Genomic DNA, 72089 nt, shown 5'->3' on the forward strand with positions numbered 1-72089 from the left:
ATAAATCTGACACTGAGAAAACCTCTATGAACTTGTTCACGAACAAAATGATAATCTAGCTCAATATGCTTCGTACGGGTATGGAACACTGGATTTGAGGTGAGATAAATTGCTCCAACATTATCACGCCATAGCTGAACCGGGGTGGGTAAGGGAAATCCGAGATCTGAGAGAAGAGATTTGAACCATAGGAGTTCTGCTGTGGCATTTGCCACTGCCTTGTATTCACTTTCTATTGAGGATCTGGCTATTGTGGGTTGCTTGCGGGTCTGCCACGATACAATGCTGGATCCAAGGTAAACACAGAAGGCACCCGTGGATCGTCGATCATCAGGACACCCTCCCCAATCACTATCTGAGTAACAATGGATGTGCTGTATTGGTTTGATGGACATGACTATGCCAAAGTCTGATGTGCCCTGAATATAGCGTAAGACCCTCTTAACTCCTTTCCAGTGCTCATCAATCGGACAGTGCAGAAACTGACATAATTTATTAACTACAAATGCAATGTCAGGACGAGTGAATGTTAAGTATTGAAGTGCTCCCACAATGCTTCGATATTCATCTCCAGAGGTTAAGCTGGTGCCTAGCTCCTTTGAAAGTGTTGGCGTGGTGGCCATGGGCGTTAGTGTGGGCTTGGAGTCAATCATCTTCACTCTGTCTAGGATGTCAGCCACATACTTGGCCTGACACATGTGAATGCCATCCTTCTCATATCTGATCTCAATTCCGAGAAAGTATTCTGCCTTGCCAAGATTGCGAATAGGAAACTCATGTTCGATGGCTGCAATAGTGTTGGTGATGTGTGCAGGGTGGTTACCTGTTATGAGTATATCATCAACATAGCACAGAATGTAAGTCTTTTCCGTGTCAGTGCGTCTGATGAACAGAGAGTTGTCAGACTGTGACATTTTGTACCCAAGGGAGAGGAGGAATGTTCGAAGGCGTGTGAACCATTCTCGCTGTGCTTGCTTTAATCCATAAAGACTCTTTTTGAGAAGACAGACATGATCTGGTCGGTCACTGTCCCGAAAACCCTACGGTTGCTCCATATATATTGTCTCTGATAAGTTTCCATGAAGAAATGCATTAGAGACATCCAGCTGATTGATGAACCAATTGTTTGCTGCTGCAATGGCAAAGACAGACCTAATGGTTGTAGCTTTGATTACTGGACTGAATGTTTCTTTGTAGTCAATCCCAGCTTTTTGAGTGAATCCCCGTGCTACCAAACGGGCTTTATGACGATCAATGGTTCCATCAGACTTCTTCTTTATACGAAAGAGCCACCTGGAGGTGATGACATGCTGATTATGTGGTATCCGTACAAGTTGCCATGTGCCATTGTCCAGAAGAGCTTGAATCTCTTCAGACATTGCTGTACGCCATTCGGGTTGTTTGTTGGCTTTACTGAAGCATGTGGGATCCACTGTGCCATTTGGATGTGTAGCTAAAAGTCCCTCAAACCTTCCTCTTGATTGAAAAGACGATTGTCGAAGTTGCATATAATGTTGTCGTGGACCAATCAGTGGTGCATTGCGAGGTCTGGGCCTTTCAGTTGGAATAGGAGCAGGTGGTGCAGTTTCAGGAGGAGAAAATCTGTTTGTGGAAAGATGTTTTCTTCATGAGGTACTGCATTCTGTATTTCCGGTGTGGTGATGTTCACAGCATCAACTGGTGTGCTAGGATCATGCTAAGGAACAGGTGTTGATGCAGAAGTGACCATTGGTGACAAACATTGACATGGAGCTAAAGGAGCAGTGTTTGTGGCTTCAGAGTCAGGGGGAGTAATTGGGGTACCAGGATGAGGTCCAGAGTGGACAGGTGTGATGGGTTGGGAGCATGGAACTAAGTTAGAAGTAGATAATATAGGATTGGGATTAGAGAAATTACCTGGATACCGGCCGAGTAAAGATGGTAGTTGACACGATGTGCTTACCCCCGAGTTGCTAGATGAAGGTGATGATGCAGTGACTGCTGATGCAGGAAATACTTCTTCATTATGCTGCATAAATTTGCAGATGTATATGCGTCCGGTGGCATACTCAAGACAAATATCCCCAGAATGATTTTCTGATGGACCAAGGTAGACACATAGCGTGGAGCGAAAATCAAATTTGTGCTGGTTGTATGGACGAAGAAGAGGATAGATACCACTGCCAAAGATGCGTAAGGCCTTATAGGCAGGCTGTTTCTTGTAGAACAAGAAATAGGGTGAATTGTTGTTCAGGATTTTGGTGGGTAAGTAGTTGATTAGCCTAATATTGTGTATCATGGCATAGTTCCAGAATTTTAGAGGTAAAGATGCATTGGCTAGCAAAGTAAGGCAGGTGTCAACGACATGTCTAATTTTTCTCTCAGCTATACCGTTTTGTGCATGAGTGTGAGGGCATGCAATTTTGTGTATAATGCCATGTCGTTTGAAAAAAGGTTGTAGTTTTTGAAACTCTCCCCCAAGATCAGAGTAAATATTCTTAACCCTTGCACTATACTGATTAGAGATCATGGCATAAAAATCACAGAATGTTGAAAAAACATCACTCTTATTCTTTAAACAGAAAACCCATCCAAATCTAGTGAATTCATCAATGATTATTAAAAAGTAACGGTGGCCAAGACAAGAAACAACTGGAGCTGGCCCCCAAACATCCAGATGTAAGTTCTCAAAAATAAATGTGCTAGAGCGACTAATAGAGGGTAAAGGGCTTCTAGCAAGCTTGCCTAATGGACAAAAAGAACAATTGCTAACTAGTATTGAAGAGGATAGATTGTTTCCTTTGAGAACTGAGCTGACTGTCTGATTCTGACAATGTCCAAGCCGTGCATGCCACCTTTCAAAAGACACCTTCTCTCCAACTAGCGCCTCCTTCAGGGTGGGTGTAAGCACATAAAGCCCATCTTTACTCGGGCCCCGTAACAGGATTTCCCCAGTTGTTTGGTCCTTCACAAGAAAATGGTTAGGCCAAAATTCAAAGAAACATGAGTTGTCACGGGTAAATTTTTGAACAGATAATAAAGATTTGGTAAGCTTGGGAACAAGTAGGGCATCATTAATTTTCAAATTATTGATATTTGAATTTCCAAAGTGAGAAATTTGCAAACCTTGACCATTGCCAAACTGAACTGTATCATATCCTGGATATGGCTGCATTTGATGAAGTTGAGTCGGATTTGCCGTCATGTGATTGGTTGCTGCTGTGTCTGGATACCACGGCTGATTAGGACCCATGAATGGATTTGGGGGTTGTTGCCATGCCATGTGCGCTTGTGGTCCAGGATTGTATTGTGCTCTTGAATTGTTTTTTGGTCTTTTGCACTTGTCAGCCCAGTGGCTTGGATCACCACAATTGTAGCACTTGCCACTTCTTCTCTTCTTTGGATTCTGCTTCTTTGATTGATTTGTTTCCATGGTGGATACATTGGCCTCCCGATGTGCTGATACACCATCGTGCTGAAGCAGAGTTGTCTTTCTGGTTGATTGAATCATGCCCTCAACTGTCTTCAAGCTGTGCAAAATCTCTTGATAGTTGATGTTTGTACCGCGCTGAGTTACAAGATTCTGGATAGTGGAGCGATACTCTTCTCCTAAACCCTTGTAAAGAACTGACGGTAGTAGATGTCGAGGGTAAGGATTCCATGAGGTAGCCAGATCATCAAGGATGGACTTCACTTTTTGCATATACGCAGTGATAGATATTCCCCCTTGCTCAAGCTCATGCAGTTCGACTCCCATCTGAAACTGCTTGCTGCCTGTAATAAGCCCGTAGACATCCTCTAAGGCTAGCCAAATATCATGTGAGTATTTGAGATATGCAATCTCAGAAAACACCTCTTCGGCGATGGAATTTAGGAGCAAAGTCCTAACCACATTTTCTACATCATCCCATTGAATAAAAGATGGATTTATGATTAAATCCGCAGCTGATGTCACAAAACCTGTTCTAGGAATAAATTTGGGTGGAGGCGGTGTTGAACTAAGAATGTGAGAAAGAAGATGATAGGTTTGAAGGGTGGATTCCATGGACATTCTCCATGCTTTGTAGTTGTTCGGGGTTAATTTGATGTTAATGTTGATATTTGTGGGTGGTTGTCTTGGTTGTTCAACATGAGTGGAGATAGGTTCTGGATGGACAGGATTGTTTGTAGTATGAGGGATAGAGGAGGAAATAAAATTGTGTCTAACATTGTTTGACGGTGCATCAACAGTATTGTGAAACGAATTTGAGAAGAAAGATGGTGAGGGATCATGGGATAATTGAGTATTGTAACAAAACGGTGAAGTATGAGATTTAGAAATAACCTGATGTTTGTTACTGGCTTCAGATGCCTGATATGCTGCTATGGCAGTAAGAACTGATGGAGAAAATAGAGTTGGAGGTGTCGCGGATTGTTGCAATTGAACAGATGGCTACTGAACCGAAACTTGTTGATTCCGAGGAGGCAGAACAGCCGCCTGATATGCCGCAATGGCGGCTAGTACCGCGGCGTCGGCGTCGGCGGCGGACGTTGTCGGTATCGTGGTTTGCATAAACCGCTGATCGCACGCTGCTGTTGCGGATGGAATGGGTGCGGGTTGTGCAAGTATAGCAGACGGAAGGGGCGCCTGGGCAGCGGCAGCCGAGGTGAAGGGCGCAGGAGCCACGGTAGAAGGTGCGGGAGGCGCCTGTGCTACAGATGGAAGTTGCGCCGGGGCAACCAACACGGAGGAAGTTGGCGCAGGACGCGCCTGAGCATTGGCCGCCCTTGCGCTGGCCGCCTGGTAGGCTTCGAGAGCCGCGCGAACCTCCGGCGGGAAGGTATCGCCGACTGTGTGCTGTGGAGGTGCGGCTTCCGCGGCTGTTGGTGCGGCAAGGAATTCGGATTCGCCGGTGATAAATGGCGAGGTGAACCGCCATCCCGACGATGCGAACAATCCACCGTAGGCGTCGTTCGTGTTTTGGGCAGCCGCAGAGTTAGAGGCGCCAGTGGATGCGATATGTACGGCGGCGACACAGGCGGCGGCGGCGGCAGCGGCTTTGAACTGTGAATAGGTGGGTGATTGAGGATGATCAAAGGATTCGGAGGATGCGGAAGTTGATACTACTGATACCATGTTGAATGTATAGTTTGATATAGGAAAGATTATGGAGATAGAGAGAGATAAGTAATAACACAATTAATGGTTTGAATCACCTTAGTGATTATGGCTCAGAGGCCTTGTATTTATAGTGAGCCAATAGTAGTTTGTATAGGAATACAATACACAAGTATAATCGTATTAGAACTCTACCTAACTAGGGTTATAGACAAATTGAAACTCTAACTAGATAAGAATCTATTTACAGAGATAATAGGAACATTATCTCTAACAAGAGTTACTTAGTTTTGATAAAATCTACTCCAGCATTAACATTCAACTGACCGAAGCTTTATGTCAAAAAATTTGGCATCCTATGAGGAAACCCGAAGAGAATTTTGTTTACTTGACTCTTTGTAAGAAAATACGTCATTTTTTTAAAAATAAAGTCCATAGTGTGAAAGACTTTAAGCCGAACTGACTCTGGATAAAACCGAATGGCATAGATCCAAATAACGCCTATGCCCGAGGATTTCCCTTTGTCAACACCTGGAACGAAAAGTCGAAGGAATCCAAGACATGGAAACGTGTAAGGTTATTGACTCTCGAAGAAGAAGTTTACACCGAACGAATCTGCTCCTATAATATCCAATGGACATTCCCAGCGATGATGGAAATTATCCAAAGAGGATGATACAGTGAGTTTTCCAGCAAGAAGCACGAGATCGTCTATCCTAACACAAAACGCTTTAAAGGCGTAACAGGTATATTTTTCTTCGTTCCTACATTTATACTTTTCTTTTTTCTTGCTGCAGGAGATTTTGATCATATCTGCCATTCGTGAAAATATGATAGCTCACTTGAAGAAGTTACAGCAAGAAAGAAAAGCTGTGAAGGCTAGAAAACAGAGCTCAATCATCCAAATTGACGTTGAGGATAGGGATGGCAACGGGTACTCTACCCGCGGGTACCCGGCACTACCCGACCCTAATGGGATTACCTGTACCCTGTATAAAAGGGTATGGACGGGTATGAGATCAAAACCATTACCCGTTAGGGTAATGGGACGGGTATGGGAAGACCCCCCAGGGTACCCGGTACTCGTTACCCGTCATAAATTTTTATATATTAAAAAATATTATCGCGTTTTAGATATAAGATGCGAGATTTGAATACTAAACTTTCATTCTTTAACCATTAAGTAATACCACTAAACTATTTTATTTTTATTGATTAAAGTTCAATTTGTTCAATTTTTAAATCGTTGATTTATTAAATTTATACTTTGTTAAATTTGTAATATTTTTTATTTATTTATTGATTCTTAACGGGTAAGGGTACCCGCGGATACCCGTGAATTAAATGGGGAGGGTATGGGATGCAAAACTTATACCCGTTAGGGTAATGGGAAGGGTACGGGTAATTAAAAAATAAAAGGGTAAGGGTTAGAGATTGACACTACCCGCGGGTACCCTACCCGTTACCATCCTCAACTTGAGGATGCTACTCTCAAGCAACTTTCAACTGAAGTCACTCATGATGCTCCTCCTTCCACCGAAGCCCATCCTTCGTAAGAAAGAAATCCCACCGTTGAGATTGATCGTCCAGCCTCTGCTCCAAATAAAACACTAGAGATGAACGATCAAACCGAAGGAATCCCTTTATACTCAACTACTCCTTCAATGGCAATAAACTTGTCTACTGACGGTGATCTTTCATCCCCAGGCCGGTTCAATGACAATCCTGAGAACTTCTTTGAAGATCACGTGATTCAATCTCAACTCTCATCTCCCCAAGTCCAGCTAAAGAAACGCGTCTTCACCAAGACTGTTAGTGAGACTTCACCATGACTATTTAATTGCTATATAAGTTCAATCGAGCTTTGTCCCGCTCATGATCGGTTCGACCGACAATGGACGAGCTCAGTTCAAGCTTAAAATTATGCTCAAACTCGATTTATTAAATTTTTTGGATAAGGTGCAAAATACTCATAATGTTGACAGCTAGAGTAATTTTACCTCTTTTTTTTTTTTTGGTAAGAAGGGAAGAAAAAAAAACAAACAAACAAAAACCTAACCCGGGATCAGTCTAGGAAGACTGACCCCAATCCTATCCTCAAGAAGAGAAGGTAACAGAAAAGAAGGAGGAACGGAAAGGGTAGAAACACCTAACATCCCCCCATGCCCAGCAGCTGCCAAGCGATCCGCCACGCGGTTTTGCTCCCTATAAATATGGGAGAAGGTAAGAGAATCGAAGGCAGGACGAAGCCTCAAGATGGATTTAATGAGATTCTGACTCTTAAGACAAACAGCATGTCTATCCGAAATCCTGTTGATAGCCTCCAAATTGTCAGACTCCACCGAAAGTCTTTTAACACCCATGCGAATGGCGAGTTTAATGCCAGACAAGATCCCCCAGAGCTCTGCAGTAAAGGAGGAGCACGTACCTAAGTTATGGGTAAACCCAGCCAGCCAGGCGCCACCAGAATCCCGAAGAACTCCACCAGCAGCAATTCTGCCATTACTAAGGCAGGAGCCATCCGTATTCAACTTGACAACCCCTTCCCTGGGCTTTCTCCAACCAACTAACTGGACCTCTTTAACCGGGGAGGGGTGAACCAGGGGCTCTCCTTCAAAACTCTTTGTAATAACAGAGAGTTTTTTCGAGAAGTAAAACCGGAGGTCAGGAATAAAGACAGTCTTCTCAGCAAATAACTCTTCATTCCTCCATTTCCACATTTGGTGACAAATAATAGCGAAGAGAATAGCCCCGTGCTCCATACTGGCCAACAAATTCCCATTAACGCCTTCAGAGAACCAGTCAATATCAGAGAACCCCATAAAGGAAGGAAGGATGTGGTGAGGAAGGACCCCTTCCCAAACCTTTCTACTATTCGGGCAATCCCTCAAAGCATGGCACAAGGTTTCCACATGGCCGCTGCATCTGCTACAGGCACCAGATACAGCCAAGTGCCTTCTGTGTCTATCTGCATTCGTGAGGAGCCTGTCTTTGACTCCCAGCCATAGGAAACTCCTAATGCGGTAGGGGACTTTGAGGGCCCAAATGGACTTCCAAATTTCCAAAGGAGGATCAGCCCTATTAGGGGTAAAAGCTTCATAGGCCGATTTGCAAGAATAAGAACCATTATTAGTCAAGGCCCAGCAGTGTCTGTCCTTATCCTCCTCCTGATTACTAATCTTCACACCTCTAATATTAAGGAGGGTCTCCAGGCTAAGAAAGGAGTCGAACTTAGACCAGATCCAATCTCCCTCCGAGTCCACCACATCAGTAATTCTCCAGGAGAGGAGATCATTCGGCGGAGGGGCGATGCACACCTCAATCAACGGTTTGTCACCAATCCAGGTGTCATACCAGAAACTAATGGATCTCCCATTACCCACCTCCAAGCCAATCCCTGTACAGAACTCAGCAAAAACAGCACTAAGCCCTTTCCAGAGGAAGGAAGAGTAATTTTACCTCTAACGTTCACATATTGGATCAATTTCAGATATTATTACAAAATACAAATATTTTATTTTTTATTCTACACAAGTTGATTAGTTGGTTCTAAAAATATTCGCATTTTTTGTGATTTACATATAGAATTAGAGATTAATATTTTTTAAATTCGACAAAATATTTGGATTTTTTTATTCAACTAGTACAAAATACAATATAATTTTTTTTCCATGTCTATTTATATGTTTGTGATTTGCTACCAATAAGCGATAAAAAGGCGCACATGTGAAAAACAGATGACAAAGTTTAATAAATTATTTAAATATATCAACATTAAGGATAAATTTACACTTTGTTAAAAGCGTTAAAGGTAAAATTGCATCATTTTAGACGTTAAAAGTAAAATTGTTCTTAATGGTTAACATTGAGAGCATGTTTAATCATGGGCTGCTCGTTTATTTGTTCACGAGCTTTGTTCACGAACAGCTCGTTAATTCAATTTTGATAAATAATGATAACTATTTGCCCAAATCTCACTTATAAAAAATATGCAACATTTATCGAGCAGTCGTAAATTGAATTATACCATATCAAATGCAAAATGTTCCTCAAGGTCCTTTGTAATTAATTAATATTCAATTATGCCATATCACATGCAAAATGTTCCTCAAGGTCCTTTCTAATTAATTAATATTCAATTATACCATATTACATGTAAAATGTTCCTCAAGGTCCTTTCTAATTAATTAATTTCCGAATGACATGTCACATGAAATAACTCTATGAAATAGGCTTCAAAATATACATCTTGCAAGCATGGGACTTCACAGTCGCTGTCAAGTTCCCTACAAATTTCGTCCTCAAAGTCTTGTGCTGCATCACATATAAACCCAAAGACATTACATTTAATTGCTATATAAATCATGGGACACTCGTTTATTTGTTCACGAGCTTTCTTATGAGCAGCTCGTTAATTCAATTCATGAACTTTATTAATTATATCGATATTGAAAATTATAAAGCTAAAGTTTCACAAAACTATGTAGTTTTACATTTCTCCTTTTATAGAAGTACTATAATTAAAAATAATAATCTAACAGAGCTTGCTCAGGAGCATTGTTCATGAACATTATAATATCGAGTTTGTTCATGAGCTTGTTCATGAACCTATAACCAAATTTGCTCGTAAACTTTTGAGTCGAATTTCGTCGTGGCTCAACAGGTCTGGCCCTAAGCATAGACTAGAAGTGCGACAGCCTACGGCTCAGATCCAAAGACCCAATTTTTCTTTTTAAATTAATACTATTCAGGCCTAAAAAAGCCAAATAATGACATTTCAGGCCTAAAATTTGTGTACCATTTATTCAAATATATTTGGCCTTCCTGAACTTGTTCATAAAAATATATTGACTTCCTGAACTTTGTTATTGTCTCACTAGCTCCCTAAACTTGCTTATTTCGTATCACTAACTCCCTAAACTTATCCATAAAAGTAGATTAGCTCACTCAACTTTGCAAGTGTCGCATTAGCTTTCTAAACTTGCTTATTCCATAACAACTAAGTACAAAAACTTATTAAACCTAAATTCTAAAAATACATCATCTATTCGACATGTAATTTTTTCTGTTCTCCAAACTTTCAACCTATTATAAGAGTTAGCAGTGGCGGAACCAGGACCCCGGATGACCCGGGGCTCAAACATATCAGTAAAAAAATTTGAAAACGCAAAAAAAAAAAAAAATCGAAATTAACTGTGCAGTTGACGGTAAATTTTCAAAGTCCAACCCGCTAGGGCTGGGCAAAATTTTTTTAGCCTCCAACGCATTAAAACTGTACAAATATTATCATTTTTTTTTAGAAACTAGCATTGAACTAATAGAAAATTAAACATGTTTACTTTTTTTTTAATGGTAAAGACATATTAAAAATGAATTCAAAAGTGTTATCAAAATAAAAATAAAGAGTCCATTTAAATTAATTAATAATGGTAACATGTTTTTATAATTATTGAAAAATAAATAAAAAACTTTTTAAAAGAAAATGAGGTTGAAGGGAGTCGAACATAGGACGTCTCAAATATAAGTAAGCATCCTTAACCATCTCATCTATCTTTAAATATTGAAATAATAATACATATAGTCAATATAATTCTCTCCAAAATATTACCTGAGAGTTAGTATTGCAGGTTTGAGAGATCGGATGTATAAGGATCAAGAGTTAGTATTATTAGTTTTTGTATTTAGTTGTTACGGAATAAGCAAGTTTAGGGAGTTGGTGAGACAACTAATCTACTTTTACGGACAAGTTTAGGGAGCTGGTGAAAGAAATAAGCAAGTTTAGAGAGCTGGTGAGACACTAATTCTGGTGATATATTAGGCCAATATATTTTAAACTTTTTACGTACAATTTTTTTTATTATTCTTAAAGGGACTCTTATCTCTTATTTCGCCTAAAGTCCATAAATTGTCAGGACCTATCCTAGTACTCAAACTCAGCTCATCTACGAATCGAGCCTCAAAATCAAGCTCGGCTTATTTATAAATTGAGCCAGATACGGTCGAGCTTTTATTGAGCCGAACGTCGAGCCGCTATCGGATATGCAGTGCAAGTGCTTAATTAGCAAGTTTCATCATATACTAAAAAAAGAGTAAGTCATAATTGAATACCTCCCAAAGGTCTCTTGCTTGAACAACACTATTGCGAGGAATTCCGATATCATCCCACTCGGCGGTAATTGAATCGCGCTTAGATCCTTTGTTCAGCAACAGAACAACTACTCTGTACCCTGTCACCGGCCCTGCCCAAATCTGCACTTGACAAAACAAATCAATGAATGGTATATCCAGATCCGTTTGGTTCGGTTGTTACTGTTTACTGATGGTTCGGTTGTTACTGTTTACTGATTGTTATTGTCGAGTTGTTTGCTATTGTTAGTAGTCGGTAGATATTAGTTGATTTTCTTTCTAAAAGCAGTTATTTTTAAAGTTGTAACTGAATCGAACCAAGCTTTGGTGCACTCATGCTTGGCTCGGCAAAAAATGGACGAGTTCGAGCACGGTTCATTAAGAAGCAGAAAATGGACAAGTGCGAGCATGGTTCATTAAGAAAATTATATAATAGTAAGCTGCTCTCAAGCAACTCGTTTATTTGTTCACGAGTTTTGCTCATCGATAACCTTTTTAATTCTTTTCATGAACTGTATTCATGAATAGTTCATTAGTTATATTCATAAGCTATGTAGTTTTGAAACATACAAAACTAAAGTTTCATATAAAACTACGCAGTTTTAGATTTTCCCTTTATAGAAATATTATTATTAAAAAAAATTGAACCGAGCTTGCTCGCAAGTCCGTTCACGAAGCTATAACGACCATGCTCGTGAGCGTTCGAACTGAGTTTTTCCATGCTCAAGCTCAACTCTTTTACGAATAGAGTCTCAAAATCATACTCAAGCTTGGCTCGTTTATAAATCTAGCCGAATATGATCGAGCTTTTATCGAGCTTGAGCTCAGTTCGAGGTTAAAATCATGTTCATTAAGAAAATTATCTGATCGTGAGTTGCTCGTGAGCATCTCTTTTTTGTTCCTGAGCTTTGCTCACGAACAACTCATTAATTCTATTCACAAACTTTTTTCGTAAACAGCTCATTAATTCTACTCATAAGCTACGTAGTTTTGGACCCTGCAAAACTACATAATTTTACATTTACCCCTTTATAAAAATACTATTATTAAAAAAAATAATCGAACCGAGCTTGCTCACAAGTCCGTTCACGAACCTATAACCGAGCATTCTCGTGAGCTTTCGAACCGAGTTTTTTTTGTGCTCAAGCTTGGCTCGTTTACAAATCGAGCCTTAAAATTGTATTCAAACTCGACTCATTTATAAATCGAGCTGAATACCGTTGAGCCAAATCCGAACCGCTCATGAGCGGCTCAGCTCATTTACAACCTAGTTATTTCTCATTCTATTAGATATGAAAAAGAGAACCAAACTCGCAGTTAGTAATTAATTTCAGAAATCACCTCAAGGTCGCCTTCCATCCTAACTTTCTTAGCTTGAACACCAAGTCGATCTGTCATAAATTGTCCAAATGAATCCCAATTTTATTTAAAACATCCATAGGCATACTACCAAACCATATAATAAAAACAGCAAACATAATCATATAAATACATATAAATACATGAGAGTAGATATAATCACCTTGATTTATAGCAATAACTTCCTTATTGGTAATAATCTCCACAGTATCTTTTGTCATATTCCTCAAATCACAACCAAGAATAAGAGGAGCCTGGAAAACAACATTATTGAATCGAAATGAATACGCATACGAAAGGTATCAATAGGGCTATAATCGAACTGAGACGAGTCGAGTTTTCTCATGTTCGGCTGGGGAATTAACGAGCTTAACTCAAGCTCGGCTCATTAAGGAAATTAATTGTTCATGAGATGCTCGTGAACAAGTCATTTATTTTGTTCACAAGCTTTGTTCGCAAGTAACTCGTTAATTTTCTCGGTTTGAGCTCAAAATCCAATTCGAGCTTGGCTCATTAAGGAAATCAACTGTTCATGAGCTGCTCTTGAGTAGCTCATTGATTTTGTTCACGAGTAGCTCGTTAATTTTGTTCATGAACTTTGCTCGTGAACAATTCGTTAATTCTGTCCATGAATTTTGACAACGAACAACTCATTAATTATGTCCATAAGCAAGTTCACAAGCAAAACTCTTGAACAAAACTATGCACTTTAACATTTCCCCTTCAAAGAATAATAGAAATACTATTATTAAAAAAATAACCGAACTAAGCTTGCACACGATCTGTTCATGAACATTATAATCGAGATTATTCTTGAGCTTGTTTACGAATCTACAATCAAGCTTGCTCAAGCTTTCAACTTGAGTTTCGTTCGTGTTTGTTAGAGCACAAGTCAATGTAATTAATGAATAGCATGTCTAAGGCTGCTGCAGCTGCTGGTAGGGTCAGTTTGTCTCCTTGATTGAAGGATAACCTTGTATATAAATGTGTATTGCTCTTAATAAAACATATCAATGTAGTCTCTTAATCTACATGGTATCCCATGTACTCCTAGTGTCTTACATGGTTTGTTACAGTGTTCAAGTTCAGCCCGTTTTTACGAATCGAGCCTCAAAAGCATGCTCAAATTCAACTCATTTATAAATTGATCCAAACACAGTCGAGCCGAGTTTCTCCATGCTCAAACTCGACTCATTTACGAATCGAGCCTAAAAATCATTCTCAAGCTTGGCTTATCTATAAATCAAACAGAATATAGTCATACTTTTATCAAACCGAATGATTAGCTGCTCATGAGCGGCTCGACTCATTTACGGACCTAAGAGTGAGATTAGTTCAAGATGGCATCATTCAAAGTACCTTGGACATGGCCCAAATGCTAAAGTGGACTATGTATTCATCTTTTGTCATCCCTCCATTACCCACTTCAAGCATGTCAGGATCTGTTCAGACCAGAAACAAAACAATAATAAACAGCCTTATCACTATACTTTTTGTTAAATGATATGTTGCACGGACACGGAAAGGGACACCCGGAAAATTTAGTTCTAAAATATAAAATTCATAAAATAACGTTCAAACAAAAATAGACATGGAAAAAATTATTTCTAAAATATAACATTCATAAAATAACCTTCAAACAAAAACAGACATAGACACGGACACGAACACAAAATGCAGAAACGTTGCTAAAGAAAAGCGTTCGTGCAATATTAAATCTAATTCTGCTGGTATTAGAAATTACTGGTCACGAACCATTCCAACCACCAGGTCTTGCAAGTTCAGCATAAACCTCGTTCATGTCTGCTATAGATAGCATACTGCCAACAAGAAAAGATCGGTAACAATTAAATTAAAAGCTTAAACTGATAGTTAAAAATCCAATTCATATTAATATCTACGCCTCGCACGCGAATGCCAACTTGGCTTGAAGCTGAACAAGACAGACCCATCTTACCATGTGTTGAAATTAAATAAACAAATGGAATTGACACGAATCGGACCTGTGATCACTTGATAAAAAAGGCTCTAATATCATACCATGGAACCAACAACAACAACAACAAAGCCTTAGTCCCGAAATGATTCGGGGTCGGCTAACATGAACCATATATTTTGGTTCATGTCTCAATATCGTTCCGAGTCTTATTAATTATACCTTGTCCAGTTATCGGAAATGTCACCAGTCGTTCTCCAGCTATTTCCTACCCTAGCACCCCAAAGAGCAGGATGCATGTCTCCCCTAAAAGAAGAGGAAAAACAAGTCAAAACAAAACTCATGGATATGTATTAGAATTCTATGTAATAAGGAAAATTCTAAATATAATACAAGTTATTTCGCTAATTTGCAAATGACTGAGGTTCTTATCGTTAACTAGGGACGGGTCTAGAGAGAGCTAGAGGAGGCTTAAGCATCCATTGGTCGCCAGAAAACGTCGAAAATTCCATGAAAACTGTATACAAGGCTTTATTTATTTTATGTAAAACACCAAAAAATATCAATTTAGCACTCATAAATCACGAGAAACCACCACAAACAACCCTTTTCTATGAATCATGGACTCGTCACTGCGTCGGCAAAACCAAGGACTTTTAGATTGACACCGTCAATTTGACGGTTGATGGATCTCAAAATAGAATATTCCAAGAATTGATGGTACTTTAAACAACCATAATTCTTCAACTTCTTAATTTTGAGATCATTCATATGTTGTTTGGTTAGAAGAGAAAAAAGTGAATGTTTTGAGATCATTCATATTTTGGAAAAAAAAAACGTAGCCCCGTGACAAATGTGGTACTAAACAAATTTAATTCTTGGAATTTTTTATTTTGGTTTTGCTAACGGGCAAACACCTCAGTCCACTTTTTACAACAAAAAAAACCACAGTCATCAATCTACAAATCAGCGAAACCACCGAGGTTATATTTAAAATTTGCTTACTATGATATAGTTCTCTCCCTTGGATTACCATTCACAAAGCGAGAAGAATATAGGACGGCCTGCCTTCATTAAAGCACGAGTCATCACAGGGTATCTGCAAGAAGAAGCAAATTCTAGATTAATGTTTTGGAGAACTTAATGCGAATGTTGCACGAAAACTCTTGCTCAGTACGACATTTTGTCCATTTCCGTTTCTTTTCCATTTTAATTACAGTTCCTTAGCTAAATTTTTATAGAAACACCATTTTCTAATGTCCGTGTGTTTCCGTGCAACATAGCTTAATGCTAGAATAACAAAATTCGAAAACAGAATTACCTAACAGTTGGCTTTGTGCCGCCATTGTAACAATTATCATACTTCAAATAGTCAATACCCTGTAAACATTGAGCATTCTTTGAGCTTAAAACGCGGTAACGTATCCCGATTTTAGAGCCACAACATTTTATTGGAGTTTTCAAACAAGCAATCAGCTGAAATTCATACCCAAGAAGCAAAAGTTTTAGCATCTTGTTCTTCATGACCAAGTGAACCTGGCATAAGTTTGCTACAAGTAAAATACCTGTAATATACATTCGGATCAATGCACAAGATAAGAAGAATATATTTTGGGCTTAATACATCCGTCGCCTCTGTACTTGGCCCAAAATTTCAACCGTCACCATGAACTTTCAAAAGTTATAAATGACCCCTATTCTTCTCCAATTGCATTCCATAACCCCCTATTCTTGTCCAGTTTAATTCAATAACTCCCTATTCTTATCCAATGACCCCATATTCTTTTGAATGCAATTGGACAAGAATAGGAGGTCATTTGGAACTGTTGAAAGTTCACGGGACAGTTGAAGTTTTGAGTCAAGTACAAATGTATTAGGCCTATGTTTTGAGTAAAAATAGGCTTAATACATCATGCGCCTCCTGAACTTGTCCAAAAAGGTGTATTGGCCCTTCACCTTTTAAAGTGTCCCGATAGCCACTCAACTTATTTAAAATATAAAGATGGCCCCCTCAACTTGTTTAAAATGTACTCAATTAATCCTCGCTTGTAAAGAAGTAAGCTGTAAAGTTGTGTTAATTTACAGATTAGATTAAAACATATTAAAAAGAAATACACATGCCTCATACAGCTTACTGCGTTGTAACCGATGATTCTTGAATACATTTTAAGCAAATTGAGGGGGCTATGGAAACATTTTAAGCAAATTGAGGCAGCTATCAGAACACTTTAAAAGTTCAGGATTCAGGAGGCAGATGATGTATTAAACCGTAAAAGTATCTTGGTTAACTATAACATATGGTAGGAATAATTTTACCCTGCATCTGAGTAGATTCCCAGTTTAAGACCTTTGCTGTGGACATAGTCTGCTAGAGCTTTGATCCCGGATGGAAACGTTGACTTTTTCGGCACGAGATTACCCTGAAATTTGAATTAGTTAATACAAATGCGAACACCTATGTTGCACGGAACAGAAATGAAAACTGACACGGAAACAGACGCTATTTCTAAAAAATAATATAGCTAGGAAACAGAAATGCATAAACACTACTGAAAGGATCCACGTGTGCCCATCCTAAACCTACAAGGACGTCCGTGTTAGAAATCTCAAACACAGAGACGACAATAAACGAGAAATGATGTTATATTGATAGATCTTACTAGTAGCAACTTACAATATAGGATGAACAAAAGATAAAAATAGATAGAGCTAACCCTCTCTAATCCCAGGAGAAATCTCCCTCTCTACTCACTCAGTAGAGCCACTGCTAGGCAGCCAACAATAACAAAAACCATCCTCCCTTTTCTCTTCCCTATCTCCCCTTAAATCCTCATGACTCATACCCTAAATAATAATGACTCCTACCCTAAATACCCCTGGCCTCTATAACTCACCCTTCTAAAACATTCTACTAATGGACTAGCTATTCTCTATCAGTCCGAAACAAGGAAGAACGGATCAAACTAAATAGAAATAAAACTTCTCAAGACACGTGGACTAATGGAATACTATCCAAATCATCTTCGGATCAGAACCCTTCAACCTAGCTTAGGATTAAGGAATCTCAATTCGGGTATATTATAAACTATCTAAAATACGTCCACCACTCAGAAGCTAACACCTGCCCTCCGAGGAATCTAAGCAAACTTGAGCACCGACCGACGGTTTTACCTATGGGCTTCCTATAAATAGCATGCGACTCCATAGTTTAGGTAAATACATCTATTGCAATTTACTCTAAATTGCTTAGTGCTATAATCCTATACATTCCTAACTTAGACATCGGAGTGAGGTCGCCGGTCAATGGCCTCGCGCTTATTCTTTTTCTGTCTTACTTCAGCCATCGGAGAAATCCTCTCAACTATCAGAGCACTACTCTACAGATCTAATCATATCAAATTAGTGCAGTGTGTGTGTTATAATATCAAATGAGCAAAAAATTCAAACCTTTCTGTCACGAACTATTTCTGCCCAGCAATCATCTGCAAATGCCAAACAAGGAAAAAATTTAATAAGAAAAAGAAGTTAATTTCTGTTTAGCATATTTGTATGATTAATGTAATTAAACGAGAAGAAATGTTATCAATTATGTAAAGAGAAAAGATATTGTGATTCTTACCTATGTTAACATAGGTATAACCAAGTTTATGAAGACCAGTTGCAACCAGAGCATCAGCTGTGACAAAAACAAAATTCCATACCATCAGATATTTCCATTAGTCTAGCTATTGAGATACAAAATTAATTTATTTCCAATGAAGTGTTTTTGACTCTTTAAAAAGGTTGTAGCCAGAGTCGAACTTTGGCCGGCTTATGCTCGGCTCGACAGAAAATGAACAAGCTAGAGTTTAAGCTTGGTTCGAATATTATCCATGGAACTTGTGTTAATTAACCATATCTAGAATCAGTGAAATGACCAAATATTATTTCATCTGGTTAATTTTGGGACTTGATCAAATTTGCATTCTGTTCGAGCTCAGTTCATTAAGATAATTATATGATCATGAACGAGTTTTGCTCATGAGCAACTTGTTAATTCTATTCATAAACTTTGTTCGTGAACATCTCATTAATTATGTTCATAAGCTACGGAGTTTTGAAACCTAGAAAACTAAAATTTCACACAAACTACTTAGTTTACCCCCTTTATAGAAATACTATTGTTAAAAAAATAATGGAACTGAGCTTCCTCACACAATTCTGTTGATGAACATTGTAATCGAGCTTGTTCATAAGCTTATTCATGAACCTATAGATGAGCCTGCTTGAGGGCTTTCGATCCAAGTTTCGGTATGTCAAGTTCAGCTCATTTACGAATCAAGCCTCAACTCGTGCTCAAGCTCGGTTGTTTATAAATTGAGCCAAACGCCACAGTCGAGCTTTACCTACGCATGCTCGACTTCACAGAAAATGGATGAGCTCAAGCTCGAGTTTGAGCTCGGTTCGAGGTCAATATCTTGTTCGAGCTCGGTTCATTAACACAATTATATGATCCTGCTCGATTATTTGTTCACGATCTTCTCACAAGCAATCGTTAATTTTGTTCATGAATTTTGCTTACGAACAACTCATTAATTATTTTCATAAGCTACGTAATTTTGAAACCTACAAACTAAGATTTTACAGAAATACCATTATTAAAAATATAATAGAACTCAGCTTGCTCACGAGTCTGTTCATAATCATTATAATCGAGCTTATTCATGAGTTTGTTCACGAACCTATAGTTGAGCCTGCTCGAGAGCTTTCAAGCGAGTTTGCCATGTCAAGCTCCGCTCATTTATGAATCGAACTTCACAATCGTGCTCAATGATAGCTCGTTTAAGCTGCACACGGTCGAACTTTCATCGAGCCAAACATCGAGCTGTTCATGAGCGGGTCAGCTCATTTACAGCCCTACTCTTCAACAAATGAAATTTATTAAATTTGATAAGCTTGATTCTTGCATATATAGAATTCCCAACAACTGTGTTATACAAACAACTTGTGATCATTTTGAGGTATTATGAAATTGATCACATGATTTGTGATAACTTTGACAGTATACGAGCAAAGATAAGACTCTCTATATATATTAGTAGAGTATAGAGGTAGGCTATAAATCAACTGAGCCACTCATGAGCAGTTCCACTCATGAGCAGTTCGGTGTTTTGCTCGATTTATAAATGAGCTGAGTTTGAGCACGCAAACCTCTGTTCGAAAGCTAACGAGCAGGTCCGGTTATAGGTTCATAAAACAAGTTCGATTACAATATTCATAAATATGCTCGTGAGAAACGTAGTTTTATGAAAACGTTCGTTGTGTAGGTTCAAAATTATACAATTTTGTATTAAAGAAATTTCAAATCAAAATAATTAAGGAACGTAATTAATGAGTTGTTCATGAGTGAAGTTCATGAACAAAATTAACAAGTTGCACAATGGAGCAAATCTCGTAAATAAGCACGTGAGCAGCTCACGATGATCTCAAACTCGTCAATTTTCTGAAGAGCCGAGCATGAACCGACCTCGGCTGGATTACATCCTATAGGAAGATAATATGGTTGTTGGTTACCGTTAATTTTTACCTGTCCCTTTGATGATTTTCTCATCTATTTGGCAACCAAAGTGATTCCAACTGTTCCACCTAATAAAAAAAATATGTAAAAGTGGATTAGATTCAGATACTATTTTTTGTTTTTTGAAAAACATATATTTTTTGGCCAAAAATAATAACTTGAATAAAATCAAATTACTAATAACTAACTAACCAACATTATTCTAATGCATTAAATTTAAAATTATTTCCATGAGAAGTAGTATTTCTCAAGCTAAATTGAATGGAACCTTAATAAATGGATTTGATTTTTTTATCACTTTTATTACTTTGAAATTTTAGGAAATTAAGAATACATGATATATACAGGGTAAATTACATTCACAACCTTGAACTTTGCTCTTACTTTCATTATGGCACCTGAACTTCAAAGTCGGACATTATAGTTTATAAACTTTGTGCTTTACTAACATTATGGTCATTTTGATCAAAATGACCACTCCAATCATAAGTAAACCTTCATTGTAGAGTTTATAGACTATAATTTCCAGTTTTGAAATTCACGAGCCATAATGAAAATAAGTGCAAAGTCCAGAGAACATAAAAGTACCCGATATATATATATATAATAAGAATATTTAAATTAGGCCTAATACATATGTTACCCGTAATAGTTTTGTTATCCCTTGTACTTGTACTTCAACCAAACTTCAATTGTTACCGACAAAAGTTCTGAATGACTCCTATTTTTATATAAAAAAAGTATTTAATACTTCTATTTCTCAATAGAATTTGTTGGATGCAGAGATTGTGAGACACGTTCTGCCACTTGTGATAGTGTTCGTCAGGTGTCAAAAATGACAAATGGATAAATAAGAACTTTTGAATGTCCACATGCAATTGAAGTTTTTGAGTTACTGAACCCAATTGAACAAGAATATGGAGTTATCAAATGCAACTAGATAAAAATTGGGAGTTATTACATGCAATTGGACAAGAATAGATAGTTACATAATGCAATTGATAAGAATATAGGATAATTTGAAACTTTTGAAAGTTCAGGGAGGCAATTGAAGTTTTGCACTAAGTAGAGGGATCAACAGATGTATTAGGACTTTAAATTAAGGGTCTATTGCTGATCTAACCCATTTGAAAGGGTCCATTAACATATTTGACACACTTCCCTTTCATCTTACCAAATTAGACACTTTCATCCACTTTGGACAGGAATACCCTTATTTCAATTCACCTTCTTCCTCACACTCTCGGTCTTCTTCGCCATTCCAAACCAAAATAGAAAAAAGTCAAAAAGAGCCACAGCAAAACCAAAAGTAGAGATGAAATATTTGTATGAATGTCTTTTGAATTTGGTGATCTCAGAAATACGTGTGATGAGTTCGGTTTCGTTAGCGATTTTGAGATTATTGAAGTATTCTAAATTTTGGAAGGGAAACACAAAACAGATGAAATTTTCCAGTAGAAACGGTATGTTTTTAGCTTATACACCTGTTTTTCTCGCTGGTCTTGCCTCTTTCTTCATCTGTAACGATATTGTTTCAATTTCCTCCATTTTTGTCGCATTTGTGACGAAGTGCGACAAATATCGTCACAAATGCGACAACATTTGTCTATCTGCAACAACTGTTGTCGCATTTGTGACGAAATTTGTCGTATCTTGTCACAGATGCGACATGAGCAACTGTCTATGCGATAAAGACATGAGCAACTGTCAATGCGATAAAAATGGAGGACATCGGAAATGACGGATTAACAGCAACTAACCAACTGCTAAAATGAAGAAATAATAATTACACTAACTTGAATAATATATGAATATGCTTAAACCTTGAGTTGAATTATTGAATTTTGTTGTAATAATTTGAAAGAAATGAAAAGGAGGAGGAAGTTGGAGGAGGTTAGAATATTTTTTTTGTGTAAAATGGATGAAAGTGTCATTTGTTAAGCTAGAAGCAAAGTGGGTTAAATATGTTAATTTGCCCTTAAACTAATTAGAATTGATTATGGAATGATAAAATAGTCTGGACTTGTCACATTTATCCCCAAAATCTAAATGTCATCATACATCTAGAAATTAATGATAAGCTAAACACTATCAGTGAGAAAGAGGGAGTAAAGTAATAGTAGCCGACAGTGACCGTAATGCTGCAAAAGAAAAGATCCGGCGGCGGCGATATGCAGATGAGAAAGAAAAGAGTTATAGATTAGATAGCACACATACCCCATCTGAGGAGTGACGGCGAGACCATTCGCAAGAAGGCTCCGTCTGAGTGTGCGTGATGATCCATTGACTGTAATAATCGATGAGGAAGATAGAATTAATAGGACAAGTAACCACACTTCCATTGCTCGGAGCCGGAGCTATGTCGGTGGAAGTAGCAGAGGAGGATTTGAATTTGTATTTGACTGTGCGGATTGGATTTTGGGGGTGAATGATAAGTGTGTTTTTGTCTTGGAACTAGTCTCACTCACTCACTCTTTTAGATCTTATCTGCTAAATGTTTTGTTTAGAACACGTGTATTTTCATTTGAATAATTTTGACCGGTACCGTTGTTTCAAAATAGTTATTCGATTTTAAATTAGAAATAAGATAATAAAATATACCTATAGTTAATTTTGACAGAACTTTACATAGAAATATCAATGACGTGTCTCGTTTCGTTATCGATGCCTAAATTGGTACTCTTTTTTAAACGTTAAGCCTATATTTGTGTTATTTTATACATGGAACCTAAATTGATATTTCTCCAAAAATCATAGACATATTTTGGTGTCTTATTTCTTTAAATTATAATGGAATAAAATTATTCAGTTTTGAATTTTGAATTAATTAAGTTTCTCGATGATTTGGGAGGTCGTTTGTTTTACCTATTGGGCAAATAGTAGTTTACTAACCAAACACTTACGACTTTTCCTTTTAAAGTGAAAATGTAAATAGAAGTATGAAAATGAGCAAACAAACGCTCCTAATGAAAAGACACCGAAAAAATAATATAGCTGTCATATTAATAGTAGTCAACTTTCACCGCTGACTGAGACGACACTTTGCTGCCACGTAGCTGACCTAAATGACACATAGTTGTCATCTAGCGGGCATATGTTATTTTGGTTAGCTACATGACAACTCGGTCAATGATGAAATTGACTACTATTGATATGGCAACCATATCACTTTTCGGTGTTTTTTTATATTGGAGTTATCACGGTGACTTAACTGGGATAAAATTTAAAGTTGAATAATTTTATTGAAATAAATTGAAATTGAGTATCAATTTTGAGACAACTAGTTAAACAATACATGGTTGCCAACTAACTAAATAAAACGATATGTAGTTGTCACCTAACTGACTGTCACATCAGTAGTAGTCAACTTTTAATACTGATTGAAACGAGTGAATGCTGTCCAAATGATATGTGGCTGCCACCAGCTGATCGAAACAATATGTGTTAGTTAGGCCAGTCCAGGGGCGGAGCCAACCCAGGGCTCATGGAGGCCGGAGCCCCCGGACCACCGGCTCCGCCCTTGAATACTGGTCGATTTGTCCCCGTAGCCTTCTCTAAAATTAGTATATATTGACTCTATATAGTATTATTTCAATTTTTAAAGATAGATGAGATGTTTAAGGAGGCATACTTTTATTTGAGAGGTCCTAATTTCTAAAAAATGATAATATTTTTACAATTTTAATGTTTTGAAGATTAAAAAATTTTATCCTTTGAAAATTTATCCTCGGCTAAAATTAGCCCCCCAAATAACAACACTTCCATTGCTCGGCGCCGGAGGTAGGACGGTAGTAGTACAGAGAACGGTGAGAGGAGAAGTTGAGTTTGTCTTTGACTATGTGGATTGGATTTGGGGGTGAATGACAAGTGGGTTTTTGTCTTGGGGTTCAAATTATGTTCGAATTGAAGGTCAAAATGTGTGTGCCATGATTTTTTTTTTTTTTTTTTTTTGAATCTAGCCATTAATCGATCTTCTTCTTTCCCAAACTCGATGGAAAATTTAAATAAAAATCAAAAATCAATAATTAAGGACTCATTATGAAAAATAATTGATCAGAAGCTTGATAATGCTTAATTATGTTTTTTTTTTTGCCAATAATATATTGCATGGATAATACATTGTACGGTGCAATATACCCACCCAAATAAATAGAGATTTTTTTTTATAAAAATATCATATTTCATTCCATCAAATCACAAATCACAAAATACAAATACAGCACGATAACAACTTCCCATTCATACGGGCTACAACCAGTATAAGATCCACAAAGGGAAAAAAAATAGACTACAAAGAGTATGAAAAAAACTACAAAGAGCAATAAAAACCATAAAAGGTACAAATACAACAAAAATAGAAAGCATATACTACTCGTAAGTCGAATCCCATTGAAAAACAACTATAATCCATTCTTCATCATTTAGCCTCTTCCGAACGTTCAGATCTGAATCCTTTCTTTTTTTTCTTGCAACCACACAGATCTACAGATCTGCGGATAAGATGAACATTTTCCGCTCTTATGCTAAGACCGAAAAAAGAATAAACTGATTATTATGAATGAAGATAGGTAGATGAATAAATAAGATTATCTTCCCACTCAATGATACCACGTGAGGTTTTTTTTTTTTTTACTTTTCTCAAATGAAGCAATATTTTAAAAATAAAATCTTGAAAATGTTGGGTATTGTAGTGACAAGATTTACAAAACTAAATTCCAAAACTGAATTAAAAATAAATAAAATCAGAACTTACTTATTTATATAGCCACCAGTAGATCAATAGTATCATTGGCATTCTCTAATTAAAAATAGCATAACTTAAGCACATATTAAATGACTTGGATGGAAACAACCAAATCCTACCATAAAAGACATCCCCCTAAAACAAACTCAAGGCTTAATATCTCCTCAGCCCTGAACTTTTCCATTTTTGTCACTTAGCCCCCTATACTTAATAGCCAACCTTTCGGACCCTAAACTGAACAGTGGTAACACGTTTTACCCCTTTTTACCTACATGACAATGAGATGGCACATGTCGGTGTTACAAACATTAGGAGACGCATATGTGCCATGTCACTGCCATACAGTTAAAAAGAGGCTAAATGTGTTACGAATATTGAGTTTAAGAGACCGAAAGATTGGTCATTAAGTATAGCAGGCTAAGTGACAAGAGGGGCAAAGTTCAGGGGTTAGGAAGGTATTAAGCCTAGAATAAACATGAAGTTCTTGCAACTACCTCTTCAAGCAAATATGCTCATATCATTTCACAATACATATCTTAATAACAGAGGCAGCTCCGATCCTATGAAGCGCAACGACAGCATCACCGACTTTGCACAATCCCTTCCCGGTCGCCGACTTTAAAGCAGCTTCCAAAATAACCTCTGTAGATTCTGCATCAGTAGCCTTAGCAGATCCTTCAGCGAGAATAGGAATCAAGCCTCTGTATATAAGACTATGTCTCGCCGGTGTCTCATCACTGCAGGTCCAGTCAAATGAATCGGTCGTCAAGACCGGGACAACCACGGACAGTATAGGTACAGCAGGCCTGTACTTGGCTACTAACTTGGCTGTTGTCCCACCACGTGTCAAAACCACAATGAGCTTCGCTCTTGCCTTATTAGCAGTTCGTACGGCTGAAGATGCAAGACTCTCCAATGGGCTCATAGGAAGTGGAGTTGATCTTATCATCTCCTTGAATATAGCTCCGTAATCGAGAGATGATTCTGCTTCGATACAAATCTGACGCATGATTTTTACTGCAATCTCTGGGTAGGCTCCAGCTGCACTCTCTCCGCTGAGCATGACACAGTCAGTGCCGTCGAGAACAGCGTTGGCTACGTCTGTGGCTTCAGCACGGGTTGGCCGGGGAGACTTAATCATGGACTCGAGCATTTGAGTAGCGGTGACCACAGGCTTACCGACGAGATTACACTTGTATATCATCATCTTCTGTGCCAGGAAAATCTTCTCAACAGGAATTTCCATTCCAAGATCACCACGAGCAACCATGAACGAGTCGGTCTCCCGCAGAATCTCATCAAAGTTTATAACACCTTCTTGGTTCTCAACCTAAGGAAAATGAAATCAATCAACTTCAAATTGTTTGACCTGCAAAACTATAAGCGGTGGTAATAACATCAATTAAACAAGCAGGAGAAGCTATGCAAAGAGAGAACTTCATATTCATGTAACCACTGTTATCAAAATCGAAGTAAGAGTCGAGTCGGCTCTATTTCGAGCTGGCTCTATTGGGTGAATTGAAATTGTCACTGAATTGGCTGTGAATCGTCCGAATCAGCAGTGAATCATCCGTATTGGTGGTGAATCTGCCGAATCAGTCGAGTCAGCCGATTCCACCTGTTCTGGAAATAAGTTAAAAAAAACTAAAATAATTACTGCAGCAGATTATTTAGGAAAACCAGAACTCTAGTTAAAGGAGATCAATTAACGGCAAAAGAACCAAAAAGCAGCTTAATTAACTGATAATTTAACGGGTACTCGTACATTATGGGTGCAACAAACGACATTTTTAACAAATATAAAAGAGACGGGTAAGGCGGGGACACACCATATATGTATAACATTCATCAATAACATCCATAATTAGTCATTAATTTATAAAAGAATAAACATTTAATACTTCAAACTATTTAAACTACCAAAAAAGAGGCATCTGTTATATTCCTTTATTTAGATTTTTATTTCTTTTCTTTTTATTAGTTATATATATATATATATATATATATACATATATATATATATATATATCAACCGTCTCTTATATTAGTTTTATTATTAGTTTTTCAAATATTTTTTAGAGGGCGAGCCTTGGCGCAACGGTAAACGTTGTTGTCGTGTGACTGAGAGGTCACAGGTTGGAGTCTTAGGAGCGGCCTCTTGCCAAAAAAAATTGGCAGAGGAAGGCTTGCCCCCAATACACGTTCGTACGTTAACCTCCTAGAAGTGTCGGTGCTTCAACCAGAACTATAACCAGTGTAATCACATCAATTAAAAAAGGAAAAGCTATGCAAAGAGAGAACTTCATATTCATGTAACACTTCACAACTGTATACTGAAAAAAGGAAGTATATTTTACCTTTGACATCAACTGTATATGCTTGGCATGCGGCCCAAGGACCTTCCGCACATTAACAAGATCTGAACCCTTGCGTACAAATGAAAGTGCAATCATATCAATATTGTTGGGAACTCCCCATTCGAGGATGTCTTCTTTATCCTTATCAGTAAGAGTTGGAAGATCCACGACAACACCAGGAAGATTGACATTTTTCCTCTCACCTAACATTGCAGTGTTCTCGCAACGACATCTCACAGTTCCGGCTTCTGGATCACAAGACAAGACAGCCAGAGTGATGGTACCATCTGAACACAAGATGTTATTACCAGGTTTCACATCCACAGGCAGTTTTTTGTAGCTCATGGAAATCATTTCTGTGTCACCCTTGATGCTGTAATCAGTAGTCACGGTGATTTCCTGGCCCTCCTTCAGTTGAATAGGTTTTCCATCCTTTAAAAAACCAGTTCGAATCTCAGGTCCCTGCAACAAAAAGAAGCCAATACTTATTTGTTGCAATTAAATATAATAACCTTTTGAGGACAGTAAAAATGTTTGCCTAAGCTATATAAATGTATAAAATAAGGCAATGTGCGATGGAGCAGTATGATAAGCTAGATCAGAGAAGCCTGCACCCAATGCCAAGAGTTTAAGGATACAAACAACTTCATAGCGATTACCAACTGAGCTTCTCAGTTCTGCAATAATGCCAAAGTGAAATAGGAATTCAACAATAAGCAATTTATCATATGAAATTCAACATCTTATTTATCTTCTTACTAAGAAATCCTTCACCACTACTTAATTAGTCATGTTCACCTCCATTTCCTTCATAACCAACATGTAGAATGACAAAATATTACTTAAAGAGTTAGAACCACTATGGTTAAGTTATAAAGTCAGAACCACTATTGCTAGGATCTTAAGATTTTCTTTGAATTTTACCCCGGGTGGATCACAGATGTATTTGAATCAAAAGCAAATCATGTGAGTAGAAGTGGATTTTTTTTATTTGAGTTTTTATTGGAACATCATAACTTCAAAATTCAAAGATTTTGTCACTTTTACCAATTAATCTCCTCCTTATTTTTGCTTTCAACCTAACACTTCTTTTCTCTTCCTCATGTGTAAATTTTTTGGTTAACTTCTATGTTAACTGTTGGCTATTCAAAATTGAAAGGTTACAAATAAAACCCGATAAGTGATATGTTAGCACCAAGGGTAGTGTACCTCTGGTTATGGTAATTCCACAGATTCTTCTTTTTCTCAAAGAGGGAGCTTTAAGTAACAAAATTAAGAAATGTAGACGAGAACAAGAAACTTGGAAAGTAAGAAAAGATTTATTGGAAGCGGAAACACTAATTTCCAAATCTGAAGAGGCCATACACAACATGGAAACAGTTTTTCACTAAAATCTAACCTCAGTCTACTATTTTTCAGCATGGGGCTCTCATTTTTAATGAAACATAAGCAACAATGCATTCCCCCAAAGCAAGAGAGGTGATACTAATTTCATTAATGCATAAGTTAATTCCAAAGAAAACAAAAGCAGCAATAATCAGTCCACATAACAAACTACTACGTTCACAAATCCAAAACCTAAATACTTAAATCAGCCCTTGGTTTTGCCTCGTTAAACTCAGCTACACATAAATTATCATTTATCATTCACAGAAGAAACATAGCCTAGGAAGATATAAAAAATACATTGAAAATACCCAAGAAAGCATCAAGGAAAACATAGTATCATATAGATGACCTTGGGGCCGTTTCAGGTGACATTAGGAATAAAGTATCCAATCCACCGCCTGGATAGTGCCAAACTTATTAAATTTTGGTCTCCCTATGCAAACTAAATATTATGCCTTCTCCGCAGATGAAAAAATAAAGGTAATATAATGAATAAATTCATTGAATAACAATCAAATTCACCAATCAAACAAGTGGAGCTGCGAGAAGTAGTATAAGGAAACTATGAAGTGGAATGTAAAAGCACAAAGAGAAACCTTAGTATCGAGCATGACTGCACAGAGGATCTGAGTGTTCTGCATGGCGATCTTGAGATTCTCCAAGGTCCCTTGGTGATACTCATGGGTACCATGAGAGAAATTGAAACGGGCAACATTCATGCCAGCCCTTAGAAGCTTCTCTAGCATTTCAACCGATCGGGAAGCAGGTCCAATTGTGCACACGATTTTTGTCTTCGGCACACGCCCATCGTCAGGTAGCTCCTTCAGGATTCCCTCAATGTCTATGTTAGCCATTCGCTAATACCTGCCATCAAACATTAATTACCATACATATGAGAACATTTAGCTGATTGTATGCACGAATTAAATGCTTGATTTCAAAAATTTACTAAAATCATCTCCAATTCAAATTCTAGCATGGATGAAATGGTTCCATTTTATTTTACACAGTTTTGAAGAATTACAAAATTGAGGATTTGTATTGCAATGGAAAGGAAATCGAACATGAAAAAATATAAACAAACAAGCAATCCAGTGTGCAATTAATAGATCAACAGAAAAACATGAAAGCTACAGATAATTGATAGATAGGCTCCTGCTAATAGCAGAAGACAGCTTATACTACAAAAATTGAGCCGATACAGTCGCTAAGAATACAAATCAACTGAACTGATACAGTGCATTTCTAAAATCTAAACCAATAATTGAAGAAAAAAAGTAGAAAAACGCATTGAAGCTACAAATTCGAGACTTCTAAACCTTGTAAATTGTCTCTTACGAAGCTCAATCGATCTTAGTTCCTAAACAGCAGCGGTGCCGATCGATAAGCCGATACAGTCGCTAAGAATACAAATCAACCGAACTGATACAGTGCATTTCTAAAATCTAAACCAATAATTGAACGAATAAGTAGAAAACCGCCTTGAAGCTACAAAATTCGAGACTTCTTACCTTGAAAATTGCCTCTCACGACGAAGCTCAGGCGATCTTAGTTCCTAAACAGCAGCGGTGCCGATGCCGGTAGAGCTATTTTACTGATTTAGAAACTACTAGTACAATAAAATAAAGGAAACGATAATTGGATTGATAATTGGAAAGCGTAGTACAAGATTGACGGTTCCGATGGGCTGAGCACATAGATTCTAGAAAAGGTAGCGAACTGAAAACCTAGGATATTTTTGAAAAGAGAAAAAAGGATGCGGGGAATATTATCCTTGACTCACAGTAGTAGGTACGTGGTTCAAAAACCACGTGATTCAGCACGTGCGACCACCGTTTTACATACCGTTCTCGAAACCAATAAATAAATAAAAGACAAAAGAAGTCATAATACTCGTTTTACCATTAAATGATAGTACCGTAAAAATCAATTAAAATCTTAAATTATTAAAATCATTAATTAGATCGGAATTAAGTAAAATCAGAAACTACATCATATCTTAAAATCAGAAACTATTAATATTAGGGTCTTTTACATAAAGATTAGAAATGATAAAAATATTTATAATTTAATCAAATTAATAATTTTATTAGTATTATATTAGATATATCATTTTTTATTTTAAAACTGTCAAATATTTTTAAATTTCTATCATCTTTTAACATTCTCTGACCATTTCTAACCAATCATTTATTGATAACTTCCTAATTGACAAAATGCAAAATATTTACTATAACTGTAAATTACTTTTTATAAAGGCTTTTCTGTGTAATTTCCCCTTAATATTATCAGAACCGGACCGGACATTTAAGGGAGTAGAAGAAGAGTGTGCAAAGTGTGCTACAGTACTGGCCCCCAAATTTAAAAGGTCTAATCTTTTTATTATACAACATTTAAGTAATTTTATTATTGTTTATTATGTTTAAAATTAGGTGAATGTTACTTGTTCAGGAAATATCTAAAGCCTAATAGTTTAAGAGTTTTAAGGGGTCCAATTTTATTTGTTATTATTATTATACAATATCTAATTAAATTGTTTTTGTTATATTTATTATGTCAAACCATAAAGTTAAAGTATTTTTGTGTTTTATTTTGTAGAAACAGTATTGTTATGTGTGAATGTATTAATTTTTTTATAATGATAATGTCCAATTTTTTCATTTAGCACATGGCCCTGTAAATGTTTAAGACGGCCTTGCGGACATCAACCGGATTGGTGATTGGATCACGGGTCACTTGGTCGGACCGGAATAATTTAGAATAACTTGAAATATGTAAACGTATTCCATGAAATGCGGTTTTTTTAACGATATATTATAAACTCAAAACGGACAAGTGAAGCCCGGTCTCCTTTTACTAGATTTTATCTCGTTTCTTTTTTAAACTTTTCATTAAAATGTTTTTCCTTAAATTGTATTTTTCTTTCTTTCCATTAAAATTTTTTTCCTTAAATTTTATTTTTATTTTTCTTTCCATTAAATTTTTTTTCATTTCTTTTTTCCTTAATTTTTATTTTTCTTTTTCTTTTTCTTTCCATTAAAAATTTTTTTCCTTTTTCTTTTCATTAAATTTTTTTCCTTAAATTATATTTTCCTTTCTTTCCATGAATTTTTTTTCTCAAATTTTATTTTCCTTTTTCTTTCCATTAATTTTTTTTCCTTAAATTGTATTTTCCTTTTTTCTATTAAAATATTTTTCCTTGATTTTTTTTAAAGTAACAACCGGTGTGAACCGGGTTGGCCGGTTTCCGGTTTAACCACCGGTCGTTCCGGTCCGCTGCCGGTTCACACCGGATTTTAGAGGGTTCATCAACCCAGCCAAGCTCGGACCGGACTGCCTATCGGTTCCCGGTCGAACCGGTCCGACTGGCCAGTCCGGGTTTGATAACATTGGAAACTATGACTATTTGATATGGACTGTAATAATTGTTGTGTTCATAAAATGAGTTTGAGAAAAATAACCTGAAACTGTTCAATCAAATAATTTTCGTCGAGGATTTAATTGATGGTTTTTTCTTAGCATGGAGAGTTAATTGATATTTTTGCTTAGTTAAGAACTTAATTGATGATTTTAATAGTTTATGGTCTTAATTAATTTTAAAGCTTTAGTTTGGGAGCTAAATAATAAAAAATAATTTTTTTTGAAAGAATATAAGAACTTTATTGAATATCAAATGAAAGAATATCAGTTAGAAAAGGAGGTGGAGCCATCCATTCAACACGAACAGAACCATATTCAACAGTTCGGGATAATAGATGAGCCGCGCTGATCGTTTAACGAAAGAAATAGAGACATTATTCAATGCTCGTAATAACAAATTACACTCTAAGATTACTTCACAAAAATACGATAACTGTGTCGCTGATTTGTTTATTGCTTGTACCACTGAAAGGCAATCTGAGTGGATCTCCACATTACTCAAGTTGTTCCGTTTTAACCAGGATAACGCCTCATGAAAAGCCATTGCTTCCGCAACGATCGGCTCGTAAGGTCCACCCAGCAATCCGTTAGCTGTCAAGGAGCATTCGCCTAAACAATTTCGAATTAGAAAACCATATGAACTGTAGCCCTCACTTAAAAAAACCCTTGCATCTATGTTACAGGCGAGCAAACCCTCATCCGGTCGCTGCCAATGCAAAGTCATAGGATTCAGGCTGCCTGTACTGTACGTTCTGGTGAGAGCTGCATTTTCCCACTCTTCTTTTGCTAATTTTTCCGCTTTACAAATCTGTTCAGCAGTTTCCGAGGTTCCCTCCCACACTATCTGGTTCCGGTTTCGCCAAATAGCCCACATCACCCATGCAGACTTAGACAACAGTCGTTTATTACTTCCTCCAATGCACTCAATCATCCATTCTAAACAAGAGTTTACATCTTTCATTCTACCATCCTTGTAAAAGTCTCGCCAAACAGCCGTTGCAGTTCCGCACGTCAGAAAAGCGTGACATTCATCTTCTTCAGGGAGCTTGCAGATAGGATAGAAATTAGCTAAGTTGTTGTGTCTCCATTTAAGATTCGCTATTGTAGGACACTAACATTTTTTTTAAATCGCTAAAAGTGATATAAGTGAAAGATAAAATATAATATAATATTTTTAAATAATGTGTTAAGTTTTGATAAATTTCGAAATTTATCATATTTGAGATACTCTTGAAGTAGTAATAATTGTGACTATATTTTCCACCTAAATATTTGTAGGTGGCAATCATCATGTAACTAAATTTTACTTTTTACAGGACCATTTGTCAAAACCAATGTTATCAGAACCGGACCGGACATCAAACCAGATAAGTGACTGGGTTACGGGTCACTTGGTCGGACCGAATGGTTCAGATTGATCGAATCGGATGACGTAATAAATAAATAAATAATATTTATATATATATTTTTTTTGGTAGGAATAATATTTATATATATTAAATATATATAATTAATTTAAAATTGTTTTTATAAATTATATATATCCAAAACAAATTATAAACAACTTTTTGTTTCTTATTTTTTTTTATCAACTTGAGACTTAAATATATAACGGATAAATAGAATTTAGAATAACTTTGATGACCCGCGAGGCTAAAACGGGTCATATTCATTTCGCAGGCCCAGCCCATACTTAGACCTGTGGTCTAAGATCGGATGAGACCCGAATAAAGGAAGCGGGCGCAGCGAGTAACCGCCCCGAATGGGACCCGAATAAGCGGAAACGGGTGAAGCGAGTAACCGCCCCGAATTCCTAAACGGAGCATCAAGACTCCCACTCAGAACCACGTTCGTTGCCATGAAAGCCACGAAAGGGACATGGCCTAAAAAGGGGGAACCGCCCTCAGAACGTGGCCCACTAAGGAGTAACCGCCCTCGGCGGTTACCTAAAAAACACCTATAAAAGGCCTTAAGAACGAGAGAAAAAGGTACGCTCACAATTTTCCCCGCAATACTATTGTCAAATTACCAACCTTCTTACAAAAACTGACTTGATCGTCGGAGAATTTTCCCGGAGATCCTGTCTCCGGTTCTGTTTTGCAGGTAACTCTGGCAGAGAATATCAAATCGGATCCGGCAAGTTATCATTGGTGCGGTGATCGTGGACCTTTTTTACCAACATTTGGTTAAAGGTACACGAAGAACATGTCAGAACCATCACGAACGACCGGCGTTACCACTAGATCAACCAGTATGAACTCTAGGGACCACGGATTGCGAATTCGCAACCTGCAAGTACACAGCCTGTGGTGCCTAGCTCATCGGGTCCTTCGGGACAATTGAGTCCCTTATTGGAAGTCCAAGTGCAAACTGAGATGGAAATGTCCAATAGTGATTTCGTGCAGATGGCAGGACAAGTCTTGGCTTCGAACATGAGCCAGGCGGCTGGAGATCGAATGATTAATTTACTAACTGCCCTCGCCGAACACAATACCGCCGTGGCGGCTGCTCCTCAAGAACCTGTGGTTATCTCAACACAATCACCGACTATCCCTGTCATATCGGCCCTCCCGCAGCCATCTCAGACGCCAAATCAAGTGGGCCAGAGTAGTCGCACAAACCCACACAGCCACCCGAGCAACTACTCGCACCCAGATCTCATTACGACGATACATCCGACCTGGCAGCCATCCCAACCGTTGCCAGGAGTGCAAGGCACTCTTCCGCTACAGCAAGTGGAACCTTTTCCTCTCAGACATTCGGAGTTGATGACTCCTGGGCGAGAGCACACATGGAACTTTGATCCTATAACGGGACAGCGGTTAGTCCCCCAACAGGCACACGTCTCAACACCGATGGGCGGGTGGATGCCACCCAGAATTCACCAGCAGCGGATGGAAGAAGTCCGGCGAATACCCGATATTGACTTAGAAGATCAATTACGAAGCATGATGGAGCGAATGGGGTACTCGCCTAGGCCGAGAGCAGAGGTCCAGAGCGATTCACCTTTTGCCCCTTCGTTGCGGGAATTCATTCCAGATCACAGAATCAAAGCGCTCGCGATACCTAAATACTATGGGGATCCAAATTCTGATCCTGAGGCTCATGTCAGGAACTACAGAGAACTAATGGATGTTGCAGGAGCGAGTGAAAGCATCATTTGCAGGTTATTCTCGACAACTTTGGGCGGAGCCGCATCTGATTGGTTTCGATCTTTACCCGCAGAATCTATTCACAATTGGCATCAATATAGTCGGGATTTCTGTGCGAAATTTATGGGCTGTAAAGCAGCGGATGTGACGGATAGGCAGCTGAAGGAGATCAAACAGAGGAACTATAATTCCCTCAGGGAATTTGTTGTCGCATTCAACGATATTCTGGTGCGATTGCAAAACCCGGATATCGTGAGCATCCGCAACATCATGGCGGATGGAACCACAGATTGGAGTATGCGGGAGGAAATCATCCGCAACAAGCCGCGCACAGTGGCCGAACTCATGAAAATAGCAAAGGAATTCATGGAAGTGGATGATGTCAACAGGGAACATAGGGCTCAAACCCGGCGAGAAATAGATGTCGCTAGATCCACTTCGGACAATCGGCGCCAGACCCAGTCCAAAAGTAATTTTGTTCGAAGAGGCGATCGCCCCTTTCAAAGTGGCGGATATCAGACACCATTAAACACGACTCGCCAGGAGGTGTTACTTTGGATCGAAAAGAGCCCCCTGAAGAAGGATGTGCGGTTCCCCGAGGTAAAAGGTCGAACCAGTTTGGGGCGACATCCTAACAAATATTGCAGGTTCCACAGATTGAACGGCCACGACACGAACGATTGTTATGAATTGAAGAAGGAGATTGAAAGGCTGATCGAAAGGGGCAAGCTGAATCAATTTGTACGAAAGGAGACTAGTGACGAGAAAGCAACGTTACCACATGAAGAAGAGGCAAGGCCCGAAAAGAAGCAGAAAAAAGGAGTGATAAACGTGATAGCCGGCGGGATCTATGAGCCTCCAACAAAAAGAGCTCGCCGTGAACAGCGAAAAAGCAACACTCATAGGGGGGATGCCCTCAATTACTCATTCGCGCGAATCACGGAGCCGCATGCGGATGCTTTGGTGATTACAATGGCTGTAGAAGGATGGGACGTCAAGCGGGTCCTTATTGATACTGGCAGTTCTTGTAATGTTATTACTCGGACTGCATTCAACAAGTTGGGAATTAATGACGAGCGAGTGGAACATACATTCATGGATGTAACAGGTTTTGGGGGTCAATCCTCTCAAACAAGTGGACAGGTGGTGTTGGAGGCAGAAATGGGCGATAAAAAGCTAAAATGGCGAGGTGATTTAGAATTCGCAATTGTTGATCTCCCATTGGCCTACAACATAATTCTGGGACGCCCATTCCTGTCAGAAACGGAGTCGCTCATCTCAATGAAGCATTTAACATTACATTTACCAACACACCAAGGGCGAGTCATAGTTGAAGGTGATCAACTTGTATCTCAACAGGCCTATACATTGTCACTTGAACCAAAGCCAGACGAGGAAGATAGGGTAGAGGAGAAGTTGCCAGCGGAAGCATTGGGAGAAACGGAACTATTCGCCATCTCAAGCGACAAAAATGTGCGAATAGCGACGGGCCTCCCCGAAGAAACGAAGAAAGCCATTGCCGAGGTGCTGGTCCAATGTGAGTCGGCATTTGCCGCCCCAAATAAAATACTGAAAGGAATAAGTCCAGACGTAGCAACCCATCGTTTGAATGTAGACAAAGGTGCAACCCCAGTGCGACAGAAAAAGAGAGGACATGCTCCTGAGCGGCAAAAGGCGATTGAAAAAGCTGTGGCGGATTTGCGAAAGTCAGATGCAATTCGAGAAGTCACCTATCCGGAGTGGTTAGCCAATATGGTGCTAGTCAAAAAGCCAAATGGAACGTACAGAATGTGCGTCGACTTCAAAGATCTGAATAAGGCATGTCCGAAGGATATGTATCCGCTTTCTAACATTGATATATTGGTAGATGGAACTGCAGGATATGAAGCTTTATCATTCACCGACGTGAAATCCAGTTACCATCAGATACCCATGGAGAAGGCGGATGAAATCAAAACATCGTTCATAACTCACCAGGCGACTTATTGCTTCAAGGTGATGCCCTTTGGATTGAAAAATGCGGGAGCAACATACCAGAGGATGATGAACAAGATATTTTCAGACAAATCCGGCGAGAACTTCTCGATCTACGTTGATGACATGATCATCAAAAGCAAGAAAATGCAAGACCACCCGCAGGATATCAAAGAAATCCTGGACGTGCTAATCAAATATGGCCTCAAATTAAACCCAGAGAAATGCACATTCGGAGCAAGAGCGGGAAAGTTCCTGGGTTTCATTGTTAGCGGCAAGGGAGTTGAGGCGAATCCCGAGAAGGTTAAAGCAGTAATGGAGATGAAAACGTCGAGGAGCATAAGAAAAGTACAGAGACTAAATGGGCGGTTGGTGGCATTAGGGCGATTCATATCATACTCAGCTAGGAGATGTCTACCTTTCTACAATGCTATCAAAAAATCCAAGTCCTTTGAATGGACGCCGGATTGTCAAGAAGCATTCGAGGGGATAAAGCGATTACTGTGTTATCCGCCCTTAATGAGTAGGCCGGAGGATGGAGAAGATTTATTTCTCTACGTATCCGTCACCAATATGGCAATATGCACTGTGATGGTGCGAGAAGAAGAAAGGCAACAATATCCAGTGTACTACGTGAGCAAAGTCCTGAAGGATGCAGAACTCCGGTATTCGAAGTTGGACAAAATGGCCCTCGCAGTGATAACCACGGCGGCTAGATTGAAACCATACTTTCAGGCGCATACTATCATTGTGAGAACTGGCATCCCAATGCGAAAGGTATTACAGAAACCTGACGCATCCGGCCGGTTGATGGAATGGTCAATTCGCCTGGGAGAATTCGATATTCGCTATGAAGGGAGACCAGCGCTAAAGAGCCAAGTACTCGCCGATTTCGTGAACGAATTCACCTGGGATGACGATGAATGTCCGAAGGCACAAAAAGAAGAGTGGAGCATGTACACAGATGGGGCATTATCTACAGATGGAGCTGGGCTGGGAGTCGTCATCAAAGGCCCGGAGGTTATTCGCCTGTGCTATACAGCAAAATTAACTTTCAAAACTACCAATAATGCCGCAGAGTATGAAGCAATGATATGCGGATTGAAGTTGCTCAATGAACTCACCCCAGAAAGAGTGGTAATCTACAGCGATTCCAAACTCATGATAAACCAGATCACAAAAAATTATCTGGTGAAACAGGAGGAGCTAGTAAAATACCATCAGGTAGTCGGCAGATTGACACAAGAGTTAACGCACAAGGGAGTCGTTTGGGAGATGGTGCATGTTCCGCGAGGCCAAAATGCAAAGGCTGACGAATTGGCAAAAGCAGCGGCAAGTAGAGAACCATGGAGTCAAAAGGCATGCAATTTGGAAATAAAATCGGCACCAGCATTCGAGGTCGATCAGATTATGGTCATCGAAGAACTGGAAGACGATGAAGATTGGCGGATGCCCATTCGCCAATATCTGGAGCAGGGAGATTTACCGGTTGATAAGAGCTTAGCCAGAAAGCTAATTGGGTAGTCAGCTCGATATTCAATTCGGGATGGAACTTTGTATCAGAAATCGTACACATGTCCATGGTTGAAATGCATTGGTCGCAACGAAGGAGACTACGTGCTGCGAGAATTACATGAAGGAATTTGTGGCGCGCACGAAGCTTCGGCGGCGTTGGCAAGAAAGGTCAAACTAATGGGATACTACTGGCCCAAGGTGGTGGAAGATTCCCAGAAGATGGTTGCGGAATGTCACAATTGTCAAATACATGCGAATGAAAAGCATGTTCCCGGAGCCGAACAAATCGCTATAATGACGGCATGGCCATTCGCAACATGGGGAATCGATATAGTGGGTCCATTCCCAGAAACGACAAAGAAAAGGAAGTACTTGATAGTCGCAGTTGACCACTTCAGCAAATGGGTAGAAGCGGAGGCAGTAACCGCACAAACACCTGAGCGAATGATCGAGTTCTTACGAGAGAACATTATCATACGATTTGGAATCCCGCAAAAGCTTATAACCGACAATGGCACCCAGTTCAACTGTGCCAAGTTCAAAGCATACTGCGAAAGCATGGGGATCAAAAATCATTTTTCTTCCGTAAACCATCCCCAATCGAATGGTATGACGGAGGTTACCAACAGGGCCATGATTCAAGGCATCAAGAAGCGGCTAGGAGACAAAAAAAACAGGTTGGGCGGATGAGATACCCCATATGTTGTGGGCATACAGAACCTCTGTAAAGGCAGCAACAGGCGAAACACCTTTCTCGTTAGTTTATGGAGCCGAAGCAGTCCTACCTGTTGAAATCAAGTCGCCCACAGATCGGATAATTTATTATTGCGACACACAAAATCCTATCAACATTAGAGATGCTTTGGATTCTGTGGAGGAATGAAGAGAAAAAGCTTACATGCGAATGGCAGTATACCGTAATAGAATCAAGAAATATCATGACAGAAGAATGCGAAAAGTAATAATCAACGAGAACGACTTGGTCTTGAAAAAAGCGGATAAAATACAATCCAGAGATGGCAAAGGCAAGTTGGGCGTCAACTGGATCGGACCATACAAAGTATCCAAGAAGCTGGGACCAGCCACGTTTAAAATAGAAGAAATGAGCGGAAAGAAGCTCCCGCGCACCTGGAATCTAGAGAATCTACGCCTATATAAAAAGGCCGAGGAGTTCGAGGAAATGACGAGTACTCTTTTTCCTTTTATGAGTTTTTCCCATTGGGTTTTCTGATAAAAGGTTTTAATGAGGCTTTGATCCCACACAGTTGGTGTACCTATGTAATAAACCTTTTCTCTTTATCAATAAAGGTATTCAATTATTACATTTATTCAATATGTTACGCCCGAATGCGGATTGTTCTTAAAAACACATAAATGTGTTGCCTATTAAAGAAAGGCGGATGCATGATTACGCATCACTCGCAAAACCCTTAGGGTTAAACTCAAAAAACACATAAATGTGTTGCCTATTAAAGAAAGGCGGATGCATGATTACGCATCACTCGCAAAACCCTTAGGGTTAAACTCAAAAAACACATAAATGTGTTGCCTATTAAAGAAAGGCGGATGCATGATTACGCATCACTCGTAAAACCTTATGATTAACCTTATAATTATATTATTTTCGAAAGAAAAATAATAGAGTAAGGCATAAAATTAAGCGAATAAACGAGTACTCAAAAATTACAAAAAGGGTTTGGCCACCCTAGCGGAAGCAAAAATTACTATGAAGAATTACAAGTATGAAGTCGGCAAAAGGCAAGGATCATACATGAAAATAAAGTGACAATAATCTCACGTATAGGCAAAGCGACAAGTGAAAGAAAATTAATATATACGGGCAGTTTGTTACATACAAAAAGTCCAAATATAAATTAAACTATGCTATAGCTTCCTCTCCTTCACCCCTATTGCTTTCCTCGCCTCCAGCGACTCCCTCATCTCCTCCAGTGGGCGGATCTACTTCAAGCGAATCCTCAACCCTCGAATCAATAACTGCTTCAGAGGGCGGTACCTCTTGCTCAGGCTGAGAGATGTCCTGCGGTGCCCCTTCTTCCGCATTCTGGGTAGGGATCTCGCCGATAATTGGAGATTCCTGAAAACTCTTCCAATCTAAGAGGAGTACCTCATCCATATCAGCATCCTCGGCTTCCAGCTTGTCCCACTTCTCAGTTAAATCATTTTCAGGGATGGGAACCTTGGGGCGGTTAAGTACGAGACCCTGATGTCCATGCTCATAAGCGGCATGAATCCGCTCCCCATACCAGTAGATGCGGGCACCGTCTTCAGCCAGAATTTCCTCAGCCCTCTTCTTTTGTGTCTCCTTGGAATCAGCTAGATCATCGAGGGCCTTTCGCAGCTCATCGGACTTAGCCTGAAGAGATTTAAGAGCCTCCTCCTTCTCGCTCACAACCTTCTGAAGGGCGCCTTCTAGGACCTTCACCTTCCCTTGGACATCATCATAAAGCGACTTCTGAGTCGCCAATTCAGTACCAAGACCTTCCAACTCCTTGGCTCGCTCGGCATCCCTTCGGAGGATGCCCTCAGCGAAATTGATAATCTGCATATAAAACGGCTCACGAATAAAAAAGGGCGAATAGAAATAGGCGGTTACAATGGACACAAGATCCTTGAAAGAGAATGACAAGCAACAATATACCTCTACAGAACGCTTCTCGATCCCCTCCACAGCGGTAGGGAGCGGTACTTGTTCGCGTACATGAGAAGCAGAGGGAAGCCGCCCGAGGACATTGCATATGGAAGAGACAATGTCCTTGCAAGAAAAACTCACGGCCATGCCAAAGGTCCTAGTCCACCATCCGCTGATGTCGGGAATTGGCTGCAAAGGCGTAAAGAAAAATATCAAGAGAACAGCAGATAGTTCATGAGGAAAAAAGTAGCAATATAGAAAGAGGGAATAGATCAGGATACCTCATGAATTGGGGTACTGCTCTTTCCTTTGGATGAGGCGGATACGGGTGTACCGCCAACAGTAAGGGACACGGAGGTGTTCTTCTTCTTGGGACGAGAAGACTCTGTATCCGCACTTATCTTCCGCTTCCTCGTCAAAGGAAGATCCTCGGAGGCAGAAGCGGGACCTTGTGAAATGGAGGCCCTTACAGGAGAAGCCGCCTCAATGGAAGGAATCGTTCCTCCAGAAGAATCCGCCCCTACAACGGAGGCGGTTCCCGCCATCCGCTTCTTCCTTCTCGCTAGGGCTTTAGCCTCCCGATCTGCAGCGATTTGAGATAAAGGATCACCCCTGCAAAGGGTTAAAAGAAATCATCAACTTGGAAATAAAAAGTACCTTGTACAAAAACGCGATAAGGGATATAGACCACGCGATCCCCCGCGCGGTAGGCAATCGCTACTCGGCTCCTTAGCATATGGAAGGCCTGATCATATGTCCATACAAAAGGAGGGGTACTCTTCAGGAACTTGATGACGGCGGATTCTTCCTCGCTGGGATAACCGAAGTTCAAACTCTTCACATTGGGCCGGCCCCAATGGCGAAGGAAGTTCGGATTTCCCTCATTAAACTTGATAAAAAAGTAAGAGCGATCACACTCGCGGATCTTGTTTAGTTTCTCGTCAAAACCATAGTATCCGCTCTGGCGGATGAAAGTGAAATACCCCGCCGAACTCTTGAAATGATGAAGCTTGGAGAAAATTTTAAGCGAGAAAGGAACCTCCAAACAATCCGCCAGAAATTTATCCAGGGTCAAGTCGGCGCATCCATTTGGATGTAACTGCCCGGGTGCGATTCCGTAACCGCCGAGGATGGAAGCAATCTCATCCGCCAGCGGATAAGTGAAGCCGCAGATAATCTGGGCGACGAAAATGGTGAAATACCCCTTTGGGTAATCGCCCGGTCCTCTATCCTCCCCGGGAATGATGGTCTTGAGACCTTGGAGCCAAGGATATTGCACCCGCAAATCCTCAATGGTCTCGCGACAAACTAGGCTTCCCGACCTGTCCCTCTTTGGTAACAAACGGGGGGTTGGGACAGGTGGCGGAATCAACTTCTTAGGGTCAAAACCTAGACCCTCGTCGGTTGTATTCGCCAGGTGGAGGAAGTCAGCGGGGTGGGAATCAGACCCATGAGAACTGGTTGAAACTTCATCAACCATCTCATCAACTTCATGAGAAACCTCGCGGACGTAGCTCTCATCGAACGGTGCGAAGTCAAGGTCGGGGTTCGACATGTTGAGGAAAAGAAATAAACAGAAGTAAAAAGCCGAACGAGGTACAAATTATGAAGAGGAAAACTTACATGGGAAAGACAACACAGAGAAATGACGGAAATAAGAGGTCAACGCCGGAAAAGATGACGCCGAAAAAGAAATAACGAAAGAGAAAAAATTCACAAGTTTTTGAATTTTGAATAGACAAGCAAAAACGAAGCGTCCCCTATGAACAGACCCTAAAGGGCTCTTGTATCAAACTAAAGGGGAGGCATGTGATGACCCGCGAGGCTAAAACGGGTCATATTCATTTTGCAGGCCCAGCCCATACTTAGACCTATGGTCTAAGATTGGATGAGACCCGAATAAAGGAAGCGGGCGCAGCGAGTAACCGCCCCGAATTCCTAAACGGAGCATCAAGACTCCCACTCAGAACCACGTTCGTTGCCATGAAAGCCACGAAAGGGACATGGCCTAAAAAGGGGGAATCGCCCTCAGAACGTGGCCTACTAAGGAGTAACCGCCATCGGCGGTTACCTAAAAAACACCTATAAAAGGCCTTAAGAACGAGGGAAAAAGGTACGCTCACAATTTTTCTCGCAATACTATTGTCAAATTACCAACCTTTTTACAAAAACTGACTTGATCGTCGGAGAGTTTTCCCGGAGATCCTGTCTCCGGTTCTGTTTTGCAGGTAACTCTGGCAGAGAATATCAAATCGGATCCGGCAAGTTATCAAACTTGAAATATGTAAACTCTTTTTAACAATATATTATAAACTCAAAATGGACAAGCGAAGCCATGTCTCCTTTTGTTAGATTTTATCTCGTTTTCTTTTTTAAACTTTCCATTACATTTTTTTTCCTTAAATTGTATTTTTCTTTTTTTCCATTAAAATTTTTTTCCTTAAATTTTTTTTTCTTTTTCTTTCGATTAAATTTTTTTCCTTAAATTGTATTTTCCTTTCTTTCCATTAAATTTTTTTTAAGTAACAACAGGTGTGAACCGGGCTGGCCGGTTTTCGATTTAACCACTGGTCGAATCGATTCACACTGGTTTTTAGAGAGTTCATCAATCCAGACAAGCTCGGACCGGACTACCTATCGGTTTCAGTCGAACCAATCCTACCGGCCAGTCCGGTCCGGGTTTGATAACATTGGTCAGAACAATTTAATATTAATTATAATGATATGATATTTTGTAAGTTTAGTTTTAGTTTTTGTGGGCTCATATGTCATGAGAAAGTTGTGACAAAAGTTGTATATTAATTTTGGTAACAACTACTGTAATGATAGTTACAAGTAATTAAGAGTTTTTATTTGCAACCGTAAAAAAAAGAGTTTTTATTTGCAAGTTAATCATTCTCTGTCACCACTAAAGATGCTCCTATTAGCATGTGTAGAGGGGTAAAAAATAATTTAAATAATAATAATAATAATATATAAATTAAATTATAAAAGACCGGTTACAGAAATAATTTTTTTTTAATTAAAGAATAATGTTTATTAACTTAAATAAGAAGATAACCCATCAATAATAAATGGTGGTGGACAAGTCCACTCACCACGAACAGATCTAGAAGTATGGACTACTAAATTCACATTACACATCTAGATTTGGGCATGGACCGACGAGTCCGGCCAGGCCCATGCCCATTTATCCGGGTTTGGACATATGAAATTAGTGTCAGGCTCGGTCCGGTCCAAGCCCGTATAAACCCGTCGAAAACTGGATGGGTTTGGGCTATATAAATTTTCCATCGGTCCGGCCCGATATACTATATATATATATATATATATATATATAATAATTTATAACTATAAATTAATTATATTTTTTATGTTGTAATTTATTTTGGATTTGATGTTTGGATAGACAATTAGTTTATTAGAATTTTTCCAAACTTATTAAGTATTGTGTTGTGTGTACTAATTTTTTTATTAAGAAAAGTTGGTATGACATTTTAATTATATTTTTTAATACACAAATGGGCTTGAATATTTTAGGCCCGAACCCGAGCCCAACTCAATTTATTGCGAGTTGGGTGGGCTTAGGCTCGTTAAGTTTTATTAAAAGCCCAACAGGTCCGGCCCAACCCGACCCATACCCAAAGCCATACATATCTAGATATAAGGGAGGAGTCCAAAAATAACATTCTTATAAAAAATATAAAAATTAATATCTCAAAAAAGTACATCGACAATAAGTATAATCGTTATGTTTAAACGATCACAAGGCACAACTTTATCACCATATTTCTTATAATAGTTTTTTTTTTTTTTTTGCATGTTGATGGAGATGACGTTTTTTCAAAAATAAGAGTGTTGCAAATGACTTTTCCAAACTTATTGATATCAATATTTGAAATTCTTAAGTTTCTGAAAGCAACAAATTATTATCCAAATATTGCATTTGTTTTTCGAATCCTCCTAATTATACTAGTGACCATTGTATTGAAATGATCTTTTTGAAGTTAAAATTATTGAATAACTATTTGAGATCATTAATGAGAAAGGTTGAATGGTGTAGCAATTTTATATTTGAAAGAAATATGTTAGAACATATTGATGTAAACACGATTTTTAGTTTTGTATTTAGAAATGCTCATAGATAATGTTTATATGGGCAACTCGGTACTTAAAGAGGAATTAAATATTCGAAGAGGCTTCAGGACAATCCATCAATTTACAAAAGTCGGGTACCTTTTTCAGTTCCAATGTAAAAGAATATTTGAAAACTTCTATTTGTGCTTTCTTGAGTGTTAATTCTCATACGGGGCGTTTGGTATTCTATTGGGATCGGGATAGGGATAGGGATAAAAGTTGAGATAGGAATAAGGATAAATGGTTGGGATAAGGATAAAAATATGATAGTCGAGAATTATTATCCAATGTTTGGCATGTGGGATAGGGATAGAGATAAAATAATACATTTTACTATTTTAACCCTATTTAAACTACATAACATTAATTTGAGGGATAAAATGGACTTTTCCATCCTATTAAAATCGCAGGAGCTTATCCCACCTCCTTATACCACCCCCCTCCTGGGTATAGGATTTGAGGGATAAGAAGTTTATCCCTCATCCGTCTCACTCTTCTATCTCCCAAACAAATACGGGATAATTTATCTCGTATTTTTTATCCCTATCCCACCTCTTATATTCCTTCTAACAAACACCCTGATAGTGTTTATATGAGCAACTAATAGTTATCTAAGCTTTCCCTATATGATCGGTAGGTTTAAAACATCGAGTTTTAGCTTTTTGAAGGATCAGTTGAGAAAAAGAGGTTTTTGTAGTTGGGGTGTGGAATTTTTATCTAATAGTAGGAAGGATATTCTTTTGAAATCTGTAGCTTAAGCCGTATTATATGAGTGTATTCCTTTTTTCTCGTTCTTTGAATGATGAGTTACAACAAATGGTGAATTCTTTTTGGCAAGGAGATGGGAAAAAATATTCATTGGTTTGATTGGAATCGTTTGTGTAATACCCATAATAGTGGGGGGCTCAGTTATAGAGATCTTCATTCTTTCAATTTGTCACTACTTAGAAAGAAAGGTTGGAATCTTATTAATAATCCTTATACTTTGGTGAGCCATATGTTTAAAGTAAAATATTTTTCACACGAAACTTTCTTAATTGCAAAATGGGCACAAATCATAGTCACGCTTGGAAAAAGTATTTGGGGTTCTCGTGATATTCTTTGCTTAAGGTTGAGGTGGCGTTTTGGTAACAGGGAGAAAGTACATATTTGGAGGGATCATTGGCTTTTAAAAGATGGTGATTTTATTCCTACTTGTCGGTAATGGGGCCATTAGGATATTATGAAAGTTCAAGAGGGCAATCAAATTTTTTGGACACGTTCAGGAGCAAAAGGCTTAATACATTAGTTGCCCCTCAACTTGTCAAAAAAGCTTGATTGCCCCCCTAAATTTATATGATGTCTTATTAGCTCTCTAAACTTGCTTAAAATGTAATGATTAAATCCTAAATCAATAAAATGACATAAAGGTGTAAAAATATATAAAGTTAATTTGTTTTAAAGATTTAGAATTGCGAATAGGACATTTATTGTAAAATATATAAAGTTATTTTTTTTTACAAATTAGAACAAATTGAAATGTATGTCACTTTAAACAAGTTCAAGAGGCTAATAGATCACTGTTAGCAAGTTTAGGAGAAGAATATGTCATTTAAAAAAAAATCTAGGCGACCTATTAGTTATTTTAAATAAGTTGAAGGGGTAAAAGAAACTTTACAAATTTAAAAAGACAATCAAGTTTTTAAGGACTTTGAATATATTAAACCTATTTTAAGTTATTATTTAGGGATAAGGTGCAAAAATACTCGTATTAAATTTATAGGTAGGAGTAATTTTACCTTTAAGGTCTAAAATGATGCAATTTTATCTCTACTATTGGCAATCAAGAGCAATTTTACCCCATAACGTTGACAAGTTGATTCAGTTTCAGATATTATTATAAAACACATATATTTTGCACCTTATTCTGCATCAATTGCACGTAAGGTGATTCTAAAAAAGATTTCATATCTTTTGTGATTTAATAATAGATTTGGAGATTAATATATTTTTTTAATTCGACGAAATATTTAAAGTTGTTTTTGTCAAACTCGTACAAAATACAATATATTTTTTTAATTTTTTTTTTACGTTTAATCATATGTTTGCGATCTGTTACTAATAAGTGATAAAATGACGCACACGTGAAGTGTAGAAAACAAGATTCATGACGAAAAGATAATTTGATAAATAATTTCTCAAATTGACCAAATTTGTTAATATTAGGGATAAAATTGCTATTGCTGCCACATTAAGAGTAAAACTACATCATTTTAGACGTTGGAAGTAAAATTGCTCGTATGTGTAAACATTAGGGTAACATCTTATCTCTATTACATAACATAATTATTCACATGATTATTGATAATTTTTTAAAAGATTGTCTGGATGGTATATTTGAAGATAAATGAGGGTAAGTGTAATTAGGTAACCTTGTTTGTTTTGAGATGTAATTGAAGAACATAATAGCGAGGATTTGTGAGGTGAATGTAGGGTAATTTTTTTTATATTTCAAATTGGAAAGAAATCATGGTACATATCTTTTTCTTTCAAAATTACCATTTATCTTTTGGTAAAAGTTATGCTTACTTTGTGTGTTTTCACAATTGGATTAATTTTATACTGCATCATCCAATGGTGAAAACACACCAAGTAATGGTACTTTGTAAAAAACAAAGTAACTATAGAAGACACCTTATCTTTTATTTTATTTATACAAAAAATTAATTTAATTTATTTATATTATTAAATCATTACTTACTTTTTTTTTTTAATGAAAAATCATTACTTACTTTATCTTCCTTCCAAACACAACAACAAGTTATTTCATATACCTCAATTACTTCGCCTTATATTACCTTACTTTATTTTTACTCCATCCAAACAAGGCCTATTACGGGATTTCTCTATAAATTTCCTTTTCTTTTTAAATTTACTGACCCAGAGACTTTTTTGCTTTGCTTCGCTTCGCTTCACTGAGCCAGCGACTTTTAAGCCCTCGAAGAATAATTTAGGCCCATTTCAAATCCCATCTCTAATGAGCCGCCTGGTGATCTAGAGTATGGTCTAGACGTAGTTTTACCACTTGCCGCCGGTGACTGGAATCTGTAATCCGCGCTCGTTGAAAGTGAGAGTGGACTGAGGATGAACTGTTTGCCACTGCAAATTACAGGCGCCAAATATCCTACCCTTGGCGACAATTATGGAAGCAGGAAAAGCACAAAACTCTCTAGAATCCCTACTTGCTCCCGTTTTTCAAGTGGAAGTTTTCAAAATCTAAGGCTATCCACTTCCAATTTCAAATCGAAACCGTCGAAGCCTTTCGTTATTAAATCTCAGGTCTCAGATCTGGCCCCGGCTGCCTCTGCCGCCTATGGAATCCTACTGTTCTCCGGCGGTATTTTTGCCTGTAAGATTTTCTTGTTCTCTCCTATCTTATTTCACTACATTATCCTACCTAATTCCATTTTAATCCAATAACATAGGCTAAATTTGGATTCTGTGCTTACAGTCAGTAAATCAAGAAGCAAAGGATCGCTGTTCGGCGGATTGACGGGAGCTGCACTTATGACTACGGTGACGTTATTACAAATTGCATATAGGATGTGAAACGTATTTTGATTTGTAGAATTTGCCTGTTATATATTGCTGTGATTTATGTAGTAGACTGATGATCTTACCTTTATACGTTTATAGACTATTGAACTCTGGTAAAATCAAATGGCAGCATTTTGATGCATTAGGTTTTCTCTTTTGTAGATTAGGAGTTTTTAAACAAGACAAGTAAGAACAGACCTTGAAAAGTTGTGTTTGATGACTTTGTTTTCTCTATTTAAAGGTTCATCCACACTTCATGCTCCTTCTGTGTTTTAACCTCCAAAACAATTGAATAATTATTTCTATGATTAGCACCATTAAGTTGATTATATTCAATCTGCTTGGCATTACCTCTACTAAGAGTAAATTGAATTGGTTCTTTTTTAATAGTAGGATCCACAGTTGTCAAAGGTGCACCTCAGGGTTTAGTGCCTCTTTGTGTGTATGGCCCGTGCCTTGGGGCGCCTCTCGCCTTATGCGAGGCACGCCTAGGCGCAATTGTAGGGTTTTCTGGTTTTTTCGGCTTGTATTCACAACCATAGAAAATCTTTATGATTAATGGTTGAGATTAAATTAGAAAAAGAAGAAAAAACAAAAGAAAATGAAAGAAATGAGCTGCGATTCTGAAGGACATAAAACGTATAAAACTCGTAGCAGCTTCTCTTCTAATTCCTTGAGCTGCAATTCATTGAAGCATCCATTTATGATCTTTGATGATGAACAGGGACTATAAAGACTAAGACCTCTAGTCTTGCTTGAGGTAAAGTAATTATTAGACTATTAGTTATTAACTTAGTGTTAAGTTGATGTTGAACTTTGGTCCTTAGATTTAAATTTTATTATGAACTATAATTATGTCTTAGTAGTTAATTAGAATTTATCTCATGCATTTTATGAATAAGATTGTTGTTATTTGACTATTTGCGTCATTTTAGAAATGTTTATTGTTGTTTTTTATAATTTTAATGGTATTTTGTTTTGGTGCGACTTGTGTTGCTTAGGCGCGCGTTTAAACCTTGCGCCTAGGCTCCAAGACCCTTTGCGACTTAGTAGGCATTGCGCCTTGCACAACTATGGTAGTATCATAAAAACTCCAAAACAGGCAGCAACCATTTTGTCTTTTTACCCTGGTTTTCAAACTTTTCATCATGTTTGTGTGAGTATGTATATCCATGGTTATGGTCATAAAATGCTGGTTTACCATTTAAATAAAACGGAGTTGATTGTTGGTAGCAAAATATACCGATAAATCTGTTTATTTTTCAGTGTCAGTGTCCGTGCAACATAGTGTTTGCAGTATGTATATCCAGGGTTATGGTCATAAATTGCTGGTTTAGCATCTACATAAAATGGAGTTGATTATTGCTAGCAAAATGTACAGATAAATCTGATTATTTTTCTCTATATAGGCTTATGTTTTGATGCAAGAGCAGGAGACAAAAGCAGTCGGTGATGCCATTGGCTTTGGATCTTCCTTCCTATTCTCTTGTGTGTTTGGTATGTCTCTTTACTATGTGTTCAAAAATGACTATTTATTTGTTATGAGCAATATGTAGGTATGAATATGATTAACTTGCTTAGATATACATCCTTAACTCTAATGCTTTGATTCTTACCTGTGAAGCACTGATACGGGTTCGCATACGGTATGTGTACGACAAACGATGCGGTACGGTGGGGATATGCCAACTTATGTATATATATATAAAACTATAAATAACATTCATAAGTCATTATAAACCACAAATTACATTCATAATAACCAATAAGTCATAAATTCATCTTTTCTTTTCCTACCAAAAAAAAAATAAAAATAAGTCATAAATTCATAAAAAAGAAACATTTAATACTTCTAACTATTTAAATTACCAAGTCTAAAAACTATTCCAAGGCATTTTCATGATTTTCATTTACAAATATTTAATACTGATTGGCTTTTAGTTTTTATTTTTTTTATTTTTTGAAATAAAAGGCTTGGTGCGGGCTGGTTTATTTTATTATTTATATTTAATTTTTTTTATATACTAACCCCTGTTTTTTAAATTTATTTAAAGAAAATCTCTAAATTTTACCTAATTATCATCTGTGAAACGTAACCCCCAAGTATCCTTGCATATCTCCATAATTAAAAGAAAAAAGAAAAGGGGATGCATGTTTTGCTGTATCTCTGCGGATTCCCGGCGTATCCGTATCCCCGGATACTCCGATCTGCGTACTTCAATCTCTTAGAAGTATTCAAGATTCATAGATTCCTTCCCAAAAAAGAAATCTGTTATTCTTTGACTCACTGCATTTTATTTTAGTAAAATGAAAATAGCTGATTACATGTCAAGTTTTATACTATAAAATGACTCAAAATTCCAGCTTTTTGTTGACTTTGACCTCTTGTTTGGCTTCTCTAGAAATATAAAGAGAAACATAAAAGAAGAGCTACATTACACCCATGTTCATTGAATGACTAACTACTAAACTTCAACATGTAATGACTATTTCAATGAAAGCCTCAAAATGATCGTTGATAGACATAAAAACATAAAATTCTAAAAATTGATGATATCTACAATAACTTTAATTCAACTTTTTCGTTTTGAGATTATTTAAATGGGGTAAATTACACCCATGAACACTAAACTTTTCCCATTTTCATGTTATGACCACTGAACTTCAAAAAGTAAGATAAAAGCCACTAAAGTTTACATTAAATTACATCCATGACCATTATTTCCATGAACCCACCTTTTTGACTCTTGACTTTTTTTCAACATGTTAACGTGCTAAAAAAATGTAAAGAACAATTTTCAACACAATAGTATTCCTAGAGCATTTCAAAGGAATCAAACATTTCCAATAATATTTCCGTGCTTCGTGTCCCAAAATCGGAACCATAACCATTCTTTTCGTTTTTTCTCTCTTTTTTCTCTTTTTGAAGTCTCTTTTTTGACCCAACTACAACATCAATGACAAAAAAAATGCATTACCAATGATGTTGGAATTGGGTCAAAAAAGAGGTTTTCAATAAGAGTAGAAAGAGAGAAAGACCGAAGAGAATGGTTGTGGTTCCGATTTTGGGAAAACACTGAAGCACCAAAATATTATTGGAAATGCTTGATTCTTTTGAAAGCCCTTCGAATATTATTTTGTTGGATATTGTTTTTATTTTTTTTAGCACATTAAGAAGAGAAATAAAGAAGGAAAAAGTAGGGAGAAAGAAATCAACATGCTGAAGAGGGAGTTAAAGATCAATGATAATAATGGTCATGGATGTAATTTAATATAAAGTTTAGTGACTTTTATGTTACATTTTGAAGTTTAGGAGATTATACTGTGAAAATAGACAAAGTTCAATGGCCATGAGTAGGGGTTTTCAAAGGAATCAATCCAATAATATTTCCGTGCGTCATGTCCCAAAATCGGAACCATAACCATTATTTTCATTTTTTCTCTCTTTCTACTCGTTTTGAAGTCTCTTCTTTGATCCAACTACAACATCAATGATGAAAAAAAATGCATTACCAAGGATGTTGGAATTGGGTCAAAAAAGAGGTTTCAAGAAGAGTAAAAAGAGAGAAAGACTGAAGAGAATGGTTGTGGTTTCGATTTTGGGTCAACAATAAATCATCAAATTATTATTGGAAATACTTGATTCTTTTGAAAGCCCTTGGAATATTATATTGTTGGAAATTGTTCTTTATATTTTTTTTTAGCACATTAAGAAGAGAAATAAAGAAGAAAAAATAGGGTGAAAGAAATCAACATGTTGAAGAGGGAGTTAAAGATCAATGATAATAATGGTCATGGATGTAATTTAGTATAAAGTTCAGTGACTTTTATGTTACGTTTTGAAATTTAGTAGATCATACCATGAAAATAGACAAAGTTCAATGTCCTTGAGTAGGGGCTTTCAAAGGAATCAAGCATTTCCAATAATATTTCCGTGCGTCATGTCCCAAAATCGGAACCATAACCATTATTTTCATTTTTTCTCTCTTTCTACTCGTTTTGAAGTCTCTTCTTTAATCCAACTACAACATCAATGATGAAAAAAAATTGCATTACCAAGGATGTTGGAATTGGGTCAAAAAAGAGGTTTTAAGAAGAGTAAAAAGAGAGAAAGACTGAAGAGAATGGTTGTGGTTTCGATTTTGGGTCAACAATAAATCACCAAATTATTATTGGAAATACTTGATTCTTTTGAAAGCCCTTGGAATATTATATTGTTGGAAATTGTTGTTTATATTTTTTTTAGCACATTAAGAAGAAATAAAGAAGGAAAAAATAGGGAGAAAGAAATCAACATGTTGAAGAGGGAGTTAAAGATCAATGTTAATAATGGTCATGGATGTAATTTAGTATAAAGTTCAGTGACTTTTATGTTAGGTTTTGAAATTTAGTAGATCATACCATGAAAATAGACAAAGTTCAATGACCATGAGTAGGGGCTTTCAAAGGAATCAAGCATTTCCAATAATATTTCTGTGCGTCATGTCCCAAAATCGGAACCATAACCATTATTTTCATTTTTTTCTCTCTTTCTACTCGTTTTGAAGTCTCTTCTTTGATCCAACTACAACATCAATGATGAAAAAAAATGCATTACCAATGATGTTGGAATTGGGTCAAAAAAGAGGTTTCAAGAAGAGTAAAAAGAGAGAAAGACTGAAGATAATGGTTGTGGTTTCGATTTTGGACAACAATAAATCACCAAATTATTATTGGAAATACTTGATTCTTTTGAAAGCTCTTGAAATATTATATTGTTGGAAATTGTTCTTTATATTTTTTTTAGCACATTAAAACGAGAAATAAAGAAGAAGCAAAAAATAGGGAGAAAGAAATCAACATGTTGAAGAGGGAGTGAAAAGATCAATGATAATAGTGGTCATGAATGTAATTTAGTATAAAGTTCAGTGACTTTTATGTTACCTTTTGAAATTTAGTAGATCACACCATGAAAATAGACAAAGTTCAATGACCATGAGTAGGGGCTTTCAAAGGAATCAAGCATTTTCAATAATATTTCCGTGCGTCATGTCCCAAAATCGGAACCATAACAATTAGTTTCATTTTTCTCTCTTTCTACTCGTTTTGAAGTCTCTTTTTTGATCCAACTACAACATCAATGATAAAAAAAAATGCATTACCAATGATGTTGGAATTGGGTCAAAAAAGAGGTTTCAAGAAGAGTAAAAAGAGAGAAAGACTGAAGATAATGGTTGTGGTTTCGATTTTGGGACAACAATAAATCACCAAATTATTATTGGAAATACTTGATTCTTTTGAAAGCTCTTGAAATTTTATATTGTTGGAAATTGTTCTTTATATTTTTTTTAGCACATTAAGAAGAGAAATAAAGAAGCAGCAAAAAATAGGGAGAAAGAAATCAACATGTTGAAGAGGGAGTGAAAAGATCAATGATAATAGTGGTCATGGATGTAATTTAGTATAAAGTTCAGTGACTTTTATGTTATGTTTTGAAATTTAGTAGATCATACCATGAAAATAGACAAAGTTCAATGACCTTGAGTAGGGGCTTTCAAAGGAATCAAGCATTTCCAATAATATTTTCGTGCGTCATGTCCCAAAATCGGAACCGTGACCATTATTTTCATTTTTTTTCTCTCTTTCTACTCGTTTTGAAGTCTCTTTTTTGATCCAACTACAACATCAATGATGAAAAAAAATGCATTACCAATGATGTTGGACTTGGGTCAAAAAAGAGGTTTCAAGAAGAGTAAAAAGAGAGAAAGACTGAAGAGAATGGTTGTGGTTTCGGGAGAGAAAGCTAAAAAAATGGTGACTTACAAAAATAAAAAACACTAAGCAAAAAATAAAAAATAAAAAACATGATTCCATGGTAAATATGATTTTAAACAATTTCAATTCTTGGACATTTCCAATTTGATGTCATCAACGGTAATTTTGAGGCGTTAATTGAAGTTTAGTGGCTATAACTTTAGCAAGTGTAAAGTTGACTGGTTTTTATATTACCTTTTAAAATTATTCTGTGAAAAATTGAGTAAAGTCCAATGACCAAGAGTGTAATTTACCAATAAAAGAAGACTTGCATTATTGAAATTTAAGAGAGATGCATTAGTTAAGAGACTATGCAGGAATGGTTTGTTTCCTTTCATTGTTGATACTAATTTCTAGGCTTCTATTTTTTAAGCCTATTTTTATTTTTGTATCCTTGATGAACTTTTTACGGGTTGTTTGTTACGAGGGATTAATATGATGAGATTGGGAGAAATAATGTAAGGCTTTTTATCCCATGTTTATTTTAAAGATAGAGTACGGAGATAAGAGAGGATAAGAGTCTTTAGAGTATCTCCAATAGTATTTTAGTTGGGCTCTTAAGCAAAATTTGAGTAGAGAGAGTTAAAAACCAACTCTACAACAGCCTCTTAGTGATTCCTCAAATCGCTAAAAGCCTTCTTATCCTCTCTAATATTGAGGAGCTCCTAGTTCCTCTTTATTTCATTTTTTTATTAATAATTTATTATTATCCTATCTCGTAGGGATGTAAATGGGGTGGTGTCCACGTTGGTGACTCGTCCCAACAAGGACGGGGATAATTTTGTCCCCCGTGATGAGGATGGGAAAAGGTATCCCACCTTGTTAATCCCCAATAGGGATCCCCGATTATTCCAAATGATAATTGATTTTTTTTAATGATTTAACTATATATTAATTAGGTTTTTGGTTGTTTCAATTTTAAGCCTTTTGTGGTTTGGGATATTTGAGAAAGTTTGTTAATACTGTAATATTAGCTATTGTTTCTTAAACGTTTCAGTTTTTTGACTGATTCTTTTCTTAACATAAATGGTGATTACCCACGGGGAATGGGGATAAGGTTTTTGGAACATCTTTAAATAGAGAATGAGGATCCCTGCAGGGACAGGGGACAAGAAATCCCCGACTAGTCGGGGAACAGGGATAGGAAATGCATTCCCTGTCGTGTTTACATCCCTACTCTTTCTTCTCAGTTAATAAGGGATTGATATAAGCGGGTGGAATAAGCTTCTACAATTTTAATATGATAGAAAAGTCCATCTTATCCCTCGAATCAATGTTCTGTAAGTAGGAGTAATATAGTAAAATGTATTATTTTTATCATTTATCCCTATTTAGTATACCAAACATGGAATAATATTTTCCAAATATCTTATTTTTACCCTTGTTCCAATCTTTTATACTTATCCAACCTTTATCCTTTATCTCTATCGCCATCAAATATCAAACGCCCTTTAGGCATTTCTATAAAAGGGAAATGTAAAACTACGCAGCTATATATGAAATTTTATTTTATAGGTTTTGAAATTATATGGTTTTGTGTTAGAGAAACATACTTAATTAGTTGTTCGAGACTAAATTTCATGACATAATTAACAAGATCCTCGCGTGGAAAGCTCGTCAGCAAATAAACGAGCAGCGAACAACTCACGAGTAAAATATTGAGCTCGAACTCGTTAATTTTGTAATGAGCCGAGCATAAACAGATCAAATTTTGACTTAGCTTGGCTGGATTACAGCCCTATATCCCAATATGGTGATTGCTGATACTATTTCCAGGCTTCTGTTTTTACATTTTATATTCTTGATAAACTTGTAGGTATACGATTGGCAGCAACTCAGAAACTGATTCCTTCAGGTCCATTATTAGGTTTGTCTATTTGTTCACTCGCTGTGTTCATTTCATCTTACTTTCAAGATACTGTCCCTTGACTTTGTTAATCTCACCTGTTGGATCATTCTTTTATATAATATTTTATGTCATTGCTTATTTCTGAGGGGTGGATACTTCTTTTAAGGGCCTAATATATTGTCAGAACTCAGTTCTGGAGTAAGAAAAAAAGAAGAGAATGTTTAAGAATGGCGAGGTAGAAAGAGAGAAGAGAAGAATAAAGTAGTAGAGAGAATAGTAGATTTCGTTAATTCTCAAGATGATCTGGTAGTACAGAATTCCTTCTCCATATAGCAGGAGAGCAAAACAGTTACAAGCTGTACTATGACAACTGGCATAAGATGCCAAAATTAGTTAGCTCATATCCTAACCTCCGGCTATTAGGGAAAAGAAGAAACAACTAACTGCATAAAATAATAATAACAAACATAATAATGATAACTTTTAAAAGAAAATAACTAACTGAATGGATAATAACCGCTTCAGTCCTGCAACTCTAATTCTTCTTACTTCTGCATTTGTATGTGACAATACCTCCTCTTTTACTACATTCTTGTCCCCAAGAATGAAAAAAGTCAGGAAATTGAGCTGCAACCATAGCTTGATCTTCCCATGTAGCATCTATGACTGGCATGCCTTCCTAATGAATTAGCAACTAAGGAACTATTTGATCATTAATGATTGCATTTCTGGTGTTAAGAACCTTAGCTGGCTGAATGATGAACTCACCAGAATTAGTAGGAGGTAGTGTGGTTAGGCAAGTGGTAGGAGAAGAAGGTTTCTTCTTCAATAGAGAGATGTGAAAAACATCATGAATTTTGTAAGTAATAGGCAATTTGAGTTTGTAAGCCACTTTGCCTATGTGTGCAGTGATCTGAAAGGACCATAATAACGAGCACTGAGCTTGAGTGAGCTGTGCAGGGCCACTGTAACCTGTCTGTAAGGTTGCAACTTCAAATAGACCCAGTCTCCAACTGCAAATTCTCTATCTGTGCGATGGAGATCAACATTTTGCTTCATTCTGTTCTTAGCAGTTGTTAAGCACTCTTTAAGATAGCTATTCATAGTATCCCTCTCCTGGAGAAAGTCAGCGACAACTGCAACTTGTGTAGTGACCTGACGCAGTATAGGAAGTCTGGGAATGGTTCCATACAGGGCTTGGTAAGGGGACATCTTGATTGCATTGTGATAAGTGGAATTATACCAAAATTCTGATAGGCTCAACCACTTAGACCATGTTTTAGGTTTCAAAAAACATATGCCTCTAATGTAATTTTCTAAGCATTGTTTCAACCTTTCTGACTGACCATCAGTCTGAGGATGGTAGGCATTGCTGAAGTGTAGTTGAGTGCCCAAGAGTTTCATCAGTTCTTTCCAGAAGATCCCAGTGAATATGCTGTCCCTATCTGAGACAATGGAGCATGGCATCCCATGTAATTTGAAAATATTGTCAATAAAGACATGAGCCACTGTAGCAGCATTGAATGGATGAGAGAGCTTTATGAAATGTCCTCCTTTTGAGAATATATCCACCACAACTAGGATAGTATCATAACCATAGGACTTAGGTAATTTCTCAATGAAGTCCATGGCAATATCTTGCCAAGCACCTGATGGAATTGGAAGGGGTTGCAAAAGACCAGGATAAGGGATAAGCTGAGTTATCCACCTTGCACCTTTGGCAAGTGTCACAATTAGAAACCCACTCTGTCACTACCTTAGATAAGTGAGGCCAGTAGAAGTGTTGTTGAACCCTTGTCAAGGTGCCTTTGATTCCTGAACGCCCCCCAATTGGTGAATTGTGACACTCAATCAAGATCTTGGCCCTTAAGTCGGTATGAGTTCCAATGTAGAGTTTGGAATGGTATCTGAGTAGGCCATTGGTGAAAGTGAAACCATAATGAGATGTTGGAGCAATAGTCAATTGTTGAATTAGAGAATCAGCATAGGCATCTCCATTATAGGATTCCTGAACCTCATGTAGCCAAGTAGGCAAGACCATGGTGATTGCCATCACCTGTTGATTACTCTCCAATTTCCCTTATTGTTGGCGAGAAAGGGCATCGGCCACCTTATTTTCATTTCCCTTCTTATACTGGATAGTATAGTCTAGCCCTAAGAGCTTGGATATGCCTTTATGTTGTAAATAAGTGTGGAGTTTCTACTCAAGCAGATGCTTGATGCTTTCACGACCTGTCTTTATGATGAACACTGAATGCTCTACATAATGTCTCCAACTTGTGCAAGCCTGCAAAATGGCTAGCAATTCCCTCTCATAGGCTTATAGTCTTTGATTTCTAAGGCTTAGTGTCTTAGAGAGAAAACACATGGGTCTCCCATGTTGCATTAAGACTGCTCCTATGCCAGTGCCACTGGCATCACATTCAATGACAAATGGTTGAGTGAAATCTGGCAAGGCCAGCACTGGTGCCTTAGTCATTAGGAGTTTCAGTTGATTGAAAGCATCTTGAGCTGTAGGATTCCAGAGAAAATTGTCTTTCTTGAGAAGATCTGTAAGAGGCCTACTAATGGTCCCATAGCCTTGAATGAATCTCCTGTAATAGCCAGTAAGGCCTAGGAATCCCCTGAGTTGCTTTAGGGTAGTAGGAGTTGGCCATTGTTGCATTGCAGATACCTTTGCAGGATCTGTTGCCACCCCTTCAGCTGAGATGATATGCCCCAGATAAGCTACATTTGAAGTACCAAAATCACATTTGGACCTCTTGGCATAGAGCTGATGTTCTCTAAGGACTTGAAAGACTAAGTCAAGGTGAATGAGGTGTACTGCTTCACTATTGCTGTAGATGAGTATATCATCAAAGAACACAAGCACAAACTTCCTTAGGTAAGGAGCAAAGATAGTATTCATAAGAGATTGGAAGGTGGCAGGTGCATTTGTGAGGCCAAAAGGCATGACCAAGAAGTCATAATGCCCTGTGTGAGTCCTAAAGGTTGTTTTTGGTATGTCATCAAGGTTCATTCTAATTTGATGATACCCTGCTATCAAGTCTATCTTAGAGAAGAGCTTAGCTCCTTGTAATTCATCAATGAGCTCTTGTATGATAGGGATAGGAAATTCATGCTTAACAATAGCCTTGTTTAATTCCCTATAATCAACACAAAACCTCCAGGTTCTTTCTTTCTTCTTGACTAAGAGAACTGGCGAAGCATATGGACTGTGGCTAGGTTGAATGATACCATTTGTCAACATTTCAGAAATGAGTTTCTCAATCTCATTCTTTTGATGATGTGAATACCTATAGAGTCTTACATTGATAGGTTCAGTACCTGGTTTGAGAGGTATGGAGTGGTCATGAGATCTTTTGGGAGGTAAGGTAGTTTGTGGTTGAAATAGGTCTTGGTAAGATTGGATCAGGTTTTTGTAGGCTTTAGGAACCTTAGGAAGGTGAGAATTAGGTAAAACAAGATCTTGATCTTGCACGGATATAAAAAACAACCTAGAGGTTACCCCTTTCCAGCCCTTAGATACAAGGTGATTAATGGATTTGAGTGACATGGATTTAAGCTTCACTTCACTAGTTAAACCATGTAACTCAAGTGGTTGTTGATCCTTATAGATTATGAGTTTGTTGTTATCAAAATCAAAGGTTATAGGAGTATGACCTCTCATCCAATCCACCCCAAGAATTAGATCATAATCTCCTAAGTCTAAGATTCAAACAGGAAAGGAAAACTTAGTGTTTCTCATGGACCATTGAAAACCATCACATTTAGTACTTACAGTCAATTGCCTTCCATCTGCCACAGGTACAACAGTTGGTTTGACTTGCAACAAGGGTAGCTTAGCCTCCTCAGCCAACTTCTAGTCCACAAAACTGTGTGTGCTTCCTGAATCGATGAGGATTATGATAGGTTTCTTGTGCACAATTCCCTTCAACCTGATTGTGTTGTGAGTGACCCCTCCATCTAGAGCATTCACTGACAGAGATATGGGCTCTACTTGATCATTACTTGTCTCTAGGTTGGAAACTTGCTCCTCTTCTGTGATGTCTCCACCTTCTTCATTCTCTTCAGGATCCAGATTCATCACATTAAGCTTCTTAGTAGTGCACTGCTGGCCTGGGAAATACTTCTTCCCACATTTCCAATAGGCCCTTGGAACCTTTTTATAATTCTGAGTGCTGTTTGTAGGTTTAGGTTCATTACCTTTGACAACAATGGTGTTGAAGTAGTGGCTGTTTGGCTTGGTTTGTATGAAGCTATAAGAGTTGGGTTCCATAGTTTGTTGGTGATGGTAGGTTTATAGTGGGACTTGGGTTTTACCACCTCAATCAACTCCTTAATGTGGATTTCTTCCTGTTTTGCTGCCTTAATTACTGAATAGATTTCAGTGTCTTGGTCATACCTCAAGGCAGATCCGATTTCAGGTTTGAGGCCTGTGAGGAAGCTGCTCACATAGAATGAAGGGTTCATAGTTGGAAATCTAAGTTCCATTTTAAGTTTTAATACCTCAAATTCTTCCTGGTATTGCAATATAGTTGAAGATTGCCTGAGATTGGCCATCTCTGCCACCACATCTTTGATCTCAGTCTCCTGGAACCTCTTGGTGATTTCCTCAATAAACTCCTCCCAACTGGCCTCTTTATTGGCCTGGCTCCAGTTCTTATACCAGGTGTCTGCCTTCCCTTACAAGTAGATGCCTGCTAGCTCCTTCCTCTTCTCCTTTGCTACTTCAAATAACTGGAAATACTTATGGCATTTACTAACCCAGTTTTCCACTTCAGTACCATCAAAGAAGGGTAACTCACATTTGGGTATCATTTTGTTAGAATAGGGAGGTTTAGGTGGTACTTCTGGTATATGGAGGGTGTTTGGATTTGGCAATATGCCTTTGGTGGGGTTCATCATTCCAGAGGAAGATGGGAATGAGATATGCTGAGTTTGAATCACCTTAGCTATGGCAGAAGTGTTTTGTGCTTTAATGGTTGCTCTAGTTTTCTTTTCTGTGTTATTTACCATATAGAAATGGCCAGAGGAAAGAAGAATCTCTGATACCAATGTCAGAACTCAGTTCTGGAGTAAGAAAAAAAGAAGAGAATGTTTAAGAATGGCGAGGTAGGAAAAGAGAAGAGAAGAATAAAGTAAGAGAGAGAATAGTAGATTTCATTAATTCTCAAGATGATCTGCTAGTACAGAATTCATTCTCCATATAGCAGGAGAGCAAAACAGTTACAAGCTGTATTATGACAGCTGGCATAAGATGCCAAAATTAGTTAGCTCATATCCTAACCGTTGGCTATTAGGGAAAAGAAGAAACAACTAACTGCATAAAACAATAATAACAAACATAATAATAAAAACTCTTAAAAGAAAATAACTAACTAAATGGATAATAACCACTTCAGTTCTGCAACTTTAATTCTTCTTACTTCTGTGTTTGTATGTGACATATATCTCCAGCCTTTTAAGCTCCTTTAAGCTGTACAAAAACTGCAGTTCATTCATGAACTTCAAAATGTTACAACTAACCATTTCAACTTGCTTATTTGGAACAAATAATGCTTAAATAAGTTAATATTTATGATTTTGTGAGTTTTTTTTTTGTCATTTTGTTAATATATCAGTAGATTAATTAGATATAGCAACCGATGTTTTGGAAATCTTTTATTTCTGATGTAATACTATATTGAATGTTTTTCTGGATTTAAGGGGTTACTTGTTCTAAATAAGCAACTTGAAAAGTTACTTGTTCAAAATAAGTAATTTGGGAGCTTATTTGTTTCAAATAAGCAAGTCGAGGGATTAGTTGTAACTTTTTAAAATTCAGGGGTTGGTTGCAGTTGTTGGACAACTTGAAAAGGCTCAGGATGTATTAGGCCTTCTTTAATCATTATTTGCATGTATGGAAATGATTTTATTTTATTTTTGGTAAATTTCAAAAGCAAAAAACCCATGTGGTTACACTTTTTGTTAATTGCATGCTTTTTTTTTTTGTCCCAAAGAGGACTGGGTTTTTTGCTTTGCTAAATACAAAGATTTTTTTTGGTTGACATTGTTAAAATGGTCGTTGATGATATTAATTTTGAGATTATTTAAGTGTTGTCTGGTGTGGAGAGAGAGTGAATGTTTAGAGCGAAAATATCCGAAAATGATGATTTTGACAAATAAAATCATTTTTATAATTCTAAACAAAAAAACATTATTGTTTTTAGCAAAATAAAATTTTTTAGTCCTTATTTGAAATGAAAAACTCACTGGTATGCAATTAAGAAAAGTGTAACTACATATTTTTTTGGGTTAAGGTGCAAAAATACTCTTAAGGTTTTAGGTCAGGAGCAATTTTACCCTTAACGTCAAAAATGGTACAATTTTACCCTTAACGTTGATAAATTGGGTCAATTTTAGACACTGTTATAAAATATATACTTTTCTTCATTATTCTGCGCTAATTGCATAATAATTCAATCTAAAAAAAGGAATTCATGTTTTTTATAATTTAATAATAAAATTTGAGATTAATATTTATAAATTTGGTGGATTTTTTGATTTTTTTTTTGTCTAATCCGTACAAAAAGACAAGATATTTTTTTATTTTTTTTATATCCCAATGAATATTTGTGATTTGTTGACACACGTATGAATTGTAGATAACAAGATTCATGACCGAGAAGATAGTTTGATGAATTATTTCTCAAATTGACCCAATTTATTAATGTTAGGGGTAAAATTGCTCTTGGCTTCCAATGTTAGGGGTAAAATTGCACCATTTTAGACGTTAGGGGTAAAATTGCTTTTAGCTCAAAACGTTAGAGGTATTTTTGCACCTTAACTCTCTTTTTTTTTGTTTGAATTTACTCTTTTTAGTGGTTGCAAAACGTGCCTTTGAATTTTAAGGAAATAATCATGGTTGCTAAAAGGAGTGGCAATGGGACATAATGCATTCTATGTCCTCTCCCAATACTCGGGAGAACATATTCGGGGAATACTGTTAAAAGTTTTTGAGATTTTTTCCTCTCCACTCTTGAATGAGAGGAATCCATATCATATCAATCAATATTTGATATTGAAGTCGCAAGTTGTGTTGTACTAAAAAAAACTTAAATTTTGAATATTACATGTGGTGAAATTATTAAATGATATAGTTACACTTTGGGAAATGATCTTGAGAGGCCCATAAATAATGGATCATAATAGGATTTTAAAGCTTAAGTCCCTATTTATTTATAAAAAAAACTAGTCAAAATCTCATGCACATGTATGAAATTTTAGTATTTATAATCTAAAAAAGGTTCATCTTAAATAATTGTATATTTGTTATAAATAATTTACCATTAAGGTTAATTATCATTAATGGATGTCCACCATATTAAATGCATAACCACCAAATTAAATGCATGTACACCAATAATTAAACATGTATTAAATTTACACATCTTATGCTTAAAGACCAACAGGTCTTGGGCACAAGCGTGGGATTAGCATGAGGAATCCTCTCTCTGTTGTCCGGGGGGAGGAATGCAATAGTTAATGTACCATTCATTTTGTAAGTCTACTACAATAAATAGGCTTATACCCCCATTTGTAATATACACGAAGATTAAGCTTTTATGCTATTATAATCTTTCTCTCAATATAAGTTCTTCATTATATTATTATTAATCTCCATATATATTTACATATACTTATTAATCTATATATAAGTGTGGTTATAATCAAACTATAATTTCGGTAATTTTATAACACGTTATCAGCACGAGTTCGCTTTATTAATTAATTTTGACACAAATTTTATCTTCCAATAATCTCAAGTAAGTGCTATTAATTTTATTTGTTACATATTATAATTTTATTTTTAATACAATTCTTTGTATTATATTGTCCATATACCTCGTATACATATACAGTATATATACACCGTACATATACACCGTTCTACATATTCTTTAGACGTATCAAATACGTCATTAGAATGTCAGCATGTTGTCATGATTCTGCTCTAATATATGTACATATCAAATACGTCGTCGTACCATATTCAACCCTAAAACTGACACACTATATAAAGACATTTATATATCTGTTTATCCACGCCTCCATTAACTCAGTGCCTATTCACCCTCTCCCATCCTCTCTTCGTCCACACCAAAAGAAAAAAATGGCGAATCCGATAGAGCTAGAACCCATAGATGAAATCGGTTACCTCCTACTCACAGAGATAATTCTTCTTGTCGTCCTCCTCATAATATTCGCCTATTTCCTTCCCGAGATCGTTCTCGGTCCTCGATAGGGAGGAAGGAAACAATATAAGTAGATAAAATAAAATAAAATGTATTTTTGTTGAAGTTGTCAAGTGTATTTGAATCACTTGCTATTGTTATTTTCTGCAGAGAGGGATAATGTACTAATCCTTGCAAAAATAATTTTTATCTTCTACTAAAACAGTTTAATCTTTTGATTTATTCTTTTGATTAGCATTAATAGAAATTAAAAGTAGGAAATTATTCATTATCCACTTAATTAAGAATAAATTCTAGTTTGATCCTTATCAAACACTGTTATTTTCACCGTAATCTATTACATTAAATTGTAATTATTTAGGTTCTAGATGGGTTGAAATTTTATGTGGAAACAAACCGGTTTGAGTTTTAATATATACAGATATTACATGTATTGAACTATGTATAGTGTACAAATGCAGAATATTTTTCTTTGAGAAAGGGATAAACAGTTGTTACTACAATATAGTAACACAAAATTAATTGAAGGCTCCGGAAGAGCCAGTATAATCCTACCAAGAGCAACAAAGTTTATTATAAATAATGCATTATTTTCACCAAAATCTCACAGAAATTTGCTAAGTTTCAAAGTTATTCGCAGAAATGGATATCATATTGAGACTGTAAGTGAAGGAAATCAAGAATGTCTTTATGTTACTAATATAATTTCAGGGAAGAAATGTATGATGGAGAAATTTAATACTTTATCCTCTGGTTTATATTTCACATTCATTAATGTGATTGAAGCAAATCTTACAGTAAACCAGAAGTTTACTGATTCAAATATTTATAAGATTTGGCATGATAGACTGGGTCATTCTGGTTCTATAATGATGAGAAAAATTATAGAAAATGCACATGGGCATCCACTGAAGAGCCAGAAGATTCTTCAAAGCAATGAGTATTTTTGTGCTGCTTGTTCGCAAGGCAAATTAATTATAAGGCCCTCGAAGGGTAAGATTGGAATTGAATCACCGACATTTTTAAAACGCCTTCAAGGCGATATATGTGGATCGATTCATCCACCATGTGGACCATTTAGGTACTTTATGGTTTTAATTGATGCTTCTACTCGATGGTCACATGTATGTTTATTATCATCACGCAATATAGCTTTTGCGAGATTACTTGCTCAAATCATTAGATTAAGAGCACAGTTTCCTGATTATCCAATTAAGACAATTCGTCTTGATAATGCCGGTGAATTCACATCCCAAACATTTAATGATTATTGTATGTCACTTGGGATACGTGTTGAACATCCTGTAGCTTATGTTCATACACAAAATGGTCTAGCAGAATCATTTATTAAACGTCTGCAATTAATCGTTAGACCATTACTCATGCGAACTAATCTTCCTACATCTGTGTGGGGATATGCAGTTTTACATGCAGCATCACTTATATCTATTAGACCAACAAGCTATCATGAGTATTCCCCATTACAATGAGTATTCCCCATTACAATTAGCTTTTGGTCATGAGCCTAATATTTCTCATCTAAGAATTTTTGGATGTGCAGTATATGTTCCTATTGCTCCACCACAGCGTACTAAAATGGGTCCTCAAAGGAGATTAGGAATTTATGTTGGTTATGAATCTTCCTCAATAATTAAATATCTTGAGCCATTAACGGGAGATATGTTTACTGCACGTTTTGCAGATTGTCATTTTGATGAATCCACATTCCCTAAATTAGGGGGAGAAAATAAAGATGTGGAAAAGGCAATAACATGGAAAGTTTCATCACTCTCTCACATGGATCCTAAAACAAAGGATTGTGAACAAGAGGTTCAGAAAATAATTCATCTTCAAAATTTAGCAAATCAGTTACCAGACGCACTTGCAGATCCAAAACGAGTAACAAAATCGTATATACCAGCAACTAATGCACCAATTCGTATTGAAATTCCTGAAGAAAAACATGATAATCATTCTCAAGCACGCCTGAAGCGTGGACGACCTATTGGTTCAAAGGATAAAAATCCAAGAAAAAGAAAATCGGTCAATGATAAGAATGAATCTATTGAAGATGTAAATACTAACATAGACACACTTCCTGAAGAAGTGCAAACCCCTGAAATAGTGCAAACACCTGAAGTTGTACAAACACCTGAAGTTGCACAATCACCTGAAGTTGTTACAAATGAAGAGATTTTAATAAATTATGTTAGTTCTAAAAAGAGATGTGATAGAAAGAAAATAGTTGTGGATCACATTTTTGCATATAATGTGGCAATGAACATTATAGATGAAAATATGGATCATGAACCACAATCTGTTCAAGAATGTCAAAGTAGAGATGATTGGCAAAAATGGAAAGATGCAATCCAAGCAGAATTAAATTCTCTTAACAAACGCGAGGTTTTTGGACCAGTAGTCCAAACACCGAAAGGTGTTAAACCCGTAGGATACAAATGGGTATTTGTTAGAAAGAGAAATGAGAAAAATGAAGTTATGAGATATAAAGCAAGACTTGTTGCACAAGGTTTTTTCCAAAGACCTAAGATTGATTATGAGGAGACATATTCTCCTGTTGTGGATGCAATAACTTTCCGATATCTCATTAGCTTGGCAGTACAAGAAAGATTGAGCATGCGCTTAATGGATGTAGTTACAGCTTATCTATATGGCTCACTTGATAACGATATCTACATGAAAATCCCTGAAGGATTTAAGCTGCAAGAAAAATGTGAAAAACGAGAACTTTATTCGATAAAGTTACAAAGATCCTTGTATGGACTGAAACAATCTGAGCGCATATGGTATAATCATCTTAGTGAATATCTATTGAAAGAGGGTTATAAGAATGATCAAATTTGTCCATGTGTTTTCATAAAGAGATCGGGAACTGGATTTTCTATCATTTCTATTTATGTAGATGATCTGAATATTATTGGAACTCCTGAAGAGATTTCAAAGGCAGTGGATTATTTGAAAAAAGAATTTGAGATGAAAGACCTTGGAAAGACAAAATTTTATCTTGGCTTACAAATTCATCACCTAGAAAAGGGGATCTTTCTTCACCAATCCACCTACACAGAAAAGATCCTTAAAAGATTTTACATGGACAAAGCACATCCATTGAGTAGTCCAATGGTTGTTCGATCGCTCGATGTAATCAAAGATCCTTTCCGCCTCGGGAAGATAAGGAAGAGATTCTTGGTCCTGAAGTACCATATCTTAGTGCAATAGGTGCACTAATGTATCTTGCTAACAATACGAGGCCCGATATTGCTTTTTCTGTCAATTTGTTATCTAGATACAGCTCTGCACCTACAAGAAGGCATTGGAATGGAATTAAGCATATATTCCGTTATCTTCAAGGAACTATTGATTTGGGTTTATTTTATGCATATGAATCTAAACCTAAATTAGTAGGCTATGCGGATGCGGGTTATTTATCTGATCCATACAAAGCTCGATCATAAACAGGCTATTTATTCACATATGGAAGTACAACTATATCTTGGCGCTCTACGAAGCAAACTATTACAGCTACTTCCTCAAATCACGCTGAGTTAATAGCTATTCATAAAGCAAGCCGAGAATGTGTTTGGCTAAGATCATTAACCAAGCACATACGAGAGTCATGTGGTAGATCATCAGATGAAGGAACACCAACTACAATATATGAAGATAATGCAGCTTGCATTGCTCAACTGAAGGAAGGCTACATTAAAAGAGACAGAATAAAGCACATTTCACCAAAATTTTTCTTTACTCATGATCTTCAAAAGAACGGTGAAATCAGTATTCAGCAAATTCGATCAAGTGATAATCTGGCAGATTTGTTCACAAAGACATTACCTTCTACAACTTTTAAGAAGTTGGTTTACGGTATTGGAATGCGTCGTCTCAGAGATCTTCAGTAATACTGCGAATAGAGGGAGTAAACACTGTACTCTTTTTCCTTTAACCAATGGTTTTTTCCCAATGGGTTTTACTTGGTAATGTTTTTAATGAGGCAGTGCCCTATTCGCATGGATGGACATCAATGAGGGAGTGTTATAAATAATTTACCATTAAGATTAATTATCATTAATGGATGTCCACCATATTAAATGCATAGCCACCAAATTAAATACATGTACACCAACAACTAAACATGTATTAAATTTACACATCTTATGCTTAAAGATAAGCTTTTAATTTAGGACCACTCATTTTGTAAGTCTACTACTATAAATAGGCTTATACCCCATTTGTAATATACACCAAGATTAAGCTTTTATGCTATTATAATCTTTCTCCCAATCTAAGTTCTTCATTATATTATTATTAATCTCCATATATATTTATATATACTTATTAATCTATATATATAAGTGTGGTTATAATCATACTATAAATTCGGTAATTTTATAACAATATTATATATATTTTAAATAAAAATATATATTTTATTAATAATTAAAATCAAACTTAATTTAATCAATGTTCGAATTATTTGAATTATTTCTCAATTTTAATTAATGTGTTAAAAATCGGACCGGACGTGAAATTGGATTGACAACTGGGTCAAGGGTCAATTGGTTCAATTGGCTGACTCAGATTGGTTGAACCGGATAACATCATAAATAATATATATTTTTTAATTTCATTTAAATTATAAAATTTATTAAGAGTTTAAAACTTTATTTTATGTATATTTAAAATTTAAATGCTAAATTAATTTTGTTTATATTTTAAAGATTAATTAAGTTTTTAATAATATTTATCAAAATATATAAAAAAATAATACTAAATGAAATTTTAAATTTTAAGTATCAATATAATATATAAGTATATAGTGTTGTTTTTAATCATAAATTGAAAGCTAATTTAGTGGTAAGATGTATTAAGTGGTCCCTAAGGGTCTAGGTTTGAATTCCACTTGCAACACATATTTTTTTTTTTTAAGTTAAACATGCGTGACTAGCTAATCTGACCAAACCGTTCAACCCGATCGGTTCACAATTGACCCGACCGGTTTAAGCGGTTCAATTTGGTTCATTGAACATATTAAGAACCAGTATCAATCAGACCGGAAACCTAACCGGTTTGCGGTTGAACCGGTCGAAGCGGCCAGTTCGGTCCGGTTTTCATAACATTGATTTTAATATTTGAAATTATCGTAGTCTTATAAAACTTTTAATATTATGATATATTTTCAAAATTTTTTTCTAATGGCTTTTTTTTATTATTATAAAACAAATAACAATATATGGAGGAAATAATTTGGCTAATTAGGCTATAAGGGTCTCTTTTTGAGTCACATAACTGATGGTGATATAAAATTAATTATATAAAATTAAGTTACAACTTTAAATAATTAAATTAATACCTTAATTATTATACTAGTTTTAGGGATGAAATTAAGTTACAATTTTAAATAACATTTATGTGGGTATTAGTAGATTGTGCAATTTTAAGTTAATTTGATGTATTTTTTGTTTTTTTTAGGAAGCAGGTGTATATTTTTTTTGTTGATTTATAAATAAAGAGTATATTAGAAAAATCAGAAAACGATTTATGAGCAGTTCGATGGTCGGCTCGATAAAAGCTCGGCTCAATTCAGCTCGATTCATAAATGAGTCGCTCATGAGCATGATTTACCGGCTCGGTTCGTAAATGAACCGAGTTTGAGCACGCGAAAGCTCACGTATAGACTCGATTAGAATATTTATGAACAAATTTTAGTTTTGTAGAAAACTATATAGTTTTATGTTAGTTCACAAATATCCAAACTTAATATTATTTCATTTGCCATTAGATGAGTTTGTTCACAAACATAATAAATGAGTAATAGATGAACTATTTGTAAGAATCTTGTTTATTTATTCACGAACTTTGTTTGTGAGCTTGATTATGTACACAATTAAAGAGCTATTTGTGAGCAAACTTCATAATTAATGATTTACTGACAAACAATTCATGGTTATATAAGTTTCTTAATGAACCAAGTTCAAAGATGATTTTGGATTCGAAACAAGCTCGAAGCTCGGCTCGAGGTCATTATTTTCTAATGAGTTGAGTTGAGCTTAAGCAAGCCAAAGCTCAGCTCGGGCTCGAGTTCGTTAATTTTATAGTGAGCCGAGATTGAGCAGACCAAAGCTCGGCTCGACTCGATTACAACCCTAAATTTAGGTATTAATTAATTTGAGTGATATTTAAAATAAATAATTTTATTCGGGGATCTCCACGAGGATTTACACTGTAATGGGGCGAGGATCCCCATGAGACGGATACAGCAATCCCTATCTCCATCTCCATTTAGGTTTTGGGGAAAAAGAATTCCCCATCTCCATCCCCAATTTTTACGGTTATTCTCTATCCCTATCGGTTCGGATACCTGCGGTTTTTGAATAAGCCCCTCCTCATTGCCACCCCTATTACCGACATCTGTTCAGTTTTGGCGTGATAATGTTGGGGCCATCTATCTAACTTCAAATTCGGTGTTTCATGCTTGAACGAAACATATTGAGTTTGATTATAATTTTGTTCATAAACAAGTATAATGTGGCTTTCTGAGCGTCCGCTTCATTCGGAAAGATGATCAAGTTGCGGATATCCTAACCAAGCGGCTTGCCCGTGCTCGCTTCAATATGCTTTGCTTTCGCCTTTTGGTTCGCTCTCGCCATCGGCTTGAGGGGGGTGTTAGAGATAAATAATAAAATAATTAATTTATTAGTCCCTGTATTTTAACAAAACGCACTGTTTAGTCCATGTGTTTTAAAAAACACACGGTAAGGTCCCTAACTTTTTTTCCGGTGAACTGTTTAGTCCTTCCGTCTGTTTGTTAGATTTTTTACCGTTTATGAATTCGGAAATAACTAAATTACCTTTTACTATTTATCAGTCAAAAGAAACTCATACCTCTATGTCTTTCTCTCACAACTCGTGCTCACAAAAAAATAGAAAAATGATTGAATCTCTAACCATAATCGAACCACTCATGCTCACTCTTCCTGTTTCAATTGAATGTAGAAATCGACTCAAATCTCTCTCGCTTACTCTTCTTGTTCGAATTGAAGGTGGAAATCCTCTTACTCTCAATGGTGATTTTAATTTCCTCCATATTCTCAACTTATGTTTACTGCCAACTGCTTCAGTGATGGTGAAAGATGTTTCTGCTAGTTTATTATTGTTGTGGTGCAGGGTAGTTAAGGCATTACATGTTGGTCCCGTGTGATTAGTTCCAGGGGGGTTAGGAACTAATG

General features: G+C 36.9%; 3 protein-coding genes across 3 annotated transcripts; 1 reads left to right on the forward strand and 2 right to left on the reverse strand.

Moving 5' to 3' along the window:
• Nucleotides 1–9120: 9120 nt before the first annotated feature.
• Nucleotides 9121–22520, reverse strand: LOC136224360 (alpha-galactosidase 1-like). Its single transcript, XM_066012685.1, has 15 exons — nucleotides 22273–22520; nucleotides 20065–20123; nucleotides 18118–18174; nucleotides 17946–17980; nucleotides 16815–16918; nucleotides 15988–16063; nucleotides 15820–15878; nucleotides 15532–15597; nucleotides 14721–14804; nucleotides 14318–14382; nucleotides 13922–14004; nucleotides 12726–12816; nucleotides 12545–12594; nucleotides 11186–11326; nucleotides 9121–9391 (listed from the first exon to the last, which is right to left on the reverse strand). The coding sequence occupies exons 1-15, from the start codon at nucleotides 22395–22397 to the stop codon at nucleotides 9299–9301; spliced, it is 1188 nt and encodes a 395-aa protein (XP_065868757.1). The 5' UTR covers nucleotides 22398–22520; the 3' UTR covers nucleotides 9121–9298.
• Nucleotides 22521–24781: 2261 nt separating this feature from the next.
• On the reverse strand, nucleotides 24782–30289 carry LOC136224363 (pyruvate kinase, cytosolic isozyme). The gene is made up of 4 exons (XM_066012686.1): nucleotides 30057–30289; nucleotides 29142–29409; nucleotides 27157–27618; nucleotides 24782–26129 (listed from the first exon to the last, which is right to left on the reverse strand). The coding sequence occupies exons 2-4, from the start codon at nucleotides 29397–29399 to the stop codon at nucleotides 25317–25319; spliced, it is 1533 nt and encodes a 510-aa protein (XP_065868758.1). The 5' UTR covers nucleotides 29400–29409; nucleotides 30057–30289; the 3' UTR covers nucleotides 24782–25316.
• Nucleotides 30290–48333: 18044 nt separating this feature from the next.
• Nucleotides 48334–56756, forward strand: LOC136224365 (protein FATTY ACID EXPORT 4, chloroplastic). Its single transcript, XM_066012688.1, has 4 exons — nucleotides 48334–48781; nucleotides 48884–48948; nucleotides 50379–50466; nucleotides 56579–56756. Exons 1-4 carry the CDS (start codon nucleotides 48517–48519, stop codon nucleotides 56689–56691), a joined length of 531 nt encoding a protein of 176 aa, XP_065868760.1. The 5' UTR covers nucleotides 48334–48516; the 3' UTR covers nucleotides 56692–56756.
• The last annotated feature ends 15333 nt before the right edge of the window (nucleotides 56757–72089 follow it).

The sequence above is a fragment of the Euphorbia lathyris genome, chromosome 3 (genome assembly GCF_963576675.1).
Source record: "Euphorbia lathyris chromosome 3, ddEupLath1.1, whole genome shotgun sequence".
In the NCBI taxonomy this organism is placed as follows: Eukaryota; Viridiplantae; Streptophyta; class Magnoliopsida; order Malpighiales; family Euphorbiaceae; genus Euphorbia; species Euphorbia lathyris.

Coding starts and splice junctions, on each gene's coding strand:
- LOC136224360 (XM_066012685.1), bottom strand. CDS start 22,397: ATGGAAGTGTGGTTACTTGTCCTATTAATTCTATCTTCCTCATCGATT. Junction 15,879..15,987: donor CTAAAACTTTTGCTTCTTGG/GTATGAATTTCA, acceptor CAATGTTTACAG/GGTATTGACTATTTGAAGTA. Junction 15,598..15,819: donor GGCACAAAGCCAACTGTTAG/GTAATTCTGTTT, acceptor TTCTTCTTGCAG/ATACCCTGTGATGACTCGTG.
- LOC136224363 (XM_066012686.1), bottom strand. CDS start 29,399: ATGGCTAACATAGACATTGAGGGAATCCTGAAGGAGCTACCTGACGAT. Junction 27,619..29,141: donor CAGTCATGCTCGATACTAAG/GTTTCTCTTTGT, acceptor TTTTTGTTGCAG/GGACCTGAGATTCGAACTGG. Junction 26,130..27,156: donor ATATACAGTTGATGTCAAAG/GTAAAATATACT, acceptor CATTTTCCTTAG/GTTGAGAACCAAGAAGGTGT.
- LOC136224365 (XM_066012688.1), top strand. CDS start 48,517: ATGAACTGTTTGCCACTGCAAATTACAGGCGCCAAATATCCTACCCTT. Junction 48,949..50,378: donor GAGCTGCACTTATGACTACG/GTGACGTTATTA, acceptor TTCTCTATATAG/GCTTATGTTTTGATGCAAGA. Junction 50,467..56,578: donor CCTATTCTCTTGTGTGTTTG/GTATGTCTCTTT, acceptor ATAAACTTGTAG/GTATACGATTGGCAGCAACT.